At 33.9% G+C, this 72,089-nt stretch overlaps 1 protein-coding gene across 1 annotated transcript; it reads right to left on the bottom strand.

Moving 5' to 3' along the window:
• Window positions 1-22,805: 22,805 nt before the first annotated feature.
• LOC108783310 (uncharacterized) lies at window positions 22,806-68,557 on the bottom strand (the record flags this gene model as incomplete). The annotated part of the gene is made up of 2 exons (XM_018551853.1): window positions 22,806-24,739; window positions 68,450-68,557. Coding segments are annotated over 2 exons (1,935 nt in total), but the record flags the coding sequence as incomplete, so codon positions are not given.
• Between the last annotated feature and the right edge of the window lie 3,532 nt (window positions 68,558-72,089).

Here is a 72,089-nt window from a genome sequence, read left to right as displayed (position 1 = left end):
GTCACCGCTACAAAGCGACAGGGGTTGCGTCATCATCCCCGCCACTGCGAGTATCGCTTTGCGAGAATCACCTTTGAACGAAGGTGAGAAGAAAGGTAGCTTCAGCCTCACACCCCATACGGAGTTGCGCATGAAAATCTTATCGTATTATTTTAAATTTGTATTGAGCCCAATCAAACCATAGATAGATAGAAATTAATTATTAACGTTCTTGCTGGCAATCACTCATGAATTCCAGTAAATTCAAAAAGATATCTATAAAATTTTCTAATCCAGTACACACAGATATCCCTCTACTTACGATGTTCCGAGACTTTGATCGTAAATCAAATAGTGCAAATAATGTACCAAACTTATTGTTTTTTTCTCTTTTAGTATATATAATATTTTTATTTTATTAATTATAATAACAAAATAGATGCGACATTCCCATAAATGCGAATTGGACGCAGAAAATAAATTTGCCTTGTTGATTTCTATATGTTACCGCTTTATGTGCAATATTACACTTATAAAGGCGCCTCCAGACATTATAGCTAATATACGCCAATTTTAAATTTCACACATGACATACATAATTATCCATATTAAATGTAGTCAATATTTAGCGAATGTATGCAAAGTTGAAGTATGTGTATATTATCTGGAGGCACCTTAAGAAAGTGCACTTATAATTGCTTGTTTCCAGTAGTAGTATCATCGTTGTACAAAATGTTATATCCTAGACGTAAAAAGATTTTAATGTTGTTTTCATCAGTAATGGAATTTGCTTTTGAATGGAACTTTCACGTTTGACTCTCAATAGCCTGATCCATTGATCCATATTTTTTGGTTTTTACGTTATTATACGATGCTTATATTTTTATGCTTACAATCTTTATGTGAAAAAGTACGAGAAATCCGGATATTAAAATTGATCGAAAAGATTTCTGTAAGATTCTCTAATCCAGTATTTTTACGTTTTGCCTTGCGAGAAAAGTTGCTCGCAATTTTATGAATTGTAAAATAAATGCTTTAATGCAAAATGACTGATACCAGTATTGTATTAATATAGAAAACAGCATATCCGTTTATTTGAATATTAAAACAAGTAACTGTATTCGCAGTATCATTAAGCAATTCAAAATAAAAATTCCCACATCGTTGGTCTAGCTAATAGCTCCTAATTCTGCGGCGCCGTAATTCTGGACGTGTTCTGTTTAGGAATGGAATTAAATCCCTCGCTTTTGCAGCCGTTGAGATTCGTTGATGCGTGCGCTTGGAAGAAGCTCAGGTAGAGGGTAGAGACTTTTGTCGAAGTTTCGCCATTCAAAATGCTGTGGAGATACGTGGAGGAGGTTAAACGGTGGAGTGCATATACTTGGAATAATAGCAACGCCGCCAGATGCGCTGCGCCTGACTCCCTGACTCCATCTTGAATTATCTCGTGCTTGATCCCTACGGAGCTCCCCCTTTATAAATGTATATATATGTGCGTGTGTATATCGCGCGCGAAACAAGATTGGGGCGCGAGTTGTTCTTACAGTCGGTGAATTACGCCAGGAATCCGTCATAACCGATGTAATATAGCGGAGATTGGATCTCTCGATGGCATATCACGCTCCCCCTCGTCCGAAAGAGTCCTACTCGAATCGATGTTATCTTTGCAGATTACACCAGGTGTATTTTTATGATGCTTCGCAGGAAGCAACGGAGATACTCGCGAGGGTGCTTTGATAATCCTTGTAATTAATTGCGTTAATCGAGCTTATTAATCTTTTTATAGATTCGAGTTTTTAAATATCGAAAGAAAGGTCAAACTTTTTTTATCTTATTTCCAATTTGATATTTTACGTCATTTCTATATAATATGTTAAATAAAATTAAAAAGTGAAAATTTTTATTAGAGCATTGTTTCGATATTTGTTGAGAAATCACTCCTAAATATGTATATGTATAACTATTATTATATCTCTCGATAATTACAAAGTAAAAATAAATTAAAAATTACTTAAAACAAAAAAGTTTATGACATATTTATTTACAAAACTTTTATATTATAGATACGAATATTTACGCATATTTTACGCATTTCTGTAATCTTTTTTTTAAATATTGACACAGTCCAAAAACATGAATATGCGATAGAAAAAAATTTCTACGCGAATAGAAACGTGTTCTCGGTTTGAGTTATATGTGTTTGCACCCTCCACTTGGCCGCCATTGAGAGACCGCCGATGCGGCCGAATGTTCGTCGGACCGTACACCGTTTTGGCTTTGGCTTTGGTGCAATATGTCAGGATAGAAGATTATCTATATACGTAACTGTCTCGGGAATACGGAACCTAACAATAGCCATGTTGCGTCTCTATTTCTTGAAGGGAGAAAAGTTTCGCGAGACAAATAAGAGATTCAAGTCGCTTTGTCAAAAAGGCAACGTGCCTAATACTACTAGAACTAGCATTTTTCTGTTGTAACTGTGTCTAAAAAAGTTTATTTTTTGTCAATATTACAGAAGATTTTAATTGTTTTAATCATTCATTTTACCTACTAAAAACATAACATGGAACAGATAAGTGTTAAGTCTGATAATCTGAGGTTATTGAGTATAAATTATTGCGTATTTCCAAATTTGTAAATATAACTTATTGTAGTTCAAATTTTGCAATTATTTGTACTATATAAAATTTCAAATTTTGTTGCATATATAATTGTATAATTACAAAAAATTGTATAATTCATTCTTATACAATATTATAATTCTATTTTTATCACCTTATACAATTTATTTTTGTAGAGTATGTTGATGCCAGCAAAAACTAGAAATAATTTAATTAAAATTTATTCAATTCGTGATATTGGAAGGATATTAGAATACTTTATTTTTATTAATTTTACACAGAACAATTTAATTCTTACGTAAAATAAGTTGTCATCGAAAATCTTTAGAGGAAATACAAATAAGAGAGAAGTCAAAATTTTTCGTCAAAGTAATTTGGTACTTACAGTAACAGTCAAATATAAATATACAAGTACAAGTGTATCAGTTTTATAAACTGTGCACTGATTCAATTTATTGAACTTGAAACAAAATCATAAACTAAAATAATCTCATAATTATTTTACATAATTTCGACAAATCGATAATCAATTAATTTAATTATGAAATTATTATTTTAGTTTATTTAGTTTACGATTGTGAGTTTAACGATTTCGAGTTTAACAAGTTGAATCGATGTAGATCTATAAAATTGATAAATGCATTTGTATATTCACATATAAATACTACTAAGCACCATAAGATTGCTTTGATCAAAAATAGCTTCCTTCTCTCTTATTGACGTAAATATTGTACCTCTTGGTTTATTTCGCATAAATTTCTTTAGAAGAAGGTCTTCTATATAGAACACTATTTTTACAAGGGTTTCATTATTCATTATTTCATTATTCCGCTACTGGATGTTGATTTTTATTTCTCAAAAGAAAATATCTCTTAAGAATGAAAGTATAATCTTGTTAATTAAAGATCAATTAAGGGGTTGGGCGGAATAAAAGCATAATTCTACTTAGGCCCTTTTTTTGGAGATTAATGCAAATAAACAGAGAATTGATATTGCTTACATTAATAAAATATGAATTTATTTCTATTGTTCGATGGTAGTGAACATGATATAATCTATGGAAAAAAGGCCTTAATCGATTTAGGCTATTGTTCCGTAGATCTATATTAAGGTATAATAGAGGTTGTTTTTGTTGTGTAGGATGTGTCATTCAGGAATGTATTTTCTGTGTTTGCGACAAAAAAAATCATCTCGGAAAACCCTCATAGACCATCCTCTCCAAATTTCCTTCACTCGTACAAAAATGTTTTACAAAACTAATAATATTGCGTTAGGTCGTTTATATTGTATAGTATGCTACGTCGTACACATATATTTCTACGTTATCAGTGTAATTATAACAAAAATAAAGTATTCTGATGACTTTTTTTTAAACAATTCGATACCGACTTATAATTAATTTTATGAAAAAAAGCAAAAATTGCATGTAATATATTGTTTAATCAATTGTCGAATTGTTAAAAATTGTCGTAAAATTACTTGCTCACGTTATTTTAACTCTCTCTTTTATCAAAATCAAGATTTTATAATTAGATCTTTATTTCGTTCATCTCTTCAATTAGAAGCTTGTATTAAAGAGTGACATATGCCGAAGAACGATATGATGAAAATTAATAAAGAAGGTCGATGACTAACTACGAAATATATGTTAGCAACCAATTTCTTAGCTTTTTTCAAAATAAAAATATTCAGTATTGATCCATCCTTTAGCTCATCAGGAGAGAAACTGCTTTTGTAAACCACATATCCAAATTTCCTGACGTTTTGTGTTCTAAGAAAATTCTATATTTTTTTTAAATAATACATCTGCTTTCGCAAATCACTCATAATATTACTGTTACGTAAACAAATTACTATACAAAAATATTTTAAAATATAACAGAAAAGATTATTTATATTTTTTAATATATTACATTTAATCCATCGTGATCATCTGGAAACTCCAAAAAAGTTTAAAGCTTTATATCTCTAAAAATGTCATATTCTTATACTAAATGAATTATTTTTTTATATCTATAATAACTTTCTTTAACTTTTATTTAAAAAAAAAAAACGGTCTTCTTTATTTTTCAGGATAAATACCTTTTTTGAAACGTGGACTATTTTTTATAAAAGTGTCATATCTGTGGAGTATAGCCATAAATTTTTAACAAAAAATACTAAAAATTAAAATAGTTATAATTATTTTAATTAAAAAACGCATTTTTCAAGAACTTTTACCTTGCGATTTTTGTTAATATCTAATAATTAAAATTTCTAATTTGCATTTCCATGTTTTACAAGATCTAAAATATGTTTTTAAACTAACTTTTGTAATTTTAAAGGACAGTAACTGTGAGTACAGCAATCAATTAAAGTGTTGAAGTACTTGGGGTTATTTTTCCCCTCTGTGTAACCAATATAAAATTCTCAGGAGATGTGACACGAAGGGTTAATAATGAGAGATAATTTGGCATATAAAAGCCTTATACTTTTATGTATTTTTTTTATATTTATATGATGGAAAATATGATTTAAAAAAATACATTTAGATATAATCAAATTTTATTAAATTTTATTTTAAATGTAAAATAACAAATAAATTAATAAAATATCACTTAAAAAAATACAAAATTTTTAATTTTGTTTTTCAATGGGATTTATTGAATATAAAATTCTATATTAATAAGATTTTTCCAATCCATTTAATTGAAATCAACAGAATTCTAAAATTATATTACATATCTCTCTATTATTTTACTGTTCAGTACTTTTAAATTTTAATTTATACAATATAATTGTATCTATACTTCTGATGATAAATACTTTTTTATTGATATCTAAGTAAACCTAAACAGCATGATGCAACGTGGAAGCCATGAGATTAAATAATTATAGTTTGCGTGATCGAGCAAATCGTCAGTTCGTCTATCAGAGACGTGACGGAGTGATTAGAACAATGACGGAGCACCTACCTGTTGCTGCCTCCATCTAGATACCATCATGTACATCAGCAACGTTAGGATAGCAATATTATGGGAACTAACAAGCATATGGTCGGTTCAATATCGCATAAACGCGAGCATCGGTGATGCCCTCGCGTTTTACCTGATCGTTGGGGGAGTAAAGCAGGCGCCCTTTGACGATGAAATCAAACGAAAATCCGCCATATGCACGAGTTCGCGCTCATGAGAACACTTGAGTCTTCGAATAAAAGTAATTTGACATGGGAAGTTTCAGTAAAAAACGCTTTACGCGACTTTGTATCGACAGTTTACAAAAATTTCTCAACACACATATACATTTTATAGTATTATGTTAAATTTATTTTAACTCATGATTCTCATAAAATCACATTGTCACGCGAAAATAGAAATATTATTCTCACAAGAATAGTTCAGGATCAAATATTTTTCTCTAAAGTCAAATATTTGTAGATTTTCACCAAGATTTGGCGGTACAATACGTCGTAATAGTGACCCGTCGACTTTTAACCCTTTCGGCTGCCCGGCGACCATGAAGTGGTTGAAGTCCTCCGTTATGGAAGACATAAAAATGACGGGGAAAAAACGAGGGCTCGAAGACGTCGACGTCCGTTAGTCGGCCGGAAATTCAGTGTTATGAAAATCAGACGTCGTGTCGGTTGATCTGGCATGCGTAACGGACTTTTCGCTGTTTTCGCGTTCTTCTCCTGTTCGCAAAGTGGGCGGTACAGAGTGTAGAACGACAAGTAGTTACACCGGCTAGTAGATCAGAAATCAGAGACGGCGCACCTTGAGAAAGAAGACGAAGGAGCTTCTTGAGGAATACCTTACAAGACGCGCATCCATCCTGGGCGGAGACATCCGGCCTCTTGTTACGCATTCGTCTGTACGCGAGAGACTGCTTAAGATTGTCGTTATATCAGAAAAGAGAAAGAGAGAGAGAGAGAGAGAGAGAGAGAGAAAGAGAAAGAAAAAAAGGCAAGACATTCGGTGGGAACCATTTCTGAAACCAATTTGCAAAGGAGGATCTTATGATGCAACGTACTTTTGATGGGAGGATTATTCTCTTTATAGTTTGATTCTTCGTGAAAAGATTCGATTGAGGTACATTTAATAAAAAAATAAGAAGCATAAATCTTAATATTTTTAACATAATTATATGATATATAATTTATGTAACTTAATTTTTATTTATAATTATACATTTCAGCTTTCATTACAATGCTGTTGAAAATATTGATGTATTTTTGTTTATAGTTTGTATAGACATTGTTATGTGTTCGGTTTTATGTAACATAATTTTCTATATTTCTTCAGTCACAGTTATGTATTTATTTTCTTATATATTTATCCCCTTATTTACATTTAAATCAACGCAATTTAATTTTTTAGCAAAATCATTTTCATAGCAAAAGAGTAGTAAAAAATTAATACAAAATAATTTCTACTATTTTTCAAATAAAAATTCTTGAAATTACACATTCGTGATTATACGTGTAAGTGAAATTAAGTTGGATAACATCTCTTTATTGGGACGGTTCACTTTGAGCTTCATGCATTGCAATGGCCGACCATCTCAACGAAACCACTCCCACGTTGGACTCCCAAGAAAAATGTCTTCTTGCACGGATCATATGGGCCGTGCAGCATGTAAGAAGCATCCCCGTCAATTCTCGTAGTCGTCCACACTGACTGTGAAGCGCAGCTTTGAATGGTTGCTCTGAAAAAGCGCAGCGGCCCCCGACCAAGTGACGTAACTCGAACCCGCTGTCAGCACTGACAGTGTGCTGACAGTCGATTCTTTGTCAGCATTGTCGATCTTACCTACTATTACATTCATTTCATTTTTCTCTCCCTCTTTTACTCGAGATAAAAATAAATTTCTTAAAAGCTGATCTTTTTATGATTGTTTGGATGGCTATTATCAGTGGAAGTTAAAAACCGTTCTACACAAATCGATGTAAAGATGTAAATTTAATAAAAACATATGAACGCGAGTTAAAATCCTCAATATATTTTATTGTGCTATTTAATAAAATATACATTGGATATTTTATCAATCGAGATATCTCACTTTTACATTCAAATTACATCGTATACAATGATTTTAATGTACACTAAGTGCGTATCAGTTCTATCAATGGAAAACGCTATTAATATACAAAATTATATTTACTATACATATAATAATTTTTTTTCAAAATATTATATATTATTTTTAATATTATATATTATTTATAACTTGTATTATTTATACTATATTATTTTTTTTTTCTTTTTGTACTTCTTTGTGCAGTTCTTCCTTTTTTGTCTCATTTACTCTTCTCCATCGAGCCACAGACTCCTCTTAACAAACTTTCATCATCCCTTTCACAAGTTGCGCGCCTTTTTTCGCCGGTTCTTCGTACCCTGTTAACGAGTGCCCCCGTCGTTCGCTCTCATTTCGCTCTTCAGCTTCTCGAATTTCCACCGGCATTTCGGGGCTCGCCTTCCCCTTTTCATTCGTGTCCTCGCCAAGGCGATTCGCCTTTTGACGAAGTGCTTCTTTAGTTTGAAAACGCACGTCATTCAATACTCCCACGCCAAACAAAGCGCTTCCGGAAACGCCGTGAGATTTAACTATCTCACTGCATCGCGCATCAGGTACCTATCATATGTAGTTGATGCTGGCTGATTTACTTCACGTCAAACCTGTACATCACTGATCGACGAAAATTCCCACACGAAGAAAACATATTTTTTTTGTATAAGAGACAAAAACGAATGCATTTAATTAGCAGTTTTTAAGATCGCTTTATTTAAAAAAATATATAATAAATAATAATTCTGTGTGTGTTAAATAAAGCTTTATATTATATTTAATTAAGCTTTCAATTGTAAGAATTTTAAATATATATATATATCTGATTCTGTAAACTGTGCGCCGAAATATTTTTTAGGTTTAAAACGCATGAGAAGAATCGTAGTAATATCACTTTATTAAATTGACAAGACTTGAAATATTATATATATATATGACGTTTATTTATTATAGTTACTGATTATTGCAACAAATATTGTGGAAATCTTGATGATTGAATAGATATAAAATACTCGTTCCGAAAAGTTGAGAATTTCAGGTTTAATTTCATTTGCTGAGACAATATTTTTTGCAATAAAATTATTTACTGATTTAAGATTAACATTTAATAATTAATATTCTTACAGAGAAGCTTATTACTTATTAAAAATTATTAAATTACTTGTTAATTGATTACAGTAATATCATGTTATTAATTTTTTTCACGATTGCATTTTGATATCAAATCGAAAAAGATTTCAGCGGGCAGTTTACAGAATCAAATATGTATTATATATTGAATTCACAGAATTATTTAAATACTAAAATCTACTTTGACCAAATATAGGAATTCTCTTATTTATAAATAAAGAATCAACTGTCAGTAGTGCCGAAAGGCTATTAAAATAGTGTAAATAAGGAACCTGCATAGCGATATTATATATATAATATACTTATATCAGTAAATAAAAGCCAAAAATATTTAGTTAATAGGCGCTTGTGATGTCAAAGAGAAAGCGAGTGCTAGGGCAAAATATTTGAAAAAAAAATATATAGAGGTACTAATGATGAAACCTTTGTTGTTGTACACCTAACGGACAGCCATAAAAGTCGGCGCCATAAGGATCATAAGACATTGTGAGAAATGCGAGTATCTTTGGCACGTCGTAAAACATAGCAAAAAATGATTCATAGTATAACTAATATAACTTAGGTCACGTTACACACTTATTTAAGTTCACGCGCACGTTACAAAAACATAATTTTATAATTAATTATATAATTTGAATTATAAATATTTATATAATTAATTGAGAGTTTTAAAAACAAATTTTACAAATTAAATTAAAAATTATTTGGCAAAAGATAAATGGATAATAATCTTTCGCATCTATTCTAGATAGATTACTTTGTTATCGTTACGTATCATTAACGAGTAACAGATAATTGCTAACCAGAGATTCTACTAATCGATCGCTATCAATCAATCTTTCAATCTTGTCGACGGAATGACACGAGATAAACGAAAAATAGAAAGAATCCACGCGGTGAGACGTGATTCATACGAAGCATAGTACGCGGCGTTCTAAGGCAAGGGATGGCGTGACGAAGAGAGAAATCCAGGGGAGAGAATGTATGAAAAGGAGGGAAAACGGAGCGCACGTGTTTCTTGTATGGAAGCGTTCACACGAGGACCATCGTAGTCGGTTAATCTAATCATTCGAATATAAGGTACATCATGTATACAGGGCGTTCTTGCTATCTACAGATTCTTTATAAACAATTTGTGATGTAATATTTGCTAAATATAATCGCTGATTATTTGATTTAACTAATCTTATTGTTATAGTAACAAAAAATTATTATTTTTTAAAAAGTTTTACTATTAATTAAATAAATACATATACATGTGTAAAAAGGCGTGTATGACGATTAATCCTCGCCATGTCTTTGTAAATGGGAATCGTTAATACCCGACGTATTCTTTTTCTTTTAATGCGAATAAAATGATTAAAGAAATATTTAAAAATTCATTGTAGTTTCATTAACTGTTCTAAATGAAGGATTTATGCATAAAGAATTTAACAAATTTATTTAGTAAGTATGGCGCGCCGTATTGTGACATTTTCAAGATATTCATAGTTTTAAAAATCGTGTGAATAAAATTTACTCCCATTAGCATGAAAAGAGTTAAGATAATTTATAAATATCTTTTCCTTTATTGCTAAATGTTACTTACATTATTGTATTAAGTATTTTAATATAATTCTTAATTCATTATTTTACCATTTAATTTACAACATGAAAAATCTGGAACAGCCTGTATACTAAGGTATCCGTGCAGAGCACCGTTCCTTTACCAGTTCCTTATCCCACGACGCCGCCCTCAGTTGCGACGCCTGATTTCTATTCGCTCCCGCGGCATACGACATTTCGCAGCCGTGTCAATGCGACCCCCGTTGAGAATTCCATTATCGCGGTTACGATTTATGCCCGTCCCGACTCGCGAACGACGTGCGGAACACTCCTCGTTGAGATGGAAGCGAGCGTCATCATCCTGGTCCCCCTTTGTGCCCCGCCGATGGCGCGTGGAATGTATGTCGCAGGGCGTGAATGGTTTCCATAAGCGACGCTATTTTCGCGTCGTACGACCTTACGCGGTTGGACATCGTCTGATTTATAGTGATCGAAAAAATGACGGGTTGGAAATTGCGCGATGTATCCCGAATGTGATGTTATATGGAATTATATCAATTTTTAATCAAGAATCACAAAATACAATTAAAATGCACTGTCGATGCATCTTAATTGTATTTTATGATTCTTAATTAAAAATTTCGGCGAATAAATGTTTTTTTTTTGAAAATCATATCTTAAAGCGAGAAACAGATCCTAGCAAAAATTCATTACAAAAAAATTACCATTTGTCTTATTTTTTCAATCATCACCGCGATAATGGAATTCACGTACCTTAAAAGTCGAAAATTCCAAGACAAATTTATACGTTATTATATTAAATTAACGCAACATAATAACGATATTAAAAAATCTACCTTTAAATATAAAAACATATGTATTATATAATGTTAATATATGGCAATCAAATTATTGAACTTATATTATTATAATATTTCGCATTAAACATAACTATATAAAATTAAATCCCGATGAAATGAGTTAGTTTCCACATATGATGTAGCTTACGTAGTGCTCAAAAGATATCATAGATACAAGGCTCAATAATGGATAGTTTTGAAGTAATAGTATGTAGAATTTGTGTACTCACATACAAAGCATCTTTGACACTACACCATAACTTCAAAACTATTCATTATTTAGTCTTGTGTCTTCACATCTTTTGTTCACTACATTATAAGCTATTATATGTGAAACTGAACTCATTTTACCGAAACCTAATTTTTTTTATAATTATAATTCTTTTCACGTTAACTATCACGGTAACTCGTTTAAAATCTAATTTTTTTTGTCGACTTGTCTCTTCATATTAGTTATGTATGAATTTGATGACGCGAGAAAGATGTAGTATCAGGTGATAATGGAGCCGTTAAAGATCGAAGAGGAAGGGGATGTATGCCCGCCAGAGATCAGATCACCACGCCTTCCGCGACATCCACCTATACTGCACCCGCATGCGCGATGTGCCCTGCGATGTGCCTTGTGGTGGTCGTTCGTGTCACAATGGTATAACATGTGACGTATACTTAACTGTACGCGATACATACGACCTGTTCGACGGGGGCGTACCCTCGCATACCCCACGTGTGAATTTCTGCCGGCGCACTTCGTGCAACAATGTGTTTAGGATTCTATATCATTACGCTTAATAAATACATATGTATATAAATATATATGTTCCGAAAATAGCACACGATTTTGAACCGTGGTTAAATTTTGGTAATGTTAAATTATACAGTGCAAATTTTTTTTATCAGTTTTTTATTTCTCAACAAGTAATAGATGCTTATTGTAGGACCTTTTATACTTAGTACTGAAAAAGAATGATTATTTTAAAAAATACATCACTCTTTAATTTTGAGAAATTCCGTTTTGACTTTTGTACGTAATGCAAATTATGATATATACAATATATGTATATACATTATAAATTTAAGTATTTGTTACGAATTTTCATATTAGGTTCGTAGTCCTTTTTCTGTATCATTATTTATTTTTGTTGAACTTTGTTATTTATATTTATTTATTTAAGTATTTGTTACAATATATTATAAATAAATGTACGAAGCATTTTATTGTTTATGCTCAACTTTAAGTGATATGTTGAAGTAATAAGATTTATACATAATATTTAATATAAAAAACTACTTTGAATAACAAAGTTTTCTCAACAATTAAATAATAATTCTTACGTATTTCACTCTGGAAAAAGTAAAAAAGTATAATATTAAATTATTAATTTGTAATATTACTACAGTAGTTTATTTGCATTTTCTAAGTTTGAAAAATCAATTTGGCGCATAGTTTAAATGACTACACACATATGTATGAAATACATAAATTTACATGGAAATATTTAAAGCATCTAAGATTCAGCTTCGACCGTTATAGACTTTATCTTTTACTCGTTGTATATTTAAAAAAGCAATTAAAATTATTAAAAATTTGTAGAATTTTTTCAAAGATAAAATCCTTGATTTCTCAAATTTTTCTGTGGTTAATGTACTTTTTTAATCTTATGTTCTCTTTTAGTGGTACAACTCTAGAATCTAAGTCTAATAAGAATTAATCACCATTCAGGTGTTGAAAAAAACTGAAACTTTGTAACACAGTAATATTTATGTAATGATCGCGATGCAATCTTGTTAAATATACAGTTAATTTTACAATGATAAACTAAAAATTATCACATCCATCTATTTATTGATACGTATTGTTTTCTTTTTTTAAGAATATAATTTCACGCAAAATCGGCACAATATAGAGAACAGAGAGAACAATGTAAAAAGAAATGTCGCACATCGATATCTTATACTGTTGTCTATCATTTCGTTTAATTATTAATTTATCGTACTGTCATGTATCGAAACCGTGAAGAGTCGGCACAGAAAAAACATGAGGGAATCGCTCGCCGTGCCTTTAGCGTCGCTGAGTACGAAGTTGCGGTGGAAATTGTAGAGCGCGTCATGCAACCCACTTGCACGAAACGCATTCACCCTCGCCTCCATACACGTGGCTCACGTGAACGTTCATGAGAACTCGCGGTGCCGTGCAATCGTCATATGGAGCTCATTAGTCAACTAGCCGATGACGCGCGATACCATCTACGCTTGAGTGCTCGTGCAGTCGACACACATGAATGCATTAACGAAACAGATCGAGCGAATCATCAGCGCGCATCCTATAATTTTGAATTAACATAGAAATAAAAAAATCATTCGGTCGAACTATTTTCAAGTAAAAGACTTGAACGTCGTTTTCTGAAATTACTTTATAGCAGAAAGAAATTTAGTGCTTTCAGAAACTTGTTTAGTAAAGGCATTTTTAAACAGCAATCAAATTTTTTTGTTTGTATAATAAAGAATTTAATTACTTTTGCAAAATATATTTTCCTACTTTGTAAATAACAAAAGTATTTGTTTATATCAACTGAACAATTTAATTCGTATAAAATTACATTTTTATTTAATATGTTTTAATCAAAATTTTTTGTTTAACACATTTAATATTTTTATTATTATAGCAAAATTTTAATTCATGTATAATGAGAAAACGTTTCTTCTAGTGATAGTATCTGTAAAATTATTTTATAATATACCTTTTCATGTTCAGACTTGAAACACGCAACTTTATTGAGTTTGCATGAATCATAAGTGAGAGAGAAATTCATAGCCTATTTTATTTTGCATAAATCATAAGTAAGAAAGAAACTCATAATATATTTCATTTTATTTGATAAATGTTCGGCGAATCACTGTACTAGTTTCAACAAAATGTGTTTCCATAATAGTCTACAGTATATCTTACAATATCTGCTACTTTTACTACATAACTAGAATTTCTGTTGAGTTGTGTGATACAGTTGAAACAGTAATTTTATAGATCTCTTACATTTTTTAAAAAGTATCTCTCTTCTTTAGCCGATGTTATTATTAGGAAATTCGATTACAACTTGCACTGTATTAGTGCATACTAAAAGCTGTCATACATAAAATGTAAAAGCATATAAATATTTTGAACAATTAATATTTAATAATGTTATATTGTTATTGGAATACTCGCGTACGTTTTTAAAGGTTTTCCTCATTTCTTTTTTAATGTAATAAAATAAGTTTTATTTATGGATGGATTTGGATTCATCATATCAAATGTAAGAAACACTTATTTCGATTAGTTATTTAATTAAATAACTAATAATAATCTTTGTCGACCACAATGTAATTTTCCGAAAAAATTATATTTAGTGAATCCATGATTGAAACGAGAATTCGCTATCGCGCGAAAAAGCAACAGTGGAAAACTGTCGCTCTGGAATTAATAGAAGCAAGAGTAGCCGACGCAAATTCCACAATAGCGCGCAGCGGGTGTTCACGATATAAATATTTGTCTCGCAAGAGAGCACGAGAGGGTGCCAGGGCAAGTGCTAGTTGCCGCGAGGGATGGAGTACCTTGAGAAATAATAGGGTGCACGCGTGTGCGTGCGTATACGTGAATACGCGAGATCGAGGAGTTCTTCAGTCGGAGTCGGAGAAAGCCCTCCCCGGTACTCGAAAGACAAAAACACCTTGGCCAACAACGGCCCGCATGTCTTCGCCTTTCTGAAGAGTTTTGTGGGAAAGTTTGTCAGACTTCTCCCTGCCTTCCAGTCGATTCTTCGCGGAAATATGTTTATTGGAAAATGAGAGTTTCTGTATAAGCTTTTAAATGTATAAATAGTCATGGTATTCCAATAATATCATTTAAAAAGTATATTTCGTAGAATTTTTACTGGCTAAAGGAATATAACTTTTTTAATCATTTTCAAATTATTTACTTATTTCATTTTTTATTTTATATACGGCCTTTTATTTATTGCATTATTATCATATTATTTATTAATTTCATATTTTTAATTTTAGTATTCTATTTTATTATTTATTATATTTACTATTTATTACCTCTTTATTTTTAGATATCAATAAAAAAAGTTTTTTGGTCTTATTAAATAAACATTGAATATTTACGAAAACTAAATGAAATAGATATTCTTGAGTAATTAGCAATGGATGATGATCGATTCGTTCGTAAGTGCGAGTAACGTCCGACGTAAAGGTTTTCATTTTGCCTAGCGGGTCCTTTCTGAACGAAAAACGGTCTTCCCCTTCTTGTCGACGATCGTACGTCTATATTCACAACGGTGCATAATGGTGGCTCCTCGGGGTGGCAAGGACAAATTACTTAAGACCCGACGCTGCCGAGCGACGTTGGTATGGTGCTGGTGCTCGATAGCTCGCGATGTGACAAATTACTCCTCCATTATGGTCCCCCGATGACGTGCAGTATCGGTGATAAAATATGGAAAACGTTCACCCGTGTCGAGACTTAATTAGTAAAAGAGTGTCGGAGCGCGCCTTAACAATAATAAGATGGAGGATCGCTTACTTACAGTGCGACTTTAATTGCCGAGCACCAAATGATTATGATAAACCGCGAACTTATTGAAGCATTTGCAAATGCGAATTGAAAGAAAACTAAATATAAATTTCGGTGTCTCCACTTATAACTATTTGGTCGTGCAATATTTACGGTTGTCTAAACTAGTTGAATTTATTGTGACTACTCGTAGTAGTCTTTGCTGCTCGATAGCGGGCTGCAGGCTTGATATATTACTGTTCAGATTTCTTCATTAAAAAGTGGATAAATAAATAGCACAAAAACAGTTATAATAACAAAGGATGTAAAAGAATATACTGCACTGTTAAAGAAAGAAGAGTAGAACAGTAAATGTTAACGCAGATTTTTTATATACGAAATAGAGACCTGTTTGACGCCAATGTTAGTGTCACTATTAGCGACCTGAGGAATCGTCATCGAAATTCACTCGTCTTTATTTCACGCAGCAGCCGTTAGATCGAATCTCAAGCCAGGCCGGAGATCCGTCCGGATAGAGATGCGACATTTCCACTTCGTTTTGTGGGCGTGCATCCCAAAGAGTCCACGGGAGCAGGACACAGGATCGGCTGTTGAAGCGGGGCGGAGAAGCGGATAGGCTTTGAATGGAAGCAGCATTCAATGTTTTATCAAGAATCTACGTTGGCTGAATACCTCCGACGACTACCTTTGTACCAGGATCGCGTTGCGAGATCCTTCTTCGTTTGTGGAATAAGAGAGTGGGAGGAGTAACGAATCGCAAAGAACGAAGGATATACCGGGTTCTCCTTCTTTATTTCATCGTCGAGTGGATATTTTTTCGTTGTGACGGAGGTAGCTGCGCACAGGTGGTACAGCCTCTTGGTACCCTGCTTACGCACCACTAATTTCCCACTCGTTATCCTCCGTCTCGTGATCTGGCCGTATATATCGTCCTCATATCTCATCATTATTGAAGGCGAGAGCCATAAGTAAGGAAGAAGAAGTTATCCTCCGTCCATAGGTGGTCATTCGACGTACTTTCATTACCTTCGTATTTCCTTAGCTTATCGATCGTTTGCTGATCATGAAATTAGGAATCGTGCCGGTTTATAGCTGCTTTGAATCTTTGTTATTATATTAAATTCTTTGAACTGCGAGCTGTGGAATTAAATATTAAGGATCTAAAATTTATAAAGAAAATGAAAAAGAGAAATATAATAATTCAACAAAATTCAATGCTGATTTTTAACTGTACTTCATTTTACAATAAAATCTAAAATGAATTTACTTTTGTGTGCGTAAAATTTATTTTGTAGATGGTTGAATAATAAAATATTTGAAATTCCAAATTTATATATATATATATGTATATTTTCAAGTTCTAAACTCACAACCTCCTGCCTTTCACGAATCAATCCTTTAATAATCCATCTTTAGAATTACACAAGGGAGGCAGCTTCATTGTTTCAACTGCAACGCAATCTAAAATCGCGAGCAAATATACGAGACTGACATAGTCGAGTATCAGAGTCACGTGTACCCCTTCAGGGTAAATGCGTGTCATGCGTTTGCGCTTGCATTTTTTCGGCGCTCATCCTGTTTCTCGGGGTTACACCCCCTCGAGCACGCACTCTTAAATAGCGCTGGGTTGTCGCGTTACGTCCGATCACGTTCTGATTGTCAATGCGAGGGCAAAGGGGATTAGTGTTTCAATTATTTGCACAATAAGAAGCGTGATCAAGCGGCGCGCGTGGACCAACGCTATATCGAGTGGCGGAGTCGCGTGACCATGTTTATTCACCGTCGAAATCCGTCAGCGGTTGCTCCTTTGAACGTCATTCCTCTTTCAAATCGAGCACACCGCATCGGTATAATTCGACCGTGTAACGGTAAGACCTTCTCCTAACTTATCGGCTCTCACCTGTGCCAGGTGACGGTTACCTGGTTCCATCTATATGTTTAAACAGCATCGAAATAGCGATTTATTAAATATTAAATTGTTAGAAAAACATCATGTAAAAAAGTTATTTTAATTATTTTTTAAATTTATTATTTTAATTATATTTTAATTATACTGTATAAAGAATTATTTTATTAAAGAGCTACAGAAAAATATATTTTTAAAATACATCATATTGTTATTATCTTTGCATATCACATTTACAAGCTGTTTTCTCATTTTTATAAAAATTAAAAATATTCTAAAACATCTAAAAATAATGACAAATTTATAATAAGAAAAGATATAAAAAATGTAGGGTATGTATATAAACTGAATTTGCTAAAGATTTTATGCGCTAATCTTAATTTAAGAATTATTAAATAAACAAAGAATATAAAAATTGTGCTCTTGAGATATTAACTTAATAAATAATTAACAACAGGAAAGAATATTATAAAATTAAGAATTATTTGAAGTGAAAGGTCAGATTGATCAAATCGGATATCGATTATTCAAACGATGGAAATATTTTTAAAAAATTTTGTTTCTACACATAAATTACACACGCATACAGAACAATTTCAAGCCGGAGATTATAAACAATAGTATTTTCACGTATTTTAACACTAAAATCGAATCCGATGCAAATTACAGATGAAGCAATTTAGAAATTAGATTTTAAAGTATCAAAATATTATGGTTTAATTTTAGTCAAATATTAAATTTGGTTTCGTACGTCTATGTTATCATTGTAGGCTAATTCTGATTAATTGTTAAAACAATTGTATGCATGGTACAATTTGCATACATCTCTTCAATTAAATACGACGTTTTTTATAAACTTACCAACCATTTCACGAAATCCAGAATATTTTTCAAAAATAAAAGACAAGGAAAGAAAAAGGATTAATAATTATAATCCCAGTCGTGAACGCATCATTATTCGAAATAGATTGTTATTAGCGATCGTCGAGTTATCAAGGAACGGTGGAGAAAATTGTCTGGTCTTCAAGGACGTTCATTACTCTCTAAACTACACGAGTACTTCACGAGCACCTCCTCTGTCTGGCGCCACGATAATGAATAACCGGTCAATGTCGCCGCACGCGAGTATTTTGACTCTCTTCGCTGCGGATAAAGTTTAATAAGTATAATGGAATGAAGATTGGCTTAGAAATGTTCATATAGCATATAAAGATACAGAAAATCACATTTTGATGGCCATTAAATTTATGATTTTGATACGAGTCTATACATAACATTATTCAATATTTAAAAGGGCCATCTTGCATCGATGGATACGAACATATTTGGATGTAAAACTTTGAGTTTTCATTTATTCTCAGAATCATTTGAATCAATTCTCTTTTCAAAAATTACAACTTTAGAATTTTTACAATGCAAATTTTTTTCTTTATTATTAGAAATGTTAAAATTTGAGATACTTAATATTTACAATGGCCTTTGTTCTTAAAGCTTTGTATCCAATTATTAAGTCTTTTCCTAATTACGATAATTAAAATTTTGTTTATAATCTGTAAGATATTATTCTCTATTTTCATTACAGAGTCCATTCAACGAGACTCGCAATAAAAATTGCTGCGAAAAAGCATTGAACTGTCAATATTGAATATTTTTCTTGTGGGAAGCAGATCAAGACATTGTTATTAATGTTGCCTTGTCCTCTGATCCAGCAACGATTGCATTGATAACAGTGATATTATTACGTTGGTTTAGGGTTCTTCCACATCTTGACAGAAAAACAGAAAAGCAGCAGCCAATCAGAACTCGTGTTAATAGTTCATAATTTCGGTTTTTTGTACTATTTACTACTAGCACGAGTTTTGATTGACTACTGCTTTTCTGATTTTAATCTGCTTTTCTGTCAAGGTGTGAACGCGCCCCTATACAAGAAGTATTATTAGTATCATTAGATTGCAAAAAGAGAATCATGGGATTGCTGTATTTACAAAAAGAAAGGACGATTCTTCGTATTTCTTTCAATATCTTTCCTTTATCAATTTAAACGGAAGTTTTTCTACGGCTTAAATTAGCCGCTCACTTGCTATAATCGAAAGGTATAATAAAATTAAGTTTTTTAAAAATCGAGATAAATTGTAAAATTTCCGACCGCAAGAATGTTCGGGTCACAATAATCAGAATATTTTTCATGGCAATAAATTTATTACAAAGTTGCTGTTAAAAAATGGCGATGACTGCACACAGCATTACATATAATATTTTTATAGTAAATATTATTTAGGATGCATGTCTTATACAAGATTTCTTAGAGATATCGTAATATACTTAAATGTTTTAGAAATGTACATACGGGAGAGTAAAGTAGAATATAATCGAGACCTTTACAGTCTACAAATGTGAGCAAATATCGCAAGCTATATCCGTATACAGGCTGCCGAGAAATTAATGTGCTTTCATTTATATTTCTTTCCTTTCATCGATAAACTTGAAACTTACTTTCCCGTAATCGCTCGTTCATCAAAAAGGCAAAGACAATTTTGAAGCACCTCGTATTATGTTTCTCGCGAGTTTCACGGAACGCTTACTCGCGCTTAGGGTAGAGTGTGCTTATTTCATATTGCATGGCGAGAGGAACTATCTCAAAGGACTGAGGTAATGTGAGAGAACGAGCTAATTGTAATCACTAAATAATATAATCGATGCTATGAAGAAAAAAACGAACTTTCTCGTTGATTGAGATATTTCCTTTGTCAGCCTTAAAATCTAGGGAACTTATAGAACTAGGATACGCGGAGACGCTGCCGTGACAAGTCGGTCCATCCATCGCAGCTGCGGGGCCCACTAGCGACTTTAAATGATCGTCGACCATTCTCGGACAAAGGCCCTGGCAGTTGCAACTTCTTCATCTACCTCTTCATCACAGAAGCATAACCGCGATAAAAACGCACGAAAGGGACTCTCAGTCAATGATTTTGGAGACTGTTAACGTTAGAACACTCGGATGCGGTCGATTAGTATCATCATTCATTATAACTATTATAAAAATAGCATTGTAGAATTAATTATATAAGAATTAATTATATATTCACAAATCACAATTTTGCTATTCTTGATTTCCATCCTATTTTATCATCTAAAATCATTCCTTGAATTTTATTTTGCCTGTTGCTAAACATCCTGTACATATTAAATATTTCTTAAGTTTATTCTACAAAATAGGTCGCAAGCCATAAGCTGTAAAAATAATAATAACCGTAAAAAATTTGCTAATCAATTGATTATTTTTTTCGTATTTAACTGTGATTGATCAATTTCTTACGGCTTACGAACGACTCGTGTATCGTATTGTAGAACAACCTTTAGACATTAAAAGCGATAAGAGAAATTCCGACTGTTCCAGTGTTAACTAAAATATATATTATAATAGGTAATAAAAAAATTTTTAATAAATCCCCTTTGGCGATTAAATTAATCTCTGATCAATACAGATCTCGTGACACTATGAAATAACATTTCTTTACTATATAAAAAGATTTATTCTCGTATGTCACATGAAATCGCACCATATCGATTCATCGATCGACGATCTCTGATGTTTATTATTCTAAAAAATTGACGGAAAAATTACCGGCATGTATAGGAAAGTATAGTGAATTATTTCTGTGTTACAATGCAAATCCTTTTATGGATCGAGAACGTGCGTGTTAAAACATACTTTCAGTCAAAGTATAATATTTGTTGCGGTTAAAATATTTGGGATCTGAGTCTTCACAACGAGTGCGATTCGAGATTTTCTTACTGGAGATCAAAGATCAGAGATCAGGGATCGAGGGTCTGTCGCGGGTACATTCTCGACATGTGCACAAAGGTGGGTACAATTCTCATTATACAAGATATTCAGTTGCAAAGACACGTATCAAGATGCGCACGTGAGAGAATCATTGTCAGTGTCAACTTAAAATCAATCTCCAGGTGTGCCGATATCGCATCGGGATCAGACATCTCTTTAATTTTGTGTTTCATCAGGCATCATTCCTATTTTATCTTATAGCCATGATCATGAAATGACGTCCAGACAACACTAAAATCAACGTTCAAAACGCCTTTTAGATGTTTTAAAAAAGATCTTATAAAGATGTTTTTAAAATGTCTTTTAGACATCTTGATTTTGAACTTTATGTTATCTATAGGAAAATATAAATATTGCGTCAACGTCATATTATATTTTGCATAAGAAAAATTACTAATCTTTCTGTGACACTGTTAATGACTGCCATCAACAGAAACAGTAGCTTTACAACTCTGTGTGGTACGTGTGTGCGCGCGTGCGGGCGTATTGTATGATTTTTAAAAATATGATTGATTTATATATTTAAGGGAATATATTTATATAATATATATTCAGTACACACAGTAAGAAGAAGAACCAATCATATTAAAAAATCTTACAACAATTGCAAAGCTGCTTTTTCTATTAAATGTAACCAATATTACTTTAAAATTTAAAATCGTCCAAGTCGATGCGTGTCATGCACACAAACACGAGCTTCTTTTATGCACTGAAATATATGTATTTTTAGTAACCCGCGAGAGTAGCTGCGTTCTCATTTCAAATATGCTAGCTATTAGCTGGTAAAGAAAAACGTTCGAATCGGTTGCTACGATCATCAAAGGCCATCGAGCAGCACTGCATACAAAAGTTTGTACTTTCGCCGTTCAAAGAGTAACTTTCATCTGTCAGCGTTTCGCAATGACTGAGCATCGAGATTTGACTTTTTCGTGCGTCGGTTCCCGGTCGACCTTTCGGTTCTCGGGTCGGTGGCACACGCAGGTTGCCTTGGTCGAGCGAATTCTTCCTTAGATCCTAAATCGTCGTTCTTAAAATTAATTGTTGAGGCAGTTGAGTTGGCAAGAGCAAAAGTATCAGTCGTATTTGTCTCATCGACGACGATGCTGAAACCACCTCGAAGAAATCCGCAATTTTCTGACTCGCCGTCGCTGCGGAATCAAATCTTTCTGAAGGAGGAAACAATAGTAGTTTTCATAACCCATCATTAGCTGACATTGAATGGTCTAGACTAGACCATTGTCTAACAGACAACCGTAATAAAGATATCGCGTGGGTTTGCAGCAGAACGAATTATTCTTGATTTGTGAAACATAGCATGGATTATAGGTGAAGAAATGAGTCCAGCGGCGTTGCGTGATCTCCCCTTGTGTCTCGCAACAATTCGTCGATTCGTCTTCCTTCCTTTCACTTTTTCCGTTATCACGGTGTTCACAATGCGAGGAACTTCATCAGGGCATCATAGATGAGTTGGGGACTGATGGTACCATCAGCGGTATATCTGACGCCGCGTAACGAACCGTCGTCGTGACTGACGACGCCATACTCGCCCACGATAAAGCCATCCGGCGTTCTCTCCTCGACCCTATACTTTCTATAGTTTCTGCCCTCCACTACGTAGCCGACCTTGTGACCGTCCTCCGTCGCACCTGGGGTTTCCTCCGTGACAACCAATTGCGGCCCGTGGACATTGCCATTGCTGCCAACGCTGACCGACTCGTCGATTTCATAATTCTGCTCGTGAGGCTCAACGCTTTCTTGATGATCTACTGGTTGGCCCTCGGAGTCGTACACCTTACTAGGTTCGCCATATACTTTAGCCGGCTGCGAGTAGATTTTGGCCGGCTCGGAGTAGATTTTAGCTGGCTCCGAATAGATCTTGGACGGTTCAGAATAGATTTTTTCCGGTTCGCCATAGACTTTGGCCGGCTCGCTATAAACTTTCGCAGGCTCGCTGTAGACCTTGGCTGGTTCGCTATAGATTTTAGCCGGCTCGCTGTACACTTTAGCCGGTTCTCCATACATACGCTCTGGTTCACCGTACATTTTGGCCGGCTCGCTATATACTTTAGGAGGCTCGTTATAGGTCCGCGAAGGTTTGTACGCTTTCGACTGACTGTATGTCTTTGGGCCTGATCGGTTATAAAGTGACGCATCATAATGACGTCCCATCTTGCGCCCTTGAAGCCGATCCGTTGAGATCTCCGGTACTTCCTCATTCAACTCTTGTCGTTCCGAGTTCTCTACGGGTAGTTCGTAATTTTCTTCCGTCGGTAGAGTAATCGCGTCAACATCGATGATCCGCCCAGCCTCATTAACTTCTTCGTCCTGATGATTGTTCTCAATTCGTGGTGTCATGGTTACGCGGCCGCGCCAACTCGTTCTCGGTGAGTCTTCATCAACGGAGAATTCGCTCCTGTTCGATTCCGAAACGATATTGCTGAGTTCCTCAGTAACGAATCGACCTGGTGGTGGTGGCGTTATTGTAGTCGTTGTAGTTGTGGTCGTCATTGTTGTCATCGTAGACGATAATGGCGTCGACGGTCTACTGTTACTCGTCGAACTTCTAATTGATTCCTTGGTTGATTCTTTAGGAACTTCTTTATTCATCGTAGAGTCCAAACTTGGTGGTCGCATAACTACCACGGCGTCAGCGCTATCGTAATGCTCGACACGCACTTTGTATGGCGTGGCCTCGACCGTGGATGTGACGCTGACACCGATCACCTTTTGCCGGCTGATACCTTTGCCGATAGTTCCGTTGGTCCCGTTCGATCTTGAGATTGTTCGATCTTGATAGGTCAACGTCGGCGCGCTCGTCATAGTCGTTGTTGCTGCGCTCGAAGACGTTAGATGCGTCGAACTTATGCCGCCCGGCGTGCTCAGGTCGTCGATCAACGATGCTAGATTTTGCTGCCGATTTTCCAATGTTTTTTGATTTATTGGATAAAAACGAACGATCTCCTCGCGACCGCTCGTGTGTGGCCTCGACACCGAAATCGGTCGACCGCCGCTCGGATTCCGAGATATTCGGTAGATCGAGGCTTCGTGTTGGTGCGATTCGGCGGTCGCGCTGTCACCCGCTGGTGCAGCCGCGAGTTGACCACCACGCGGTCGGAAGCCCCGGCGTCGTTGCGGCGGAGTCGCCATTGCGCCGTTTATGAAGACTGAAAGGAATTCCGAACCGGCAACTATGTCGCTCTTCTTCGCTGGAGCGCCATGAGTTTCTTCCCAAACTAGTGCCGCCTGAAGCAGTACCTGAAAAATCACACAATTGTTCAGAATTACAATTTTAATTAAAAGATCATTTATTATTGTTTATTTCATAATATATATAAAATTAGGAACATTAATTTTCATTTCGTTTCTTAAAGCTGTATAATGTTATTAATTTTGTAAGGATTAAAGATTTATAATGAGCTACATATTTAAATAGAACATATTCTTAAAAAAAATTTTAATAAAAAAATTACTTAGAAAAATTTATATTTTCTATTTAATGATTATTCCTATGACTGACATTTTAATTCAGGGGAAATATAATTTCAATTTCTTTAACGGAATATTTTTTAATACAGTTTATTACCACATATTATAAAGTTTATTATCGAATATCTCAAAAAACCCCGCATTAATTATAAAGGAAATTAAGTTTCGATGAAATGTGTTTGTTTTCACGTCATAGTTTCTAATACGGCGAACAATGTAACGGGCACAATAATATGGATATAGTTTTTGAGCTGTGGCATTGTTTATACTTTTGATACATGTATCATAGCTCATGAGAATTATTGGTTACTAAACATTTTGTTTAATACATTTCTGTTTGCTATTACAGTAAATTACAACATGTAAAGTTATTTCATTGGAATTTAATTAATATGAGGTCTTTTACGATTAAAAATTTATATTAAAGCTTCTATTATGCTAAGACGAACATAATCGTAATGAAGAGAAGTAGAAAACATCAAACATTTAACTTTTCCAGGTGTAAAAATTTTAACAGCATTTCATCACTGAGCGATCGATTCCACATTAATACAAATTCTAAAAGAACTTTTTAGAATTTTACAAGTCTTTTTATATTGAACAAAATTTGAATTAACTCTTTAGAATTAAAAGATTTAAAATTTTCGTAAATTTCACTTAAATTCCACTTAAAATATATGATTTCATAAATTGTAATCTTTTTTTCGTTCTTTCATTGGATCCTTGTTTTTCAAACGTTTCTTTTTTATGCTTAATTTTTTACCTTCTTCATTACGATCCCGTCGTATTATAATTAAAATCCTAAAACAAATTTTGTTTAAAATGAATAATAAATAAAACGTAAATGAAATTTGATTACTGTAATATCCAAACAAAGAGCTCGGATGTAACATTTATACAGGAAATAACATTTTAATTGTTCATCTTTTGTGGCATCGTTAAACGCGTACAGAACCTTTGAACAAACTTGCATGTTTTTTATTCCATCCGCCTTCCTTCCTAAAAATGAAAAATAAAACCATAAACATCGCGATGTTGTCGGATCCACGTCAAATCTGCGACGATAAACTGTTTTATGCATTCCGCGTTTTGCGCAGAAAGATGCAGGCAAGAGTATACATTCGTGCGATTTATAAATTACCCGCAACTCGTAAAGTTCCCTAATGACACTCACGATAAAAATCTCATACATTTTTACAGCAAACTCGTCGTGGATACTCTCGACTTCGAAGCGCAATACATACCTCTGTGAAGTTGGCACCTCATTTTTAAAAAAATGAAATTTTCGACAGAGTTCTGAATGCACCCCGAAGAGTTCTGAAGTTCCTGCCTAAAATAAAAAATAGTTCTGGCGAATTAACACTAAAAATCGAAAATTAAAAATTTGGGGTGCTAACTTCACAAAACGCATAACGAAAAATTGCGATATCTTCTAAATCATTAGTCATAGAGCTTTAAATGCTAATAACTTTTGGTAGAACTCTTGGGGTACTATCCAGAACTGTCAACAGAATTGCCGTAACGATAAAAAAAAATTTTTTTTTTAAATATAAAAAATCGTGATATCTTCGAAACCGTTAGAACTAGCGCGTTGAGTATTAAGAACTTTCGTCAGAACTCGATGGGTGCTACCCAAAACTGTCGACAGAACTCCCGTAACTCTAAAAAATGTTTTCACCACGGGACTCAGAAATTTTACGAAAAATCGCGATATCTTCGAAACCGTTAGACCTAGCGCGTTGAGTATTAAGAACTTTCGTCAGAACTCGTCGGGTGCTACCCAGAACTGTCGACAAATTCAACTCACAGTGTGGCTGTGCTGGATGGCGTACAAGAGTAAAGTACATTAAAGCAATCAATTGCCGGGATCATTTTGGTCTCAAAGTGTTTCTAGAATTATTTGCTCTAAGAATATCCAGAATCCGATATTTTGCTCATCGTTTACGTCGAAAAATTCGACCCGCAGTGTGGCTGTGCTGACTCGCGTACAAGAGTAAAGTACATTAAAGTAATCAATTGCCGGGATCATTTTGGTCTCAAAATGTTTGTAGAATTATTTGCTCTAAGAATATCCAGAATCCGATATTTTGCTCATCGTTTACGTCGAAAAATTCGACCCGCAGTGTGGCTGTGCTGACTCGCGTACAAGAGTAAAGTACATTAAAGCAATCAATTGCCGGGATCATTTTGGTCTCAAAATGTTTCTAGAATTATTTGGTCTAAGAATATCCAAAATCCGATATTTTGCTCATCGTTTACGTCAAAAAATTCGACCCACAGTGTGGCTGTGCTGGATCACGTACAAGAGTAAAGTATATTAAAGCAATCAATTGCCGGGATCATTTTGGTCTCAAAGTGTTTCTAGAATTATTTGCTCTAAGAATATCCAGAATCCGATATTTTGCTCATCGTTTACGTCGAAGGATTCGATCCACAGTGTGGCTGCGTGCTAACTTAAGACTAAAGTTGGCACAGCCACAAAGAAAAATAGCAGCAAATGAAAAATCAAGTACATATTCTTGAAGGGCTTTTTTTTGCTAATTTAAATTCTACTTCAAAAACATTAAAACCAAAATCCCTCTTATATTCCATTCGCCAGATTAACGAAAACAGATTTTAGAAAACTGAATCGAAACGCCATTTTGAACTTTCAATTTTTAAATACGGATTCGTAACGAACGCCCCCTAAATCACCAATAAACCTAATTTCACCAAAATCGAACAATCTTTATGATTTCCTTTACTTTTCTTCCGTCTGTCATATTGGATCAACTATTTCGAACTTTCAATTTTTGAGAACGGATTCGTAAGGAACACCCCCTAAATCACCAGTATATCTAATTTCACCAAAATCGAACAATCTTTAGGATTTACGTTAATTTTACGTCCGCCATATTGGATCCACTATTTCGAATTTTCAATTTTTGAGTACAGATTCGAAATAATCGACCCCGAAGATCCCCGAATACGAAACCACATCAAAATCAGAGAATTCCAGCAGCCTCAACGAAAAGAGGCTTCAAAAAAGCGTGACACGCCAATTTTAAGATATGATGAAAAGTTAGATTGTACTTTATTTATTTTTTATATATTCAAAAATTGATCTACAGATCAATTTATACAATAAAAAATTGACTATGTCCTTAAAATCTAATATTGCCAGCAGAGAGATTAATAAATTCTTTAACTTTTTGGAATTAACGATGCAGCCCCTTAATTATAAATCTCTTTAGTAAAATTGTCAAACAGAGTTAAATTTGCTTTATGTTATATACAAATTTGAATTATTCTTATAAAAATATACTTAATACTTATTTTTTTAAATACGAATAATGTCATTTTGATTGCTTGACATTAATTAATATCTTTTAATTACATAAATTAAATGAGTTTAATATAATAGATTCTACGTCAGTCACTATATTATACATAGAAATAGAGATAAGAAGAATTAGAGCTTCGAAGGTTAAAACAAAGATCTTGATAAAACTTTACATTATTCTATATATTTTAATGCATTTTACATGCGCGACAAAATGACGAATGACTCTTCCAGATCTTAATCAATTTATTATAGCGCATTCTACGTTATCGCTTATTTATGTACCATTCTAATAGCCACATATGACTTTCAGTTTCAAGCATAAATTATGTATTGCCCAGAGGACGCGGGTAATTATCGTCAATTCTAATTTTTAGTCGCCAGCTTATCGATCGTGTTTTTAATCGATTTCCTCTCACTGTAGTTCTATTATACCTCCTATTCACTGTGTGGTTCTATACCTATCTATATAATAAGAGATACGTGGCTATTGCAAGTGTAATAAGATACCTGTGCGTGCTCGAGTTCTTTGTAAACGCGACCTTGACGAGTCCCGCAGGTATAAGGAGCCAACGTCACGAATATAATATTTATGTGAACGGTTTATCGGGATCCTCGCTTTGGAAAGATACGCGCACAGTACAAGCAAAATTATCATTCAAACATAAAAATTGTACGTCTAATAATGCCGGAACCATTACACGCCAGGGACTTGCATTTGCAAACAATGGCGAGCCATTGCATCGATATGACGATCGACGGAAAGGAAGCAGAAACGTCGCGCGACGTTATCTATAAGTGAGATCTCGGAACAAAACAGGTATCGATATTTGTACGGAGCGCGAAGATCCAGGTAATAATCAAGGGGAAAAAACGCTTCATTAACTGTTTACATTTATGCAGTCCTCGTCAGAATTCAGGAATTTCGTGACTATTTATGAGAACCTTGAAGCAATTTTAACCATTTTTCTTCGCCATTAATGATATCCACATTCGAAATACTTGTGTACGTAGGAACACAATCTATACATTCATACATTATGATTATACATTATGGTCATTGTGGAGGCTACGTGACTTCGGTCGTGCGAACTTGAGCGATGGCTTTCGCGCAATGACATACAGTCTCGATGCGAAAATGTTGACCTTCGTGACACTCTAGAAACTGATCGTTTCTTGAAAAACGGACAATTGATTTTCAACGTACCGACAGCAAAAGTTGAAAAAAATTCAGGGATTCGCGCGGAAGGACATACCTCGGACGCGAGAAACGAGAGAGCGATCGTAATGGGTCGTTCAACACTGTGAGTGTTTCAAGTATTCGGCGACCATCTCAACAGCAATTAGGCGTGCGTGCTTCTCACGTGCCGGGAATCCACGTTCAGGAGATAGCGGCCACCGCCAATGCGCGCAGACATAAACGCTTAATTTATCTCTTATTACGCGATTGCCTGGCGACATGCACAGGAGAAAGGACGCACAAGGAGGTGCCATGGGCGCCGCAAGAGACGTGCGAGAAAGATGCACAGGCATTGTTTCGTATTTCCAGGCAAAGAATTATTTGTTTCAAGAATGTTTTTGAAAGGAATTTCATTAAATTTTTGTAAATATCAAAAATAAATAATAAATAAATGAGGTGACATAAACACTGTGGAAAGCAATTATTAAAAAACAATATAGTATATAAATATACAAAAAATAACATAAAATATTTACAAAATCATATTTTATTATAATAAATATATCATACATTAACATATTATATAACAATATATATTATAACATCAAACTGTTTGAAGACAAACAAGAATAAGGAAGTTTAAAACATATTCTTAGAAGTCCTGACGACGCCCATGGATCCTTTTATAATCTTGACGACATTAACGAATCGAGATAAGAAGTACAAACGTATCTTGAAAAACTTAAGGACAACTTGCCGGGTATTATTCGCGTCGGAGCAAATTAACGGAAATGATTTCACGAATATGCTATAATTTCGATTAGTAATCAATGCACTCGACCAACAAAGTACATGTTTCTCGCGACTCGCGTTTTAACCGTGTTATTACGCGATATCGTGGCGTGATAGCTGCGCGAAAAAGTAACGAGTGAAAAAAGAATTACATTTTTCTTCTCGTTGGACATGAGGTTCCTTATGCGGGCCATGGCGGCGTAAAAGCTGCGCGAATTTAAAGATTGCGTGTATAAAAATGTCCGGATCTCCCGAGTTGATTTTATTGCCGGGCTCTTGCCATTGCGTTACGGCGCATCGTGTTTCGTGTTGCAGCGCGCCATCGGATTTTTGCGACTCCAGGAAGGTCGCTGCCGTCCTTGCCACGATCCAAGTGACAGTTCGCCTGGGAGAATGGTTAAGATTAAGTGTACCGCCGTATGATTGTCCAGAGTTGTTTTCATTTTATTATTTCATTTCTGCGAATCTCTTTAATTCACAGTTCAATTCCCGAATAATACGATTAAAGGACGAGCCATCAAATATGTTATTAATTAACAATTACTATGCTATATGTATAGGGTTTTAATAAATAATTTATGTCGGACACAGATATAATTATTATTTCGATAAAAATATCTTTATAATTTGTCCATGTTAATTTTTGCAGATATTCCTACGATCTTGATAGAAGTTAACTATTTTTTATATTCCAATTTTTGTAGATCGATTTTTTCAGTTATATATATAATTCAACTTTTATACGTAAATATGCATATAAAGATTAAGCATATGTAATTTAGAAACCTCACAGTTATATCATCTTATTACTTTATTTCTAAAAAATCTCTTTAATTTGCAGTTTAATCCCTGAAAAATAATGTGATTAAGGAACAAGCTACTAAACGTATAATTAACGATTTCTGCGGTACATATCAGATTTTATACCTATAAATTATATACATATAAATGTATATAATATAAATAAATTATACTACGGATAAATATAATTATTATTCCGATAAAAAAATCTTAATAATTTGTGCACATTAATTTGTGCGGACATTCTTCTTTACATCATGAAGGATAACTATATTCGAAAATATTCGAATTTTCTACTTCAACTTCTTCGACCATAAGAATGATTCTATTTTTATACATGGACCCATCATGCAGACAGAATGTGCATGAAGCCACTACTGATCATGTTGCGTTCCTCGCCACAGGAGAAACGAAGCTGTAGAGCAACGGTGGGTTATAGTGTAGGTGACAGAAGAGAAGGGTGGCAAGAGAAACCTGCAGCGTGGGTGTATACGCAGCTACTTTACGATACATGTGGCGACACATTATTTTTACCCGATTTCGACGTCGATACTTTTCACTTAAAACGTCAAATTTTAATACCGTTATAATATAAAATCATATAGTGATTAATAACTGCATTTCAAAGAAAAAAAAACATGATAAAAATCGAACGTTCATTCCGTTAAATCAAGTCTAGATTCAACATTTAGAGTAAGCGTGACTATATATCTGTCTCTTTTATGAATTATATTTTATTAACGGCACTTCTTGACAATAATTTCAATATTGATTTATAGCGCATTTGCAGAACTTTGTTCTCGCTTTTATTACTTATCGTGCCCCCGCGATTGCGAAAAGGAAGGTGAAGAGAAGGAGAAGAGGAGGGCTAAGAGTTACTCTGAATAAAGAGACTGAGATCCGCAAACCGGTACCACCAGTATACCATACTTTTGCATCAATGATGGGAAATGCGCTCGTGTTTCAAGAATAGACGCGCGATTTCTGTGTGTGCACGCCATTATATAAAAAAAATATTATAATTGAATAAACGTGTAAATTATCTGGAATATTATTATTACAAAGTGTTTAGTATTTGACTATAATTGTATAATTGATTAAAAGTTTCATCTTTATTACTTTAATGTTAAAATAATATAATAATAATTATAATTTATAGTTCTACCAAAATATATATACATACAGTTATATGTAGCACAAAAAATTATTATAAATTATAGTTAAATTATGATAATTGCAATAGTTTATTTTTCTTTTATCAGGGTTGCGTTTAGGAGTTACATCCAGATCACTTTAGGTTATACTCGTAGTTTACGTTACGTATATTATGAAAATAGTACACATCAAAGTTATCTAGGCATATTCCTGAACGCATCCCAGTATTCTTATACATTACATATCCATATACAATGCAAAAAGTTAAATCACACTTTCTATCTTCCATTAAAATACTCTAAATTAAAATTGCTAAACCTATCTTATATATAATTAAAATAATCAAAATGTTCTTACATATTTTATTAATTAGTTTGATAATTTCCTTTGTTTATATATGCAATGTATGTTAAAGCATAATATACTCGTAAGCTGTATATACATAAGCTGTATAATAGCCGCGTTCAATAGAAATTGAAGTTCAATATTAAGCTCTTCAAATTATACTTTTATAATAGTAAGCGCTAATTACTTGAATTACACTTTTATATCTAATCGGAAGACACAGTACTATCTTAGCGAAGAAACTTCCAAAATAAATTGCAAAATAAACGTTCTCTTGATCACGGCCATTGACACTCAAAAGAATATACCTAGCCACAGATCTTAATTTTTTCGAAGCAATATATATCTAATGCATATATTTGTTGCAATAAAAAAAGGTCCAACCCGTAGGCGACATACTGAACACGGTTGTTTGGTCGCTATACGGTTAATTCTTTACGGGAAATTAATTACTAGGCCCCTCGGGATGATTGTCGACTGCTAAATAACATAGATTCGATGTTTACTCGATATTGTATATCATGATTAATCATACTGTCTTCGGTTCACACATGCCCCTATAAATCGGAGTAGCGTGCGCGTAGATAGATATTGTAAATACACGATAGAATTAATATCGGCCGATTTATAAAGCGGCTGGGCAACTGAGATGCTAAAAGGCGCGCGCCCAGGGACTATGTTGGTTGGCGGAATAGAGAATGGTAGTTTCCTGTTGAAAGGAGAACACTGTCGTGCAGACACCTCAGCGTGAGGTCACCGGCGGCGTGTCGGTGTCGAATCATATCATGAGTGTACGTATCTGCTTGAGTGCGCACGCACGTACGCACGCATATGCACGTCTTTTTATGAGTGCCCTCTCATAACCGATGCATCCCACGCAACAGTGTCGTTTATTATAAATAAAAGAGCGATTACCGCCGCTCGTGTTACCGGCGCTTAATTCGCACGATGATTGATGACCTTTTAGCGCGGCTAAATTAGACACGTCGCGCGGCGCGTTCTCGTATTGCAATATCAGATATTTTTATTCGTCACATCTTCCTTTTTTTTTTGGCTTTCGTCGTATCTGCCGGAGATACGTTCATTACCGAAGAACGCGAAGTTTATCGGCAGACGCGTCAAGGTACATAATCAATTACAAATAACGCACGCCCGCGGTACTGTTTTTATCATGAATAATAAATCCTTTTTTTCTTGGTTAGACTGCGATAAATTGTGCTAATATATTTATACAAGCGGTGTGTATCGACACGAGTGGTATTGGGGGTAATTTATTTTGTTATGTCTGAGATCGAACGATTCCTCCGCGCGTTAACAAAGTCGTTATATATATGTTATAATTTCGTTATATTGATTTCCCCGATCTATTTATCATATAAATATATTACAGTGAGTGCAAAAAGTACTCGTACAGGAAAATACGAGATTCAAGAAAACTTTATTTTTAAAAAGTAAACATTACCAGCAAAAAATGACTTGTCAAATTGATGTCAGTATGCTTTATGATACGATGATATCGACACTAATTCGAACATCGATTCAACGTCTAACGGTTATTTCTTGCTGAGTAATTAATTTAGTCTTAAATAATAAAATACCTGGTAACAAATTTTTCATACGTGAAAATATACATAAATATGTACAACATACAAAAAGACATGTATAAATATTCATAAACACATAATTATGCATATAAGACATATGCATTCATGTTTATACATTCTTCTTTCTTTTGTATAATTACCTTTTAATGTAATTAAAAAAATAACAATAATAATGATGAAACATTAAAAATGATTAAAAAGATAAATGTTTTAAAAGGATAAACTATCAGACTAATTAGATCATAAACATAGCAAATATATAACATTCATTAAGTAGGGGGGGTTAATAAATTTTAATTTAAAACAAATTAAAAATCAATGTTCAACATTAGATACTAGGTAATGTTCATTTAATACTACTGTAATAACTACTATAATAAAATTAGAAAGAAATCTCATAGAGTCTAATACAAGCTCGTTTTATTGTATCGTATCGCGAATTGCTTGTAGTTTTTCACAAACACAACATATCAATGTAGTCTCCAGGCGATAATTATTCTATTTTTAGGGATCGATTAAAACCAAAACGCCCAGAACATTCTCCAGAGGTGAATGTACCCGGATCAAAGTCAATAAGATACGCGATTCTGATCTATTATATATTTCGGCTACGCTCACGCGATATCGGCAGCAATCAGTGATATACCGATTAATAAGCAGGAATTTACGCAGGAATTTGCGTGGGTACTACGAAGTGACGAAGAACATAACGATGTCTCGGGCAGACGGACTTATCCGATAAGTTATAAACAATATGCAGGTGCGGCTGGTCTTAAAAGATGATCATCGCGAAAGAATCACGGATTTGTGAACCAGCGCAAGGTGGGCGCGAATCAAATTAATGCCGTCGTCCTCGTTTCGATGATCTGTCGAATATCTCACTTGCGCTAACCTGCCCGTCCTATTTTTTTCTTGTTTCAGACAAGAAGTTGTTTCTCTTTAACGTGTTAAATTTCCACCAGTTTCAATCAATCCAAAATCAAGCTCTTTAGCAGATATTATAAATAAAAAAACCTCGGAATTAAAATAACCCCCTAACTCATAATAAAGATTTATTTTAAGCACGTCGTATATTTCAGATTTTAAAAACGAAGGATCCAATTCACTATAACTATCAGCAACTTTGATGTACACTGCCTAATACGGCGTATAATTATTTTGATCCAAAAAATAATAATCCAGCGCTCTTCTTAATGGACTCGAAACACATCGAAGGTAAACGAGAGGTAAAGATGGTAAAGTACATATCACAGCTGCATAAATGGATCGTCGACGTTCTTGACCAGTAGCTGTCTTTCGAAATTCTTGTATATCCGGTTCTGCGTGAAGCGGATGTGACAATGTGAAGCACGTGATCGAAGGATCGTACGAGCGGTGCGCGAAGTAAATGACACGAGCATATAAGGTTCCGAGGAATCTGCGAAAGAGACCGATCAAGGTTGCGACTGAGTGCGGACGTGTGGTACGGATCTAAAGTATGTGTAAGCGTATGCGTCCTCTTAGACCTGGACATTATACGAGGTGCATTGCAGAAGAATTAGCTTCTTCAGAAAAATTCAATCTTTCATTGGAAAATATTAGTACAAATTAATTTCCTATGATTTATCATTTGATTTGTTATCAGTAATTCAATTTTAAACATTAAGATTTACTCTAAAATTAATTTAAGATTAATTTTAATAAAAGGACTTTTTTACAAAATAAAAGGGTATGATCTCAAATAATCGCTGGTCTACAAAGGATTAAATTGCCATCAAAACAAATTTTAATTTCTTTTAATAGAAATATTGTTGTTCTTATTTAAGTAATTCTTTTAGTACTTTTGGTACGCGAATATTATGTTTTTCCTCTTTAAATATCGTTATTCGTATATTGAGAAGTTATAGTAAAACAAACTTATAACAAGATTATAATCGTAATTTCAAGCTTAAATTTTAATAAACATGACAACAGTTGCGTGGCAAATCCATACGACGTTCTCACGCTTCTTACTAGCTAAATTACGATGTAAGAAGTGCAAAACAAATCGCTATATATTCTATCGATCCGTAGGAGTCAAGAAAGGTAACGCACGGAGTTGAAACTATCCATAACTTATATTTATAGCATATTACTTATGCAAATATATGTCCTATTGCAACCAGCGTATCAGAACATGTCATTCATACATTTCTATACAATTCATTCGATACAGAGATGGTGCGCGTTCTGCGCGAGGATAGGTATGACTGTTGTAAAATATCGGATTGTGATTTTAAAAACTCAGACAATTCTGATGAAGACGCAAAATAATATATTCGGAAAAATTATTCAAGAATTATTATACATACAGTAGAATATGAATGCAGAAGTAATTAAATTTAATGTAACATAATATACTTTCGCTCAGATAAATATATAAATATAATTTAAAAAATCGTTTATCAAGTTAATCCAAAAGAAACGATATGAGGTTTATGTCACATTGCTAATTTCATCACATTTATTGGGTTTTCATGAAATGTGAAGAGTGATTTTCTTCATAGATTTATTCCATAAACATCCTTTTCTGAATGAATCTCGCGTTTACTTCTTTATCTAATAGCACCTGTTTCCTTGGAGCTTGGAGTAAAAATCAATGATCTCGAGAATCCTCATAATTGCAATTAATTTCAGAGATTACGGTGACAAGAGTTAACACTGTCATTAAATGTTTTACTATTATAATTAATTCTTTGCAAGTCAACGAAAATACATCGGATAAAAATCAAAGTTTCGATGCCCAACTTGCAATCCAAATATTTTTCGGAATCTACTTTATTTACTGTAGAGAACGTATATATCTGCGCTCTTAATCTGTTTGACATATTTTTCACATTGAGCATATACTTCGATTCGTATCAGAGATTGGTAGAAGATTTATCGCGCATTCTATCGCCAAGGCAGTTAAGGGTCAGTTTTCAATGCTTGTCGAGCGAAAGTTTAACTAACCTGCGTACGTCGACAATACTTACACAATGAACTACAGTGGCGTAATTTCGTACTCAGAGTCGCCGTTTTATAAATATGCCCTCCCACACGCAGCTTCTAAATAATTTACGTAAGAGACACGGGCGAGCGCGTTCGCGCGTTTTATACGTACGATACGGCAAACGACGTTTTATTTAAAAGAAACCACGAGATTTTTAAACAAATTGTTGCATTAAGCAAACTTGGGAAAAGTTCAATACAAAATATCCTCAATATGTAACGCGTTTTTGCGGTAGTTTATGTAACACAAATTCCTAAAAAATTGCGTAATATTATCTATATTAACAATATTATTATTAAATTATGTCTATTACAATTGATATTATAACTGTATTTGAATATTAAGGAAATAGTAAATAAATTTCTAGAGCAATGTTTAAAGTGAAACAAAGCATTTACTTTTTGTGCGAAGTGTATATAAATATTCTCACTCTCTTTTTATACTCTATAATTTTTTATTAAAATTATTTCAAATTAAATCCAGAATCTATTATCTTAAATACACAAATTCTCTATTCTGAAAAATAACATATTTACGTGTAAATCTACGCTTGGAGACCCAAATACCATCGCGGTTTCGCAATTCTGATTTTGAGAGCAAATTGCTTAAAGCACATAAACTCTGCCGTCATTCAGAATCAAATTGAAAACGTATTACGTTTTCATAAAACGTATATATACGCATACTCTTTCTTCAGTATTGAATAATCACAAGGTTACACAGTGTCATACGGAAGAGTCCTGTGTAACAAGAAAGTAACGGGCACGCGTATCGAAGGTATTCGGGTCGTTGAGTCAAGTCGTGGCGCCTTGCATCAGATACATCATCCTTAATGACTTCCTTATACGTGGGCGTGTGTTTGGATTTTCGCATAATGCGACATTCGCGCGAAGAACATTATCTATAGATGACAGTGATGCGGTAATACGTGCGAATCGAATCGGAACAGCAAAGGAAATTATTTCAAATTAATTTTTACTTTATTTGCTACATTCTTTAATGAAGATTTAACAAAGAATGTTACGAATTACAAACACGTGTACAAATATACAGTTGAAAAATTTGTGTTAAATTTAACGTATTATATACATCCCAAACGGTCCATTCAATTATACTAAATTACAATTAAAATCTTTGTGTCAATTTAATATAATTTGTCTCTGTTAAAAAGTAACATTATGTAAACAAATCTTTAAAAAAATGCTTTCAAAACAATTCAACATAATTTGAAAAAAAAAAGGCAAAGCATATAAAATGAATATCTATAGTAGGCTAAATTAACATGTATGTTTATCTTTCATTTATTTATTTATTTTAGAATTTAAAACTATGTTATTTTCATGTATTTGGTCACATACTCAAAAATTGTGTTATTTTAATACTAAGAAATGTTTTGAATATTAATTTAATGCAAAATATTTAAATAATATAATTACATTATTCTATATTAAATTAATATTCGAGTATGTTAAAAATTCAACATAAAGATTGTAACATCAGTATACAAAATATTTTTTACTGTGATCATTTTTTGACACATTGTAATAAAAAGACGTCTTTATCCGAATAAATTACTTTATTGGAAACCTTTCATGTGATGATACGACAAAAAATATCGTTCTGTCTTTATTACTCATTGAATGCAAAGAAAAACGACATTTGTGTGTGTCAACTTGTGTCATTAAATGAAAGGTACCAATTATCTGCATATAGGCATTCTTGCTCTAAAGGATACAATATTTTATGATCCCGATTTATGATCTCGATATATATTTAGCAATAAATCCTACGCTTTTGATTGCTCAATATTATATACACAAAAATTTTACAAAAATTCTTTTACGCCGTAAAGAACGAAAATGCCAACTCGTTCGCAGATCAATTTGCGGTAGGAACCGTTGGTTGGAGTTACATTCTTTCGTTCGCGATCGGTTATACGCGAGGCGTTACCTCCGAAAGTGAAAGTTCGGAAATTACGGCCGATTACGTGAAGAAAAGTTCTGTTTTTTTGTTTGGATGTGGAAAGAAGATTTTGCTGATCTAAAATGAATAAACATATATTTCAGTGATGCTAATGAGACTTAAAACTTGAAATAATGGCTTACAAAAAATAATAATTCTCTTCAACTGTGTGTTTTTTAATATTCTTTTCATTCAAGACAGATCAGTAAGTTATGAGATAAAAACATTATCAAATATATTCTTTAGGAAATATTCCTTTAATTTCAAAACATAAAGAAAGAGAAATAATAAATTTGCAAATGAAATATGATAAAACCCAATTAGCCCTAATCAACTTATTATTAATAAACTTTTGAGAACAATAAATTTAGCATTGTTTTGATATAAAGCGCTAATCTTAAGAATAATTCTTAAATTAAGTAAATTATTTTTTATGTATATTATGTATTGTAATATAAATTACAGAACGTGTTCAAAAGCTTAATGTAAAGCGACCGAAACGTGTCTTGTATTAATAATGAGATATTAAATATGGATATCATATCAGAGATGTGTAAGAAGAAGAAGAAAAAAAAAACATATGTCATATTTTATTTACACAGGCAGACAAACGTCATCGCGTGGTACACGCGACGGTGAATTTATGTGCGCGCGTATAACCAAAGTTGGTTTAATAATCCGGTACAATTGAATAATAAAGAAATTCGAATTCATCACGACGGCGGCGGAGGCGGAGGAGGCGTTCTTTTTTGCGTGCGTGTGACAGGTTGATTACGTTGCATTATAGACTCATCAGGTAATTACTCGGGATACGGTATCGCGAAACGGAGCCGATAGAAGGGTTAATAAATCGTTTGCCGTTCGATATCCGTGGCGGTGTAACTCTGGCAGAACGATATATGATCGCAGCGGGAGACGTTATTACCGATGGTGCTTGCTTATAATGGTCGGCGAATGAAGCGATAAACGATTATTGTGCTGGTCGGCCGATCGGGAATTGGCAAGTAGCCTGCCATCGTATCGGCTTGCCGTAGCCCTTGTCGATCCTCGGCAACTTCGACGACTATGAAGCGGCAATTATTGGAATGAGCGAGAACGAGTGGTAAATGCTTCGTACAGCTACACTTTCAAAAATGTAACCAAAAACACACAATGGCATGCATACACCGAAAAAACTTGTTAGCAACTTGTCATTAGTTACTAACTTGTCATAACTGCTCGGAACCAATTCGATTCTCCTTAAAATGTTATTAAACACAAAAATTTAAAAGACACGCGTTTTTTTTTATATCAACTCAATTTGAAATTTAAAGGTTGAAACAACTCCTTAAAGTTAATGTTTATACATATTTGATTCCAATTAATTATGTGAACAAAACGATGAAGTATATAGAGAAGTATTTTAGGAAAAATTATTATGGTTTTTATAGGTATTTAATAATGTATATATATCTCTCTAGATTTTTTACAATATTCATTTCTATTAAATTTTAATTATTTTTTTTTTTTTTAATATTATACTTTAAATCTCAAATTGGGCTAATCTACAAAATACATGTCTCTTAGATTTTTGTCCTTAACAATATATTTAAAGAAGAATCGAATTTGACAGTTACTACAAATTTCTCCTATGATATTTAATAAAGATTTAGCTAAAGATTTGAAAGCATAATTAAAGTTTATTTAACTATCCAAATAATTATGTAGAACTGCATAATAAGTATAATGTTGTAAAAAATATTAATATTTTAGTAGATCGAATGATCTACATAATAATTTATTGATAGTCTAATAAAATTATGCTTTCATATCTGTATCCAGTTAAATTTTTTAATGCATTAGCAGAACTGTACTTTCGGTGTAACTATACAAGCATTTCCATGTAATAATAAAATCTTACATATCTATAACTTAATTATAACCAAAAAATAAATAATATCTGTGCGCTGAATTTAAAGACTCAATAAGTGTTGTCAGATATTGAGATTTTGTTACAAAATTTGAAGACGAAATCTTCCTTTTAGTTTAATTTATCGGCGATGCTGCTGATATTCGGAAATCATAATGTCGCTCCAATCCAATTTCGGAGTGATTATGGTAATGCGATACGTGCGCCTGTCACGATATCGCCGAGTATTATTGAGAATTAGTTACTTTAAAGGTTTTATAAGTAGCCTACTGGGAACGATTTCTTCGTCGCGGCCTTGCACGATTACGTCAGGTAAGCAGAGCAAGAAGAGGGACGTTTAGCCACCGACACGGTAGAAACGCATTTCGCACACGATATATATCGATATATATCGGAGCGAGTGCGGCACGATTGAAGGTAAGTATGACTGCACGAATTGCGCTCGTGATCGTGAAAGGCTTTGCCATACTTGCACTTAAGAACAACTGAGAAATGAACCTTAGCTGATTGGTTCCACAAACAAAAATAAAATCTGTCAGCCAGTTTTTTTAGGCGTCTGACATTCATATATTTTCATATTTATATACATATATAGTATAATGTATATATATATATATTTTTTTATTTACATTTCTATGCGCATAAAATTATTCCGCAAAAAATTTTATATTTATAACCATATTACTTCAAAGACCTCACAGTTTAAAATCTCACGTTTCTTTCTTTCAACGAGACAGTTTTTACTTCTTCTCGTCGAATCCATCACGAAGCGTCAATTTCATAACAACTGCTGATCACTTTGGCACAATTCTTCCGTAAAAACTCCGTCTGGACTACGCAGGTAAACAAAGAAATGTTGGGTTCGACTTGTACAGAATTTCGTCTAGTGTTCTTTATGGATGAAAGAATGAATCGTGTCTACAAAATGCAGATTATCGCGAGAAGCGGAATTTAATTGAGACACGGGCACGCGCGCGCAGCGTGTGTTCGTGCAAGGCCGTCGAAGGTTCTCCCCGAGAACGAGTGGAAAAGACGTCGCGCTCTCAACGGCACCCTGTGGTCCTTCGAAGATCTTTAATGCCTTTTTTCCTTTTCTCCCCGCTCTCAAGGCATTTTCGGCTCGGACAAAGTGAGGCTCGTTTGCGATAGACGTGTGTCAGACAATCCTGACGTTGGAAGGACAGGCGCGTATACGAGAAATAATTTCGCCGAGTATATCCTTATGCGGTCGCACACCGCAAGACGTTTTAATCATCGTTCTCTGGGCCACGGGGTAATCGCACGTACCCCGAAAGAAATAATTAAAACGGTCCGCTCGTCGGCACATTAATGATCAATTATATTAACGTCGGTCTTACTTTTCTCTCGCTTTGTGCGCCTCGCTTATAATAGAATCTGGTGTGCGTCCATTGTGTGCAGCTGGCCTTCACGCGGTACTTGGAGCGAAACTATAACAGGATGTCCGATTTTATATCTAGCGGAAGCTTTGTCTTTAGAAATATAAGCGATATTTGCGTTGCGCAAGTGTCGTAAAGAAAATTATAAGTTAGCTATGTATTAAGTGGGTTGTATGACGTCAAACATGCAGGTTAACGTATGCAGAAAATCACCATTAAAAAAATAAAATATCTTATATAAGTAAATAAAATATTATTAATTAATTTCCATTCCTATTGTTAAAGTTAAAGAGAAATATGTATGAGTTTTTATGGCACACTTTAATTAATAAAATGTTATCATTTAATATAAAACTTGCACTTTCATGAAATTCTCCAAATAACAAAGGAACTCTAAATTTATCATTAAAAATCCAATAAAGTGCAAAGTTCTGAGAAATTCTGTGCAGTAAGAAGATCAAGAAACAATATTGCAGATACAATCTCAACCTTACTAATCACATCATCTTATCTATCCTATCGCGCTGACACGTAACTTGATTTATAATGTCAAATATGTTTTAATCAATCTCGCTACTCTGTGGCTATATTGATTGTGAGAGAAAAGTGTCTGGTATTTGTGACTATAATTGCAAGATAAAATAAATCCTTTGCAGCAGATATGACTAATAATGCAGTAAAAAATCTGTTGAAAGAATTTCGTTAAAAATGTTAAAAGTTTTTCCATATTTATATTACCAAAAATAATTTAAAAAGTTGAGCTATTTTTAAGAAATCTTGCAAACGGATAATTGCATGGTCTGATAAATGTTCGACTGTATATATACCAACCATAAACCTGTATAGACCCAGGATATCCCCATGATAAAAGTGAAGCCGATAGAACAATGAGATTGAGTGAGAACAAAACAACGGTGAAGAATCTTCATTTTTCTCTATTACTGTCAATATGCGCGAGAAGGATAGAGATTCACCGATGTTTTACATCTCTCACCGTTCTATCTCTTTGATCTCTCTTAACTTCTATCATAAAAGCATGCTGCGTTTATCTTATAAGTCTATGGTGTACCAACACTGTAAAATTATAAATTAGTTAGCTGTTCTTGATCATTATGATTAGAAGCTCCATTTTTATAGTTATTACTGCTGTAATATTGGTAATAATTATATTTATAGTTCTATAAAAAAAAACGTATATAATAGTCAGTACAGAAAATGACTAAAATTATAAACATTAATTACAACTATTTTTCTCTCACAAACTTGTTAGTGCAACGTTTCTGATGATATTCGAATATATAGAATACGTATAACTTTGTCTGACGTCACACATATTAATCGTTATCTAGACGGTCCTACGATGCAAATGTAAATTTAGTGCGAATGTTGCAACCGCTGATTGCATCTTAAAATGCATCTCGAGCTTGCCGACGTACGGCTGACAATTCGAGTAACGGTACTGCAATTCTTTTAATTATAATTACAGTTATACGACGCTTTTAATTTTAACGTAACGTTATATCACGTTATATTCTCGACATAATTACGCGTTGATGAAGGTGGATCGTAACTTTAATTCGACACGCGCGTATAAACGCACGCTCGTATTGCGTGGAGTCCATTCTGTGGGATTCTTCGCGTTTGTTATTACGATTTTACGGAATACTTATACCGTCACGTGGAAGAGCAGAGATCTCCTCGAGGTTCTACAAGCGCAGCTGCATCGCACGAAGCAACTCCGCGATGCAACCTTGTCGACATTGTTGCAGTACATCGTGCCGATACTTTCAATACGCGACGTTAACACTTTTTCATTAACAATAATAAATCTGCTAAATAAAATTGAACAAGATAAAAACTTTCACCTATACCTAATACAAGACAATAAAGATTTCTGGAATTTTTTCCGAGAGATTTCTTACTCTCAAGTTTTAGTGCTGTATCATTTTTTTAAATATAAGAATATTATATGGTTGATCCTTTTGGAAAGGTTCCCCCACAACTTCATGGTAATATTACAGCGATCAGCATATGGTTTTCATATTAAGCTTGTCGCACTAAAATCTCATTACACATTGAATTACACAAGATGGACGTTGATTGAGAATTAAATAAAGTCTCATTCTATCTAAGTGCATTATAATGAGATCTTCCGAAGAGAAACAGTTAAGCTCTCAATGTAGTAAGATTTCAAGGTAATCCTGTCCGCGTTAATAACTTATTTAACGCAATAAAATCAGTAGTAACAGTTGTACAACTTTATAATAATTCACATGACCGTTAGAAACTTTGAGAAAGTGGCGCAAGAAACGATCAGCAAATTAAAGCCGTCCGCGAACAGATATAGGTCAAAATCGTAGTTTTTCGATGTAACGGAGCATCGAGAACAAGTTATTGCTCATTGCTCGAAAGGATAGATAGAGGATAGGTCTCATCTGGGAGGTGGAGCACAGAGAGCCGTCAGCGCGCGTGGCTTGGCCTGGCATTTACTCACAGTTATGTGAAAGGCATATCTCGCCCGGTGCCCAAGGTACTCCTACATAGTACGCACACTTGCACAATACACACCTCGCCATGCACCGCTGTTATTGCGACCGATCGATGCTCATCTCGACGGCTAATAGCCGCGCGGAGGAAAAATGCTACAATTAAGTCAAGCATCACTCCGTCATGGATTTTTAGTACATTGACATAAATTTGGCATGTCGTGCGTTTCTTCGCACTACGACGTGCGTGTACGCAACTTGATGCGATTCTGTCGCCGATGACACATGTTTAGATCTTCGAAACGAGTAAACGCGCTTTTTGTGTGAAAGGTATTTTTTTATACTAACGCTCAATAATCATTTTTAGCATAAAAATTAACGAATATCAAATACTTTTGATCACGTGATCTGTATTGACGTTAAAAATGAGCATCAAGCATAAAAAGACACCCTTATACAAGATTCGGAATCATTTAACGCGCAAAATGAACTGGAGACCGTTGAACTGGAAAGTAAGCTATAGTTTTGACACTCTAATAATAAGTATCGTTATATAACGAGCATATGATTAAATCTGTAAGGCAAATTAAATCTGCAAGTTTCACACCGCAGAACAGTGCACAATAAAACTACCTATTAGCCTAATCGCTGTATTTCCAGAACAAAACAAAGAAATAATTTAGCGCCCATTTTAAAATTGTCGCAGCGACGTATGCATCGCCTTGAACGTGATTCCTTTCCTCGGTTGACATTTTAATTAATGCAGATCGACCGATAATGTAACGAAGAAAGAAATCGTGATTGATCACAGTCAATTTCTCTTTTTCTCTTTTTTATCCTCAACGTTTTCTTGTTGTCTACATATTTATACAGTATAATTCGTTGCTTCGCAAAATAATCGTGACAAATGACGTAGGTCATTTTTATTAATTGCTCGTTGTAATTCCATTGGAACAGATGAAAATGATGGACAAAACATGAATTACAGATGTAGGCAAAATTAAATTATAAATGCCACCATCAACGAAAAATTATATATGGTTGTGGAATCATGATTGATATCTGTAGTATGACAACCGTCTGTTATTATAGCCAAATGAATAACCATGACTGTCATGACACCGACTACTTTTAGGAAAATCTCTTCTTGTTGCAAGACAAATTATTAAAACAACCGCAACATTGGTTAAGATCTTAAATTCATAATGTATTTATCATACAAATTCTCTTATTAATAACCTCGTTATTGATAATTCCTCGTATCAACACTTTAATTAAATTAATAAATTTTATTTTCCAATATTACAATGTCTTGAAATGTACACAGCATATTACTGAACAGATTTTTGTGCATGCGACAAGTGAGTAAAATAAATGTCTAATTATCTAAAAATAAAATAAAAAAGTATACAAAATATCGAGATTAAAATATCGAATGAGAATTAATAAAAGATACTTTGCACATGAATATTTTTCAGATAATTTTATTTAACTTTTTAAATTCTTCTTTTTAACTTCGAAAGATACAATAATAACAATAATAATAATTTTAAAAAAGGGAAATATTTCTGCGTTCTATAGTTCATAATCAATCAGCAAGTGCCAATCCTGAGGAGAATGTTTATTTTCACATCATCCAGTCCCGCTCGTTGCTGGCGAGTATCAGACAGTTGTAACGATTACAAGTAGTAATGTTAAGTGGGCTAAAGGCGAAGTAGAGGTACCTGCGGGTGATTCAATACACGAGGCTGCAACGGGTCGCGGACCTTATCGGTACACTCGAGTAAGTGCGATTTCCATTCCCTCGCGCGAAGATGCGAAACCCGAAGACGCATCGCTTCGCGGAATTTGTCCTCGTACGTGGGAACCGGCATTGATGTGTTCATAAAATTATTAAATTGAAAAATACCATGACAAAAACAAGAATCGGCTTTTAGTGAAGATCTTTTAGGTATAAAAAAATATATTTACATGATCAGTGCATTACACCTTTTACAAGATTAGCAAAATGAAAACAAATCACAACTTGGAGATAACTAGATAATTATAATCTTTGCAATATATATATGATAATTTTGTACTAATTTTGTACACAGAATGGTGTTTTACTAAGGTATTTAAAGATTTAGCTAGATATCTATAGATTCAAAAGTAATTTTAACGGACATTAAAATAATTATGTAGAACGCTCAAGCTGATTAGATACTAAAACGTCAAACTTTTGGCAGCAATATTTTTCATACTTGAATTTCCTACATAATTATGTAGAATTATTTAACAAAATTATTTCCAAAAATCTAACAAAATTTTTAAATATAATTAACAAAATCGTTCTTTCCATATACTTTTAACTATATGTATACATATATTACTGCTCGTCTTCAGTCGCAAATTTATATATATTCTGGATTTATAATTATATACAATTATCATAAAGTTTCGTCGTATCACGTCATCGGCAGTCATTATGTCACTTATGCGTAACAGATTATCAAAATCCTTTTTTTTATTCCCGTAACAAATTGCGTGGAATATAAATTTATTAATACGATCTAAGGTATACGATTTAAATACGTCCGATGGAGCAGAGACCGATCACTCCGCTCGATAAGAGGCTCTTTCGTTGTGCCGAAAATTTTTTGATTACCAGGTCCAGATTTCGGGGTGACTGATGAACAACATTCCACTATCTGGCGCATAATATATGTTGTTGCTTTCCGCCTTTGCACGACCGTGACACGGAGCGCGTGCATGAATAAAGATCAGCTCGTACCGTACCATATTCGCGCGCGCGGGACCCAATTTTTGGTATTTGAAAAACAATCTCCGAAAAAATAAGAGAAATCAAAATGTACGAGGATCATCGTGTGAACACTTTTCTGTTAATTCTTTCAATAACACCCAGTCACAAAAACGCGTCTCGAGAAAAAAAGATAATGGCCGTTCCCTTTGTGTTCTAAATTACCTGTCCCTATACGCGCAAAAAATTTGTAACTTTCGCTTAAAATGTAATCTCTGCTTACGTTGTAATACGTAAGTTATTTTCAAAGCCGAATACGTACACATCGGTGCGGACGTACCGAGAATCGACGGACACGTGCGCATTGGAAAGAACCGCGCTGGAATACATGTACATATACATAACGGTATTCGTGCTCCGAGCATTGCGTGCGGTCGTAAATCACGGGAAATACGAGGTGACTTTAATGGCGACTGCGATTTTTATCCTCTGTCAATGCGCGGCTGCGTCTTTACGCGCGGAGGCAAACACGAAAAAAGTAATTCGCCGCACTCCAAGTGTTGAAAATATAGCATATCCAATGAATACGCGGCTCTCTGTCTGCAGCACGCGAGAGGCCGTGAGCGAATGTGTGCTGCTCATTTCAAAATCCAAACAGGTAAATTAAAACCACAGATATATCAGTGTTTATGAATGTATGTATGTACACACATATATAATATATAACTATATATAAACGCTGATTTGTGTGTTGAATATTCTTTGGTTAATTTTCACTTACTATTGTTTAAATGAAAACGCTGTAGCGTTTTTAATTTCTCTTGAGATTTTGCGATCGCGTCTTAGGAAAATTATAAAAAGTTCGTGTAACGGAATTGTTAAATATTATACTGTTTTTAACACGTTTCCTTTTTAAATAGTATGTGTATGTTGTCGTTATAGCAGCTAGGCTTTTTTATTGAACGGACCGGTACATCCCCATTCTCAGGCAACTTACATATTTTCTCATTACGTAAGAGATTAAGTCATATATTTTGATGATATGTCACCGTGTGTACAACACCATCGTAAGATGCAAAAAGCAACAATTGTCGGAAGGTTAATGCAACTTTACTGCAACAACTGGCCCTTCGTGTCGCAATTTTAATAACACATTACACAACGTACATTCCATATTTATCAACCGTGCAGAGAATAATTTTTTTTTACGACAAATTTTTTAATTATATTGCTGTTTATACATTCGAGGAAAATGTACGATACTCCTAAATAGCCTCCTTTGTAGGGGTCCGTTATATCCGTATTACTCTGGCAAATTCGCGGGCAATTTATGAACAATTAAACCATTACCGAGGGTACTAAAGTTTATTAAGGAAGCGAAAGATATTTATATTGGCTGGTTATAGCTTGCTTCGTGAAAAGTAAAAGTTAACTTTACATAAAAGCACGGATCGCCCGTCGGAGTTTTCGTTCTAACGGCGCTTTTTCAACGGCGCAAAGTGTTCAAGGTATGTCGTAAAGTCAAGAGGAATACTGTTAAATATGGACCATGAGAGCTGTGAATTAATTTAATGGCGTAAATGACATCTTACGACACCTTAAATCATTTTTTTTATCTCATAAACGCAAGTAAGGTCCAAATAACGACTGAATATACATACTTAAAATGTATATTGTACAAGTATTTTTCTGGTTTCGAAACCGATGTAACTAACGCATTAGTTCAATTATCAGCGACTAGAAATTTTTAGTAAAATACAATAAACAACATAAGAATTTCTTATCTGAATAAATCATTACACAAAGTTGCAAAATTTGTGTTAACTTTAATACAATACATTTTATTCTAATATGGATGTCATTTTTACATATAAAAAAATCGTCCGTCTCAAACGGTCCATTCAAAATTTTGTGTTACTTTAATATAAGATAAATATATTATATATTATGTAAAAAATTAATACAAAAAACGTAACACTAATAATATTTATAAGCAAACTGTGGGGAACATGTTTTTTTAGTAAAATTAATATTTATGTTAGAAGATTAACATACTTTGGTTATTTATGTTAGAATTTACGTTTTAAAATATATTATTTTTATATTAATCGGGGGGTGACTTTTTCATAACTGCGTTATTGTGATATTAACAAATGTGGAATATCAGTTTAATACAAAATATTTAAATAATATAATTTAAAAAATATACAATATAAATTATTATAAAATGGATATTATATAATGTATTTCGCGCGTTTTGGTTTAATAATTTATTCTTTAAAAACCTTTAAAATATACAATTTCATTGAAACCCGCAATATGAAAGCGTTTAACTTTATTACAACAACTGGCTCTTCGTATTATAATTTTAATAATACATAACTTAATATACATTCTATAGTATTCATCAATCGCGCGAAGGATAAATTCTTTTTTTACGATAAATTTTTTAATTATATTGCTGTTTACACATTCGAGAATAACGTACAAATGCCCAAACATCCTCCTTTGTACAGCCGCTTATGTCTTCATTTTTCAGTTTAGAAATACTGTCATAAATGTCATAATACGTTGCTTAAATTTTCTTTTCAAATCTCTCCTTTTAGAAAATATTGATTAAATCTACATACATAATATCCTAAGAGTTTATAGAAATTTATACAATCTATAATATACAATATATATTAATAACAATGACTTTTAATTAAAGTGTAAAAACATCCCACATGATCGTTTATGTAAAAAAATGTGATAACTATTTCCGAGTTAAATTAAGACTCAGGTTTAAAATTTAATACAATATTTTAACAAAGATTTGAATTTTAATACAATACCAATTTTAATACAAGTGCAAAATATTTTCAACAGTGCAAGTTTTTTTCGCGAAGAGAAAAATTATTTAATAATTTCAGGTATCTTATTTATTTTCTAAAGATCATGAAAATGATATTATTTGAGATAATTTGAAAAGATTAAACAAAATAATACAAAATTATGGAAAAACGGCACAACAGTACATATTTATACAATAAACCCTTTATGCTTTTGAGTTCGTAAGACTTCAAAAAAATTTTATTGTCGCAGTCTCATGAGCGCGCTTTACTATAAATTATATACGTATATCAGGGGCTGACAACGAGTACAAATGCGCTTCGGCGAGATATCGAACGTGCGATTTATTCGCGCCGTGTCCCAAGGTCATTTATGAGCTTTTAAAACACGATCATTCGTCCAATTAGAGAGCGAGCTACAAAGCACGCTCTTCTCGTATTGTTCGCGCGTGTTCGCGTGCTCTCATCGAGAAGTGCTCGCGTCGTGCTCTCGTCTCGCCGGAAGAGTTAGGTCCATAAATCGCGTCGTTGTTACTCTGCCCCGGATGCGCCTATATGGTAATAATGTATCTCGTGGGGAACATCGCGTGTCCGAACGCGACGACATCCGGATCAAGGGTCACCAGCCGAGCGCGTTTAACTGAACGAATGGAGAACCTAATCATTCCCGATGATACGACGTCTCGACGACTTGTTTCGCGAAATTGAATAACAGAATTGGATTGTTGAAACCATTTGATAACTTTGTTCTCATCGATTCTCGCGGTTCAATAAGAATTGATATCATTTGATAACCTCTTATACAGCTTCACAAATTATTCTCCCTTATCTTAATTAACTTTTATGTCAATCACGTGCTAAATAAATATTTTTCTTACGATATATCTAATTTTATTAATTTTATTAATTTGAATTATAATAAAAAAAAACAAGAATTTTCGGCACATTATATTATACTTCATTTATACAAAAGAAAAATCGGGACATATTCGTATAGACCTACCATACATAAAGTTTCCTGTAGTTTATGGGAATAATACTGATTGTGAGAGTGAGACTGAATTGTTCAAATGATTCCGACGTTTTCATTGTAATGATTTCAACTGTCTAGACGGTCGATTGAAAACGATATCATAAAATTGCTTGATGGCTTAAAGTTGTAGAAAACCGTACATAAATTACTGATTAAATATGTACTTTCAAATATAAATATTCTGTCTTTAATTTTTGGTTAAACAATAAACGAGAATCGACTAATTCACTATACATTGCATATATAATACAATTATATTTGTGTACAGAGTGTCCAATAAAAAACATAACAATACTTAAGGGACATTTCTGAAATTAGAGAGACGAAAATTTTAATACTAAAATGTCGAAGCTACAATAATTGTTAAGCTGTAAGCATTTCAAAAATTAACGAATTATACAGCCTAAAGTTCGCACGCGCGTTTAGGTGCGATTAGATTTTCTGTTGTATTATACAATATTATATTTAAACGCGCACGAGCTTTAGATGGTATGATTCGCTAACTTTAAATGCTTATAATATTAAAAAAATTTAATAGCCTTGATAATCTGCTATGTGTTACAATTTTCATCTCAAAATAATCTCAGATGTTGATCCTTAAATTGTTGCGATTTTTACCTGACACCTTCTATATAATTCTTCCTATAAATACTAAATATAAAAAATAATAGGTACATGGATTAATTTTTAAAACCTGTAACGGTGCGTTAGTGTGCAATATCCATCTCCTAATCGAATGGGATTAAATAGAAGAAAGAAGAAAGATATATGATACACGAATGTAGTAATGATACCCTGTTTCTTGATGATATCATCTGGTCGTTTCGATCCTAAACTAGTAGCCGGGTCTAAACGTCACATTATAAATCTACATGGCACGCGTTTCCTCGGCGATCCTTATTTACAGCCATAAGTTGGAAACAAGAACGACGACTCGTATTGGCCTTCACTATTATTCCGAGGTACGACGAACGACATTAACTACGGATAGTCGCGAGTTCCTTGAGTTTGCCGCGATTAATGCCACGTTGTCGCCGCCGATGAAGATATTTATAGCCGCGATCGCAGGCTTTGCAACATTATAGGTACTCTGATCGTCAATGTAGCCAGAATAACATATAATTCGACCGAAGCGGCACGTCGTTCAGTTACGATGTGTCACAATGTGTGTACCGTGTTGATGTTAGCCGAACGTAAAAATCCCCTTACCGTGAGGTCGTTTACGGGACAGGGACCCCGATTTGTGAAGGTCGTTCAATGCCGTACGTCCTAAATGGCCCTATATATAATTCCTTCTGGATTCTTTCATTTTCCCGAAGTATCCTAAATGATTCATCGGACACGATGATTCTTACCTCCATCCGTTGTAAAATTACGGTAATTTTTACTCTTAACTGTACAATTTGTCATGCATTTTTTAACTTTTATTAACAATAATTTATATAAATTTAACTTCGTCCTTTCGTTAATTTTGTCACTCGTACATATGTACGTACAATCCGTTTGATATTTCAACGATTTAGCAAGCAGTAAAGAACATAAGCTTAAAAGCGAAACTATACCGCCAAAAGCAAGAGGGTGTAGTTAGATAAGTATTTACGAGTGTATTTTATCGAAGAAACCTCTCGGTTTTGTTGTCGCGTTACGATAGCGAGCAATTGAAAATGCTCGCACGGTGCTCTTCGGATTAAATTAATACGGAATTATGTCGCGTATCGCTATACTATTTCAAAGTGGATTAACATCGTCACGCACTTACGCGAGAATTTCGAGGCCCGCGAGGCGCGAGTCAACCGGAGATCCGGCATCGTAATCTTTCGGCCCAAGAGTGGTTACACCGCGGAATTCCTTGGAAACGGATTTGAGTACAAAGAGATGCTAAAACGAAGAAAATACGACGTGACGCATGTACGCGCTCTATCCGGCGCGGTCATTGCTGCCACTCGCTCAACAAAATTACACGGGGAATATGTCACATTGTATGCTCATAAAGACTGCTTAATTGCCCGTAAGATCCCTACACGCGCGCTCAGCCAAAGGTTATCCATCCGGTTTAAGTGAAGCCCTGCCAGGTTCACCTTGAGGATGAAGCCAATTCTTTATTCCACTCCTTTTAGAAAAAAAGAAATAAAATTCGGAAAAAGGCGTTTCATGCGTTATTACGCACCTCTCACCATTGTTTCACGAGTTAACGGTTTCGTAAATATTATAAGGAACGTAAGAAACATGGAGACAGAGGACTATCGATTATATTAAACAATGTTAGTGTTATCGGAAGAAAAAAAGGATGAAAAATTAAAAATTACGCTAAGCTGTGTGTGAAGATTTTGCAAATTCAACAAATTTTTATTCAACGACGTACGTTACAATTCAATAATATCGCTCTATTACTTATCAAAAGTGACAATTAGAAAACGTAATTTTCAAATTAATAAATAAGCTAAAATTATCCATATTATCAATCATCAAAAAAATCATTGTCATAATTTAAAAAAGGGTTTTTTTAAGCATTGTGAAATAAAAATATTTGATTGTATGTTAAGAATGTATTTTTTTGTTGATGTAAAAATATTATAAATATAACAATAAATTAAGTTGTATGAAATCCTCAATTTTATTGTGCTGTTAAGTAAAATCTATGTTTTATAATTCAAAATAGCAATCATTGACATAATAAGTGTCTCGAGTTTGGCAAATGAGTTAGTGCAAGTTGTATGATTTTGACGATTTACCATGAAGTGTTAATGATCGATCGGAATTGTGAAAGGGGAAGTCTTGTAAAGTGCGAAAGGGAAAAAAATACACGAAAAGAAGATGACCACAGGGTACGGGACATGCACGTGGTTGTTTGCCAGATTTACCTTCGCCTGCGTCGTCCTTGCCGAGGTCTTCCAACCCATCACAACGAACGGCGTCAACGGCCCAAATATATGACGCAAGGAATAACAGCGGCAAGATAAAGGTACTATAAAGCTCCTCTTGAAATTCCCCATAAGATCGGCCCAGTACGCGACTCAATTTCCGCGGAAGACGAACCAGAGTAAAAAGACAGAAACGGAGATGGAATTCAACACGATGCATTCTGAAGGACCATTATCAGCGATTCTTAAGTTGACATTGCTGTCGACCGAAGAGATTCACGTATGTATCAATATTGCATCAACATTTCAACTTAAGTGCTAATCATGACATAAAATTTAATAATGATGTAGACCAGAATTTTTCAACTGATGTGCCGCGAAGGATCTCCAAGTGTGCCGTAAAAATTTTATAACAGATAAAAAGAAACAAAAAAATTTAGAAATAAGTAAAAGAACGAGTGATGTGCGAAATAAAAACAGGGCCGAATTTTACCGCTCCTAAGCACTTACTCGTAAATCGTTGCTATCCCCATTCAACTCTCAAATTGAGATATCTGTATTTGCTACGAAAATAATAAAAATAAAAGGAAATTTTCTGCATTTTGCCGTAAACCTACTTGTTTCATTCTATGTATACTATATAATGTCGATGATTGAGATACCGGCATGACTCTCTTTCAAATTTCTCTTTGGTAGAACGAAATCGACACAAAAATCGCAAAACTCCGACTCGAATCAAGTGATCGTCAATCGATGAAAAATTTTCTCAATTATTTGTGTCTAGAAAAAAAAAATTATTTTTTAAATGGTTTTTTTTTAAACTTGCCATCTCCTTAGGCATAGCCGAGGTTAGTTTTTAATGCTAATCCGATCCCGAGTAAAAAATATTATTTTAAAATATGAAAATTATATTGTGTTTATTCTTGTTTTAATCAAAGCAGTATCGTTACTGCAATAAAATCACTTTTATAAAACAATAATAAAATAAAAAAAATTAAAACTTCAAAACTTTACTATTTATTTCTAAATATAGCGTTGATGGTTTGATAAAAACTGACAATGAACACTGAAGTATGTGCACCTAATAGTGTACCTCAACAAAGGAGTTTTATGTATTTAATGTCGCGAATTGAAAAACGTTGATACAGAAAACATACTTTCTAAATATAAACCAGATTTACTAATTTAGGTTGATATTATAATAGTATACAATTAGCATCATATAGACACTATAATTGTTGTCCTACTTAATCAGACTTTTTCTTTATAAAAACTTATATATCTAACTTATATTGAAACTAGTTCATAGATAAAAGTAGACTAGAACCGATAATTGAAGAGAGCGCGAAATTCGCTTTCTGTACACAGGAATAAACGGATCCGTCGATTCGCAGGCGTGATTGGAATTGGAAATTCGGTGGCAAGTAAAACGAATACTCTTCGACGCCGGATCTTTCGGGACTGAAAAGATTCGATCAAGGAACATCGAACCTGTTCACCGGGACTCAACGGAGAATACGGCCGAGGCAATCTTCGATCTGCTTCCCAGCAAACGCGACGATTTACGAGCTAAGGTCGTACACGAGAGCAAGAGATGTGGGTGCTCGGCACCATTTTTCTCGACCTTGCCTCGAGGGGTATAAATAACGCGGCGACTGCCAATGAGTTCGCGACGCTACCATTACATGCAATCTCGACCAACGAGCAATGTATACGGATAAACGACATTCTAGTCCGCCGATGTTAAAACGATCGAATTAATCACCAAGTTTCTCTCAACTGTTCCGAGTCACTGTTCTCATGACTGTTCTCCAATTTTACTTTCAATTGAACCTCTAAGCTTAGAAATGCACACAGGTACCATAAGTACATGTCATCCTAAATATGTTTAAACGTCCGCATGTTTGACGATTGAAGCACACCATACCAGAAAACCGGTACAGATAATCTGTTCGTCGACACACACCCCCTCATGAAACTGCACCCTGCAGCTATATATAGAATACGACGAGATAAGCACAATTCTATTAATAGCGCCAATCCTCCGCCCTTCCTACCTGATTTCTTTGCCGACAAATGTTTTACAGCTTTAGGGAGAAGGGGTGGAGGGAGCAAATTTGTGCCGGACCCTTTACCTGTTTCGCAGGGAGATGAGAATTTTTACGCGCTGTCGTATTTTCTGCAGGATGTTATCCCGGAAAAATTTATGATCGACGATCTGCCTGTGAAACGTTGCATGCAAATGACGTTGGCGATAAGCGCTCTGCGATTAAAGCCTCTTAATGTGAGATTCTTAGTACGTTGGTAAGTTAAATTGTTAGGCCAGAGCTATACGTTAGAATCATCCAGAATTAATGATGCTTCTCCAGTAAGGAAATGTCGTTTAGGTTAATGCAATCCCTCGTGAATTACATTACCTATGGAGCACTTAGCAATGAGCTATGAAGCTAGTCCGAGAATAATTCGGTATCTTCATGAAAGGGACTATGTATTATCAGATAACTGTTCAACTATTCCATATTTATAAACAGAAAATGGAATACGGTTTCGCGTTTGAAATAATCTCGTTATGAAAAAAAAACATTTGCGAAGGAGTGTTTAGCTTTATAAACTGTAATTTTAATCATCGAATAATAATCAAAATATAACGAAGCTCGACCAAATTGCACATCTACTATCCATTTAAATATTTTGCAATAATTAATAAATCGCTAGATGTCACACAGATGCTAATCACAGATAGAATAAAGCTCTAGATGTATTTATCGAAGAAGCGCAAAGATCTTCCATTTTTGACCTAATAATCATATGATACTTAAAAAAAATTTTAATAATACTAAGCGCTTATTGGATTACAGCCACCAAGTCAAAGATAGCGATTGAAATAGCCAATAGGAAAGTTGTCGGCATTTCGGCTCAGACAAAAAATTACGCTACTTTGGTATATCTAGAGCTGTAAGTCAAAGGAAATCCGTACTAACAATGCATTGCAACTGATAGGATCGCTGACTTATTACGGTGATGAGCGTAGGTAGAATTTCATAACGAAGCCTTGCCCTCGCTCAATAGATCTATGGCGATCATAAAGTTTCATATATGGGTAAGACGCTAGTCGTATTTTTCTAATAATTCGATATTAATATGAAAGATTTGTTAACTGTAATAAATTGTGCCCTCGTTACACAATGTTACCTCATTTTTGATCAAATAAAATTAACATACGCTTGAGCATCGATTTATGTATTTTAGATCACGCGTTTTTTTTTATGCATCCAGAGTAGCATAACTAATTTCCGAAACATTATTCAATTTTTCCTTACCAGAAAACCAACGTGTTTTGAAATTATTTATGATTTACGTAAATTGCATGTAATAAAATTGCAATAAATTTTTTACAGTGTTTAAAGATCACAATAAATTCTTTAAATGATTAAAAGATGCTCATTAATGTTATCAATGTTACTAAAAATGCTTATCAATTGAATTGTGTGGTGTTATACATACTCCACACAATTTACGAATGTGTTTCAAGACCGACAAATAATTAATTGGCGCGTAATTTGTTTAAACTGGAAATTATGAAAATTGATACAAAAAAAATGTTAGACGTCAAAATCGGCTTTAACCGAATATGGCTTTCTTCGCTTATTTGTGTTAAAGTATTTGTTGCAATTCTTTTTTTCTCTTTTGTACGTGTATGGCATATATCAAAAATATCAAGTAAAAATGTGTATTTTTTTTAGATTTGTACATCTCTTTTTAATTTTGTAAAATTTATATTTGAGTGCTCTCTAATTTGAAAATTACCGATGTTTATCTGTAGTAAGCAAATCGTCCGTTAGTGTAACGCGGATGTTTCCCTTTTGGCAATTCTGATTTTGCAATGTAGTTCTTCCTGATTGGGATAGTGGTTCGGTTGGAATCCTGTTGGTTGGAACCCGTTGTCATCGAACTGGTTTAAAAATATCTGGCGCCATCCGAAACGGCTTGAAACGAGCACATTGTCTTTTGAAAGTATCCTGATGATAAAAGTTTCGCATATGTAAAACTTTTATTGTCAGGATACTTCAGAACGAAGCTTCTTCGAGTGGTGGCATTAACGAAATGCGAGATCGTGCTTCTGATTTTGTCTGGAGTATTAAAAACGGTTGCCTCTTATGATAAAGTATCCTGATGATAAAAGTTTCGCATATGTGAAACTTTTATTGTCAGGATACTTCAGAACGAAGCTTCTTCGAGTGGTGGCATTAACGGAATGCGAGATCGTGCTTCTGATTTTGTCTGGAGTATTAAAAACGGTTGCCTCTTATGACTTTTTGAGAAATTTCAGATAAGTTTTTATTTTTAATGCTAAACGGTAGGTAGAGAGATATTAATTTAAATATTATCCCCAAGGGGGATTAAAAACATTATCAAAAAAGGAATTAAATTAGCGAAAAAAGAGAAAGATAATATAAATTTAATGCTATTTAATATTATATTATTCTAAAATAATTTACAGCATTAGTTATTGAAGTCATCTTCTGAATGAGAGGGAGAAATTGAGGAGGAAACATGAAGGGGAGATTATAACGATGTTGGTACTGCGTTGTTGTTTGAATTAATCGTGACGACGAGTTAATTGTGTGACAGGAACTACGTGATGCATCAAGCCGGATTGCCTACAGGGAGAAGCATTCCCTTTGCTTCGTAAAAAAAATTAACGGAAATTTTCTATTAACTCCGCAGGAAATTGGATAAGAGCGCGTAAAATGTGATTCGTTCTCTACGAGTTAGTCCCCATTAGAATAGCGATACGGTTAAACGTACGGCATTTGTATACAAGAATTGTATTCCTGAACTGTAAAATTAAGAATGTTACAGTTGAGGAATAGCATTGCGAGAGATTGTTTATTGCAACAACGAATTAGATATGGGAAAAGTAACGATTAATATAATTAAAAATTAAGGAAAAATATGATTTAGCGTTCTGCGTCTTGATCGAATATTCAGAAATGTAAAAAGACTCATTAAAATACATTAACAACGTGTGTCGATGAATGACTATCACAGAGTGATGTGGAATAATAAATAATCACGAGATCCTTGAGAATCTGACATGTCATTCATTATTATTGTCCTGTCGACCAATGATAATTCACACTCGGCAATGTACTTATGCCACTTGCAGTCTACGATATCAGAATAACTGCCCATGATATCAGAATAAATCCGATTCTTATCTTTACTCGGGCTCTGAAAGGCACGCATAATAATACTCATTAATAAAACGCGAAATTATTATTAATAATTTTGTAGCTACCGGCAAGGCATTTCAGATGGCAAAAAAGAAAAAAATAATAAGCAGATCTCGGATGATCCGTTTTTTGTTATCAATCTCGATTTTCTGTAACGTCATCGAACGTGGGCAAACAATATAATTAATAGAGGAGTGTTGCTAAATATCGATTGCCTAAATTGTTCCTCATCAATATATTTTATGCTTTTACTTAATATGTATAAGCAACATTTAACAAAAAATATAAAATATTAAAATCTAAATAAGAAAGGAATAATTAGATAAAAATTTAACAGGTTACGTCTCGTTTTGTGTGTACTAACAATACTTTAAAAATATCGATTTTTTTTTATCAATTAATGTAATGTATAAAATATGTAGTTATTTATGTTAAAACACTATGAAATAAATTATGATTGTAATTATAAAAATAAATTTCAATTTTTTAACATAAAAAAGTGGTTATAACTCAGAAACAATTTATTTGCGGACCTATTGTTTATATAGGTCTCTTTTTTCGTTCTCTGAGTTCCAAAACACTTCTCGAAGTATTGCGGGCGATTTTCTGGACACTCTGTATAATAACGGATACCTGAAACATCAGGCTACAATTTCCAACGTTCATTTATGTGCAAATCATATCTAAATGAGAAAAATAATAAAAAACTACTTAAGTGTTATACATTTAGTAAGTTTCTCCTACTTATAGTCACATTTTTGTGACTATATAAATCAAATATTTTTCCTCGTTTTCACTAATCAGATAGCCACCTTTTATTTTGCTTTCTTTGTGTCAATGGAATCTACGATATGGTAGAGAAGAATCACTTCTAATTGACGTAATGCCATCAAATAGCTCTGTAAAACTGCTACAGCTTTTTTCTATTTTTTTTTGTCAAGCTGGGACAATGACACTCAAGCCGTTCCAAACAACGTTCTATATCTGTTACCATATACCGTTATCGAAGTACCATCGTACTTTACACGCGCCTCTTCGTCACAATGCAACGAGAATTCCGCGCGTCTTTATATCCGTTAACGGTATTTCGAGACACACAGAGCTATCTTTCGGTTCCATCCGTGTATTTCCTCTACTTGTACGGTACCGTGCGATTAGTCGAATCGTTCCCGCGAAACGGGTTCCGCAAACATTTCTTCGCAAATGCACCTTCTCTGTTAATCGTGATTTAGTTTCATCAGCGAAGCATGTATCAGCCTCGCAGTCACCTATGACATTACCATTGTGACTGCAATAATATAATCACATTCTAATGTGATATTGTCATGTATGAATAGAGTAGAATACTCACGACATATCATTTATGTATAATTTTGGATAGTTTAGTAATTGCTACATTAATAAACCTTTCACGAGATAATTATTTGCTAATAGCGTAAGTAAAAATAATTTGCAAAAAATCTTTTGCATAAATGTAAAACAAAATAATTTTTTTAACAGAATAAATAATAATAATAATTTAGAAAACATTTTAACAAACTAATAATGTGTAATATATATAATAACAATACATGTACAATAATTAAAGGTAAATAAATATTTTTATATATGTAATTCTAAATAAGTCTATACCTACATATAATATATATGTATATATAGTCAAAAGTCAAAATTATATATACATAGTATAATGTTTATTTTAATATAATATATATATAATATATTCTGTTAAATATAAATATCTATTAATTAAATATAAATTTCTAAACAAATATTCCAATAATATGTATATATTTTTAATTACTTAAATTATTTAAAAATAATTTTATTCAAATACATTATTCAAGCTATCTCCCTCATGCTTCAATAACCAAGACCGGGGCTCGCGACAATCTTGGCATAAAAGAGTTTTATTTTTGCACGCCGAAAGATTTATAGACCGGCCGTCCAGAGATTACCGACTTACTGAAGCTGACCGCTTTGAATTGGTCAGAATTTACGTACATTGCGTGGATCATTCTTTATCTCCGAACACCAATTCATTGACGATCGACTCGATAGCACAATGCAAAATAAAGTGATATAAGTGCGAAAGAAAGAAGATGTTAAAGCCACTCGATGTCTGAAGAGTTTTCAGAATAAACGTTACGTTTTAAAATATTTTAGTAAATGGACGCACAGAAGTTTTTTTTTTTTATATTAAGGCTATTGACTCAGCTCAAAATAAAAGTTTGATTTACTAAAATATTTTTGTTTATCAGTGACATGTAATAAATGATGATGCGATTTAACGTGTTTTTCGCCGCTTCTAACTAACGTTCAATCGACACAACGGCGCCGCGATATCTCAAGAATGGTGATTTCAATGCGTGGATGTGCAGTCTGCGACGAGGTACTGCAAGATTCTTCTGCAAGAAGAGACGCGATTTAGATTTAATCCACATTATTTGTGTTTAATTCAAGATCGTAAAAAAAAAGTGCGTTTTATTTTTTCGAATAATCCACTTTTTTTCATGATAAAAGTACTGGATTGATTGGTATAATCTCTCCCGACAAAAACAGATTTTGTGTTAAACTACGTAATTTCTTTAACCTTCTTTTTAACCTCCCATTTCACTTTAAAAAATGCTTTAGTATACGTTTTTGTATCACAGTGAAAAGAGATAATACATTCGATTTTGAAATAATCTCGCTATAAAACGAATTTTTCGTGAGCTCTATTTCTTGCGTAAGTTAACATTCCACATGTTTCATATATTCTTAAATGCAGTGCAAGGAGTGAAAACGCTGCAATATAGCGGAAATGGTCTGGTCGTTTTACTAAGAATGAAATTTTTATACGACGTCTCGTTATCCTAGATTCCACGACGAGCCGTTTCAGCGGCTGACGCGCAGTTTTTATATCGATTTTCTCTTGATCGTTAGCGATTGCGACCTGCAAAACAGTGTGTGACGCGCGCTTTCTGTAAACTTTCAGAAATCGTGACAGAATCTGTTACAATTTGCCCGGTTGTGTGTACCGTTGCAGCACTTCCACTCTGAGGCGGCACCCGCGAGATGCGAGAGCGATAAATTTTCTGTAATATCGTTAGACCGGTTTTGTGGATAGCTCCTCGTAACAATGAGCACGCGCCTCTACTTGTATCTTGGTTGTTCGTGCAAAAAGCCTCTTTCTCTTTCGAATCCTGGATAACATTCTTTATGAAGCGCATATCATCTAGCGACGATGATTGCCTCGTATATCTTCAATCGAGGCATTTTCCACCCAAAACTGTTACATTCACATGTAGTTATAGTGCACATATACATAATAAACATTAAGATGTGTAATTTACGAAATAAATCTTGGCAAAGATAAGAAATCTCGCATTCTATAGTATGTTAGTAAAAATCGCATTAATAATCCTGCGTTAATGAAGATGCATTTTCACTTGAAGAAACGACACGTGTATATCCAGTAAATATGACAAAAATTCGCGTATAAATTAACGGTCTTTTTATCGTTTACATGCCTGTGACCTATTTTGGAATTAAAGCATGAGAAATTCACGGCTGATTTGTTAGGAATGAAATTAATTTTATTTCGTCATATTTAAATAAAAATTTATTTTAATAAAATAAATGTATTTCTCACACAAATAAATTTTGAATTATTTTTTTCTCAGTGTTAATAGCACTAAATTTTTTAGTATATAGGTTCATACTTGATTAGCGATGGTGAAAGGTCCAATTAAGTTAATAGAAATGATTCCGTGAGAATTTTTGATTAATCTACATTATTATTATTGTTTTTTATTAATCTGCCTTCCGTAACAAACGATAAAAAATCTATCGGACTAACTTAATTATAAATTTTTTTTGTTAAAAATGTCTAAATTTAATTACTATTCAGACTCTTTATAATAAACATTTGATAGATAACTTGACTTATTGTTAGTTTTAGGTCAGATCTCGTTTTTTGTGATTTGATAAAATTATGTTGCTTGTAACTGTGTAAACGCATATTACCTGACTAAGCATTTATTAATTCCTTTGTTAAAGTAAAGGCATAACCACACAGAAACAAATTTCTCTTATTTAGCCTGAAAGTGTATAATTATGGTACAATATAATATTAAAAAATTTTTTACCATGCATTTTAACAAAATTAGTTTTTCAAATGTGTTTTATATATTTTTTTGTAGTTTTATTAATGAATGAGACAGATTTACACATATACAATAAAATTCTTAAAAATATAATTCCCACGACTACCATATTTTTAGAATAAACTCTAAGAAAACAATTTTTAGTTTAAAAGCTTCCAAAAGCTATTCATTTCTTACTGTAATCCATATACTTTCTGAATATGATTTTTGGATATAATTTTTTAATATAATAAAAAAGTTTTAAATATTCCGAAAATTTGAATAAAATTAATAATCAGTAAAGGAATCATCAATTGAGGGGCAAAGCGCAATAGATTCGTAAAGAACCGTCAATCGGATGAATCGGGATTGATGATTTATAACCCACCACACAAACAAGACAGGCGTAGAACATAAATTCTGCAAACAGTACGCTGATCGCTTGAAAGCCTAGCGTTATCCCGCTTGACCATGACCTTGGGTCGCAGTAACCGCGAATGAGTGTCGCGGCACACGTGGAAAACGGTCTTTCGTCCGTTATGCGAAATCGTAAATTTCTCTTCGTTCTCCGTTGGCGAGGTATGTTTATGTGCCTACCCCCCGCCGAAAAGCCACTTGTATGATACGCGGGCGTCTCTCGTTTTAAAAACAATTTTTCAAGCGACACTGGATTCAGATAACGTAAATCGGTATTTAAACATCGAATTCACATCTCTGCCTTTTTTTTCGTGACTCTCATTCGATGTAAGCGTAGGATGCACGGTGAATTTAACGGTGATTTCGTAACTTAATTGTTATATATGCGAATAAATATATCGCGCTGTGTAGGCATTAAGATCGATCGTGGTTATTACGTACATATCGCTCCTTTACTTCAAAATTGACACAGTTAAAATCATGTTTTAGTTATTTGTATGAATAAATTAGATAAATATTATCATATCAATCATTAAAAAAAACTAACATATATGTATATAACTTCATACAACACTCACCTACTAAATCGTCACATTTCAAAAAGAGTAATTAAAAAAAATCATTACACAACTCAAAAAGGATAATTTTTTAAAATTGTGAGACACAAAAATCACACTGATTGTTAAAAATATACCTACCTACGTTCTGCCAAATTAAAAAATAGTTCTCCTTTTTTGATCAGCTTAATTTTGTGAATATATCATATATAAAGTAAGACAACAATATATTAGTTTTGTATGTAAAACAAGATATATAATATTCACTGATAAATTCGTCATTAATCAAAACTGAATAGAAGAACTATTTCCATTTATAATATATAGTGTTATTTGGACCGATTAAAAGAAGAAATATGTAAAAAATCAATAGAGTATTTATATTTTATCAGAATCGATCGAGTTCAAACATTTCTTGTCAACGCTACGAACAATTCTTTATTTTGCATGTTAATTCGACTAATATACGTATATTTAATTAAGCGAAAGATGCTATTGCATTGATTTTTGTCATGTTCCATACCGGTAAAATTAAATCCCTGTGTCTCATACAAGTAACATTAATTCTTAAACCACTCATTATCCAATTACCTTGAGCCTTTCTAACGGACCGCGGGCGTGTTAATTAAAAGAGACTGCTCGGTTGGTGTTGCAAATTAAAGAAACGACTTGAACATCCCATGGTGTCATCAGTACAGTTTCATTCATATTGCTTGCTTTTACGGGGCATTTTAATTAGCGGAGTGCGTGGAAGAAGAGGTTCGAAATTATTTCAACGTTGTTGTTAATCTATACATGCGCTTTAATATCAGCAATTATCGAAGGAGTTTGCAGAAAATACATGCTGAATCTGCGGAATCCGACATGTCAACAGAAGAATGTCAGATTTGATGTAATCACTTTATAATACCAAATAATTTGTACAAAAATTATGAGATGTTTTTCTTATTAACACTTCCATAAAGATTCCAAACCAATGATCATTACACAAATCGGCTTCGGAAAATGTGTTTACATCGAAACGAGATCCAAGATAAAGAACATTTCCTATTCGCACCTGTGTGTTTTTTACACAATGTCGTACCATCGTAGCGCACATTTGTGTTAGGATTTATACGCATGTAACCGTAATAGACTGGCTGTTCACAAGAATTTTTTTTAATTGAGTGCTATTTGCCTTGGCCAAATGATTCTCTTATAAGTGTCGCCTACAACGTGGTCAACTTTTCATACATTTACAAATAAATTACTGCATCCTGAATTTAAACTCCGCGCTTTAAAGTATTTCAAAGTATATCTTTATTGTCTATACATTCTCGAAACTAGCCATTAAATTCGTCATTTATCATTAAATTTGTTAACCAATAACAGAAATACACATTTTTTTTACTAAAAGAACATTGGTTTCTTGGAATTCACGTAAGTTTTCGTATTATTAGTTTTATTTTTTAAAGAACTTTTCATGTTCAAAATTATGAAAAGTAAGATTGTAAAATATAAAAAATTATTCCAAATCATTTCTATTTAAAAATTACAAAAGTTTGCGCGAGAGGGGAGTTACTAGAACCCATATGTCCCAATTACAGTTAATTAAATTGTCCTTATAACAATTTCTACATTATTACAACATTTACAACATATTTTTAATTTTAAATATGATGCATGTTATGTCCGTCTCCAAATCATGATGCGAATTTAGTCAATTAATTATTTATTTTATGTTTAAATGTTACGAGCATACATTCATATACTCCAAATTGTATTTATATAATAAATACCACTTTATTGTACAGAATTTTTCAATGACAAGCATGGTTACTGAGAAAAATGACAGTTACACGCGGCGTGCGTTCCAAGTACATCGTGAAGTTGTGCGTTTAAAACGCTTCCATACCTCATAAAAAATATTGGCGCGAACGAACCAGTTACCAAGAACCGGATCACTCTGCGATCGGCGCGATGCGGTGATTCCGTAAGTAATTGTCATACGGTTGTGAACTTTAATTAATTGAATCGTTGAATGCTGCCTTGTAGTACACCGACTGGTTGTACTATAAATACATTTATACGAAATACTACTCGCTTTAAGTTCAACCGTGCGCAAACACATAATTTGTGATAGAACCTTTAATTCATCAAGCAAAAAAGTAAAAGATCAATACAAGCGAGAAGGTAAATGTAAATAATCTTGAGCATGAATAATGAGCACATAATTTACACACACACATTACGAGTAAATACTGGTTATTAATTTAGTTTTAATTAAATATGCAAAGAAGTTTTGCATATTATTGCAAAATTCACTCATCTAAAAATTTGATATTGATTTAAAAAATATATTTTAATTTATTTCAAAGAAAATCTATTTGAACATGTAGATCTAATACTTGCTTAGGACTAATCGAATTAATTTTATCATCAAAGAACTTCGCTTAAACTGTATTCACTTCGATATAACTAAATATATTATTAAATCCAGTAAACTTTACTAATGCCACTATCTCTTTAAAATTAATTTCGAGAGACATTAATAGCGTTGCTAATTATTTACGAGCTGCTAATAATTATGTGTATGATGCACGGAAAATTAATATGGTACTCACATGAATCATGACATGTGTATACATACATATTTGTTCTACGGACGATCTTCATTTTATGAATTCTTTCGAAGAAACATGGTCTTCTTTGAGAATTCGTTCTATGTCTGCTTTATTAATTGAATCGAAAACTGTAAAATAGCTTAAGATCTACATAAATTCAATATGTATAAAAAATATATTTGTATAAATACTTATTTATAATATCAATTTCCGATATCTTTTCTTATTCATAAATTATCTAATATGACTTACAAATTAGTTACTTCATTATATTCGATTTATTCATTCGTGAGATTTATTTAATTCAGATTTGGCACATATAGGTATATTCCGATTTCGATCAATTGACGGGTACATTGACGTTTCGCTTGATGTTTGCTTATGTAAATTCTCTTTCTCTCTTTCTTTCTCTTTCTTGCCTATAAAATGTACAACTCACGAAATTTTTGCGTTGGTCTCATCTTACCATCCTTGGATTACGTAAGAAAAAGTGCATGATCGCTCGCAGGAACCGCGCGATAAGTTAACATTCCGTGCTTGCATAACGAAAGTAGCACTCGCTCCGCGACGCCGACGTTTATTGTGTATCTACATGTATCCGCGAGGTATACTCGATGTAAGTATAGCGGGCACGGGCTAGATAACGACGTTATCCTTGACTCCAGCCACGTACACAAGTCGACACGTTGCACGCGCCGTCTGTGAATGCTACTCTGCATACGAAGGTACACGCGTTGAGTTTTCGCGAGAGCCGGGTTTGCTAACCGATATTACTGATCTTATTGCTAATAAAATATAAACAAGCGTATAATTATTTCATTATACACCGTATATTATTTTTATCGTTACAAATCTCATAGTAACTTTACAGGGGCCCGAGTGAGATCACGTTAGAACATTTCGTATCCATTAATTTTCGCGAAACGTTTTATTGTCCAACTGTAGAGTCTCATAAAGTCGAGATACTTTAAGTAGCAATAGACGTTCGTAACAGACGATAGCAAGAAACTCTTGTCTACCAGCGAATCCATCGACTACGCCCCCGTAAGAGCGCGTTATCGACCTCTCGGGGTCCGATCGCTCGTAAAATAGCAATACGCGGGGGCTTACCAGCAGGAGAAGCACCGTGCTCGTGGCGGCCGCGTCGACCGATATGCCGCACGCCATTTCTCGCGCTCTCGAACGAGGGGGTTGCCCGTTCTCCTCTACCAGACCATCCTGAATGCGCCGTCAGCCCGCAGCTCCCCAGATTCGCGCCACTCGCGGAGGGATTCTTCGGAAGTCGAAGCCCGACGATCACTTCTCCACGTCACACAAAAGAGGAAGGGAAGAAGGGATGAGAATTTATCAATCACGTCCACCCTTGAATCGAACTGCTCTTCTCCGCGACTCGCGACACCCAACGAGAGGACACGCTCGTTCGGAAATTTGTGAATAATTTGCGATAATCGACGATTTAAGGACACGCCAAGCTATTTCTCTCTCGCTGACGGAGGTCCGATAGGAGATCGGATTACGGTCGATCACATTCGCTCTTGATCGCTGCTCCCCGCACGTTGCTGGCCTTTCGCCGCTCTCGGATGCCGAGTTACCGTCGATCGCTCACCCGATCGCCGGATCTCGTAATGAGGACGTGAAGGACGCTTTCTGCCGAGGACAACGCAGATCGGTTCGCGATGGCCAGTGGCTAGTTCGACGCGCCGTCGTGTAAATGGTGACGATTATATGCGGTCCTAACCGTAGCACAGGGCTCGGGCAACTGACAGCGGGTCAGAGCCGCGGCACACGGCGCCACGCCGCTCTCACAGCTGATCTGAGAGAGCCGATCGCCTCTATCACAGCGTCCCCCTCTTCCTTCCTTCGCGAGGGGGCATGCTCTACCCTCTCTCTAACGTGCAATTCTCAATCTCTGTGCCACACCGCGTCCTGCCGTCAGACGCTCCCTCCTAGACCGGGTCCCATTAATGTAGGATTAACTTTAATCTCGGTTCTCGATTTACTCTGTATCTTTTTCTAATTCTAAGAAGTGTAACAGTAAAATCAACCGATATTAAATTAAGTTAATCTTACATTAGTAGAACCGGACCCTAGAGACTATAACTGGAGTTGGTCATATACAACATGATAAACTTTTGATTAAGTCAACTTTAGTATTTAAGTTAAAATAAGAAAGATAATATAAATTAAAAATAATGAAATATCATGTGTAGAAAGAGACGATATGTACTTGTTAGTACTGTCCAAACAAAGCTTTTTCAGTCTTGTTTGGACAAAATTGTTCGTAACCAGATGTTATAGAGTCTTTACTCTGATATCATCCTACTTTAATCTCGGATTATGTTAATATCTCAAATACCTGGAAATCACGAAGAGCAGGACAATACAAAGGATACATATATTATCGAGAGATTAGGGGGGGTTTCCGATAATATATCTTAATGATATATATATATATATATGTGTTTATTGGAGATTAAGAATGAGTTTTTCCTAGAGTGAGGAGTTTTTTGAGTCGTTGCTTTGACAGAATTCTTAAATCTACTATTTCTAAAAATACAAAACAATAGTGACAAGACTATGGACAGCATTGAAAAAATATCCTTTTGGGATGTTGAATTCAAAATCACATAATAAGATAAATGTCCAAATGACTAAATTAATAAGAAGATATGATCAGTTTTATATTGTTATTGATTGCACTGTTCGACGTGCACGATAAAAAGTGACCTTTTTCGAATGAGACCAATCATTTTTTAACATTAATGGTTTTTTCAGCCGCTGCATACAAATCCGATGTTAAATTTAAATAAACACAATTGAAAACTATTTGATAAATCGTCAATGACCTAATTCACAGTTTTTCCGTAAAGAAAATTAATTGCCATCGTGCGTATTTTTATCATTTTTTAAGCCTTTTTACACTAAAATGCTAATAATTAATTTTTTTATATGGCACAAAACTTCAGAATCGTCGCTGTCATTATAAAATTATAAAAAAGTATGATTATTGGTCAAAAAGAAGATGTTTATACCCTTTCACAATTGAACGTGCGCGAGTCTGTCTGTCGCCAACTCAGTCGGAGAAAATGTGATGATAATTAATGGTCGCGGAATCATTCATAAATATTAATGCAAGCCTTTCTCTCTCTACGTATGTTACGCTTACGTCCCGGATTTGCAGATATCTCCCGGTTGGTTTTACGAGCTTACAAAAAGAATGGCATATTAAAGCACGTTAATTAGTCGTATAGTACGTGCTCGTTATCGTAAACTGAAGGTCGCGAGTAAACCGTCGGTCACACAAACAGGCGACGCTCTATAAAACCTCCACATTCTGAAAATACAGTCCACGTGCCCTTAATGACCACACTTCAGCATTTTTTATTATTCATATATATGATCTTTTAAATTCTAATTAAATTGTAACTCAAAGCCTTAATTAACAAAAATACGTTTATCCCGAGATTAACAATTTTTGAAAAAGGATGATATGAAATCTCATCAAAGTTTCGCCAATAAAAAATATCTTGGAATACTCATCGAAGATCATTTTGTAATATATGATAAATCTTACGAAATATCTTGAAAGAAATGTAATAAAAGAAGCGAGTAAGAGAATCAAACGTTCTGTGTTGCTCACACGATGGAATAAGTAAGAATAATTTTACAGGTCATGTTTGGCACTGTAACTTTATGTAACTGTAATTTTTTGTTGTCTATTTTTATCTTTATTTTTATATATTTTAAATATATAACGGCAAAGTATTTGTTAAAATTGATTCAAGGAAAGAAAGAAGGGAAGAAGGAAGAGAAAGAAAGAAAGAAATCCTAAATCTCGAAAATGACAGTTATCGAAAGATAAGAGAGTTATCCAGCAAGAGACACAGATGACACAGTGTAACACAGTGAATCTAATACATCCTTATTGTTTGCCAATGTTAAACAAAAATGAAATAATCACTGTGTCAAACAGTGTCATTTGTTGTAAAGCTCTCATAATAAATAGTCCTCTCTTTCGAAATCATCCATCCTATGAGATAATTTCGACTCTGTAATCTTAGGGTTACCAGCCGTACTCTAAGAATACATGTATTATACTTTCTTCGAGGTCGTAAAACTTTTCATCATATTAATTAAAATTTCATATTTATACAATTTTAAATTATATTAAAGAGCATTGTTAATAAAAATTATGTTTTATGACATTTTATTTTATTAAATATCTAAATTTGAAAACAAAAGAAATATATCCCCTCTTTCCGTTGTTTCCATTTTCTTTTAGATGTACATCTGTACTCTTTTTTCAGGAATCAGATGTGACGATTCTGTATGAGATGGAAAATCAAAAGGTCGAGGATACGGAACTGGTAGCTGGTTCGACGTAGTAAAATTCCCGAAACGATCATCCGTTCCGGTATTTCGCCGAGCATTACGATAGAGGATGATGACAACGATGACTGGCGGGGAATATAAAGCGTATTTAACGAAATCCTTGTGCAACGGGCGCGGATGAATAACCGACCTTGCGAACGAGCGGGACGACCTTCGTGGTGGCGAGCTCTCACGAAGACAAGGATATATCCCGCCTTCTTCAGGTTTTTCACGCCGGATACGGATCACGAAATGTCTTGAACGCGACTCAAGTTACATCGGGCTTTTGGACGATCACGTGCAGTGTTACTGAACGTGCGACGTATCGTTCAGAACGTTCGATGATTAACCGCGAGCAACTTTATTGGCGCCGTCTCGA

The sequence above is a fragment of the Cyphomyrmex costatus genome, unplaced genomic scaffold (assembly GCF_001594065.2).
Source record: "Cyphomyrmex costatus isolate MS0001 unplaced genomic scaffold, Ccosl1.0 scaffold148, whole genome shotgun sequence".
Classification (NCBI taxonomy): domain Eukaryota; kingdom Metazoa; phylum Arthropoda; class Insecta; order Hymenoptera; family Formicidae; genus Cyphomyrmex; species Cyphomyrmex costatus.
This window is presented reverse-complemented; position numbering and strand designations above follow the sequence as displayed.